The sequence below is a fragment of the Ceratotherium simum genome, chromosome 10, assembly GCF_057802395.1.
Source record: "Ceratotherium simum simum isolate JZ-2026a chromosome 10, ASM5780239v1, whole genome shotgun sequence".
Lineage (NCBI taxonomy): Eukaryota > Metazoa > Chordata > Mammalia > Perissodactyla > Rhinocerotidae > Ceratotherium > Ceratotherium simum.
In genome coordinates, this window is record NC_141909.1 from 64,083,827 (window position 1) to 64,155,915 (window position 72,089).

The following is a 72,089-nucleotide window of genomic DNA, read 5'->3' on the forward strand; positions in this document are numbered from 1 at the left end:
AGAATTTTTGAAGCCTTATCAGAATGAAAATCACAAATTATGTACAAATTCTTTGAAATTAGGGTGTCCGTTACTTTTGTGTACATAAGAATTAACAGGGGGACTTGTATAAAGATTCCTGAGTCCACTCTTGGAGATTCTGATTAAGTTCTGATTCAGTGGTTCTACACGGAATCTGAAAACTAGACTTGCTGCCTAATGTTTTGCAGCAACCTCCCAGGAGCCCATAGTTCCACGTGGGTACCAATGGGTATACACTTTGAGAAACCCTGCTTAAGCTTATGAGTTCCCAGGGTGCAGGAATGTGTCTTACCCATCTTTGTATCCTCAAACCTAGAGCAGAGCCAGATACATATCCAGTACATACTGAGACAGAATTATAAGGAATGCCAAAAGAGAAGGGTTTCCGCTGACATTTTGGGCTGCTGAGAATAACCAATTACAATTCTAATCATGGTTAAAGAGTTTTCCTCCAGCTTTTATAAGTGCAAAGTGTCGTCTTTGATCTCCAGGGTCTATCTACATTTCTAAGGGATGGGGGAGATAGCGGTGGCGAGCATATATTTAAATATATGTACAGCGAAATCCTTATTATGCTTCATCGGTGAAGCCAGAGCACACACTTCTTAGTATGTGAATACCCGTCTGTGCCTTCTCCCCTTGCACAGCTGACACTGGAGATTAGATTCAAGTTTTAAGCTTGTAAAAAGCCTTTGAGGGAAACCCTTAATGAGGAACTGATCCTTTTAAACTCAAGTCTAATTACTTTTACAGCAACATTTCTGTTTTGGATGCTTCCCATGAATAAAGCCTCTTTTATGCTATTGATGCAATACTAGCCCCTTAATCTCAGCAGAAAGAACACCCAACACGTGGCCTGACCGATAGGCCCCAATGAGAAAGCCAGTGACTCTTTTCTGCTTGAGCAGCTGGCTTGATTTCAAAGGCCACCAGGAGAGAAAAACTTGGATCCCACGTTTACAAGCCCTTGAAAATATTTCTAGCTTTTCTCTGCTATTTAGCCGTTTGCATCTTCTACTCATGGAGAGTGACAAGCAACCTGAGGTCATGAGCCTTTCGGTGTGGTTTCCTTTGGAACCAAAGAAAACTGGGAAAGTTACAGTGGTCATTTTAGTTACCTGGACACACACTTTTTCCATGTCCAATATTTGAGGGAAGCCACATGGGGCACTCTGGCAATTGCATTTTCACTAATTGGATTTTGAGACATAACTCTGAGGAGATACTTTGCAAATTGTCCCCTCACTGTAGTGTAACAAGACAAAAACGTGTCCTAGGTTGGTGTAGGAGAAATTAGGTCTTAATTTGTCTCTACTAATACCCATTACAATATATTTTATTTTGTTTTTTTCTGCAGAAAGGACATTTTTGACTAGAGATAGTACGGCGAAATGGGAAGAGTAGTAGATTAGGAATTAGGAGGCTTTCACTAATTTATCAAGTTCCCTGATAAACGCCTCCCAGACCGGCAAAGACTTCTAGGAATGTAGTGTTCAAATTATGGTGTCCACTCACCAAATAAGTATGGGTGAAAGAATGTAAGGCTGCGGTATGGGTGGGTAGACATGGCATGAGTGAATTCCTTATATCATGGGAAGAGAGCGTGCACCCCACACTCCCACTGGCCCCTGGTATAGACAGGGAGTATGGCCCATGTCTATCCTTTGTGTTGAGTTCTGGAGAATACGTGGCCAGAACCCTTCAGCTGCTAAGGTGAGCATGGGGAAAGATCACAGGCTTTGAGCTAAAATAGAGGCCCAAATAAAACAACTACCAGACCTGCCACTTGTGGCTATGTGACTGTGGGCAAGTCACTTAATCTCTCTGAATTTCCATTTCCTCATCTGCAAGAGCCACCCTGCAGGGCACCTGGTGCTAGAAAACACCTTGACTTGTAGGTGCTCATCAAATCAGAGTTGTTATCAACTACTAGCAGTGGCTCTTTGGTGTTGGATTTTGGCTTGGAATGCTAGCTGCCACAGCCTTTGTCCAGTAATTCCGGCAATTGCTGAGTTACATTAAGTCCAGCTCTTCTTTTTTTTTTTATTTTTATTTATTATATTTTTGCTCCACTTTGCTCCAAATACAACTCAGAGCAAATAAAATTATAGTCAATAATACTGTAATCATAGAATTTTAAAGTGCTCCTGCAGCTTAAACCAGATTCTAAAGATTCCACAGGGAATGGCTGGGATCAGGATTTAGCATCAGCAGATCACATCAAAGACAAAGTACACCTACTATGTGCTTAGCCAAGAACAATCAATTTGGAGAGGGGATAGCAAGTAGATAGGGAGGATGGGAACACTGGTTGTGTACCTAGTAATTGGCAGAGAGTGTACTGGGCTCCCTACATTTGTTGTTCATGATAAGTATATAATCCCCAGGAAACTAAAGTTCAGAAAGGAAGTTAAATAACTTCCCCCAGTTACAGAGTTAATAGTGGCAGAGTCTTCTGATGCCATAGATTTTTCCTGATGCCGCCTGGCCATGCACATATGGTATATGTATATATTGCTACATTAGATGAAGGATTATCAGTGGTGTCCAAATCAGGGATGTAGGAGCTCTGGGAGGGGATCTGAGAGGGGCTTTGTGGAGGAGCTGGGAGCCGAGTGGGGCTCTGATAATAGGATGCCCACCAGGCTCTTGGCACGCAAGAGAAACCTGCTTGGGCTCCCTTAACTAATTAATTGGAAGAATAACGGTGGCTCATAGAACTGAAGAAAAAGCTGAGGAGAAAGAGGCTAAGGGAGAGATTCTTAGTGGGAAATGAAGGAGTTAGGGAATAGAAGGCGGCCACCTTCCCTGTCAGCTATCTGGTCAATTCCATAGTTTTTAGTTCTCTAATTTCCTGCTAAAAAACTCTGATAACAGAATCATTCTAACAATTCTCTCATGTTGTCTTTCTTAGGCCAGCCTTATAACTTCCTTCCAGTCAAACTTGTGGTCTCCTGAGTTATCTGTTGGCAAATTTTAAGCATGGACTGTGAGTTTCCCCTGACTGAAGTATAAGGTGAAATAGACAGTGAGGTTAGGGAGTGATGGCTGGGATGGGGAGTGGTACGTGAGAGGAAGAAGAGGCCCTTAGGAGTTTAGGTTTGAGGCAGGAAGAAGTATGGGGCTACTGACAGCTGAGTCCATTGGATTTTGGGTGAAGAGGTCATCTGCTAAGGATGATAAGGAACACTTTCTAGGGAGGGACATGGGTGTTGGGGATGTAGCCTTTGGGTTATCAATTACAGCCAGAGTTCTGAGCTCTGGCTTTTCCCCTGCTTCCTGCCAACTTGGGAGAATTGTAGTGCAGCTATCTGGTCAACCAGGCTCATGGGGCTGTGGAAGACACAGCTTCACCTGGGAGAGTGGGTGGCTGCTGTGGTTACTGATAGCACCTTTAGTTTGTCAGTTCTACTCAGTGCTGAATAAGAATAAGCCAGGTGCAAGTGGGAGGTGCTTCAGCAGTCTCAGGATGAGTAGGGTGATGCTGGGGGCAATGGATAACAAACCTTGTGTTTGAGCAATAACAAAAGCACCTGGCTTGGGCTCTCAGGTCTCTGCAGTTGTGCTGGTCTCTCCTAGACTAGAGAATCAGGGAGAGATGCTAGCAAGGCTGTGTGGGGGAAGGATGCTTCTATGCGAGGATGCACGGTGACTCCCTTACTTGATGAGTGGCCTTGCAGGCGGAGGCAGCTGACAGCATGCCCTGAGAGGTTGCAGTCTTTCATCTGCTGCAGTATTGCTGGAATTGCCACCACTGATTCTGTTAGGAGGAAATTCCCATGTTAATATCTCAAGTGGTTCTCAAACTTGAGCCTTCATCAAAACCACCTAGAGGGTGTGTTAAAACACAGATTGCAGGGCACCAACCCCAGACTTTCTGATTTAGTGGATCTAGAGGAGGGCCTGAGAATTTGCATTTCTTACCAGCTCCCAGATGATGTTGATGCCGCTGGTCCATTGACCTCCTTTTGAGGATCGCTGCTCTAGACCTGGTTTTCTCAAGTGCTCAGGGAGCATTCTGAGGTGTTCTGGGGTCAAGAAGACATTGAATCTGGTGAACAAGCCAAAAGAGAAATCCTATTAAGGATGCCAAAGTAAACTCACTGAGGGATGCTCACAGGGTAAGATTTTAGGCCTGCAATTTGCCTGGGGCAGAGTATAAAACATTTGTTAGTTTGTCTTATTAAAGTTGCCCTCTGGTACACTGTGACAAGGTGATTCCTTTGTTGTATGTCACATGGAGAGCTATCTGCTGGTTTCTGGGAGAGACCTTGCACTAAGAAAAGAAGATATAATGGCAAAGAATCTGTGCCTTTCATCCTCACCCACTGCCCCGAGACAGTATAAGGGTTTTAGAAAAGGAGGGGATATTTGTATGGCATCTACCAGTACGGGACACAGCAGTAAGTACTTTCCACACATCGCTTCCAGTGATTTGCAAAAATCTGCAAGGTCTGTATTATTTTCATTTTATAAATGAGGAAACCAAGGTACAGCAGCATTAAGAAACATGCCTAGAATCACAAAGCTAGTAATAGGCAGAGGTAAGACTTAAAAATATATATTGTTTTTATTCCAAATCTCTGTTCTCTTGATTTACCTTTGGAAATTCAGAGATCACTATAAAAATGTGCAGTTTTTAAAATGAAATATTACTTTTTAACTTAAAAACAAGGTTATACGTTCAGGACCAAGAAAGTACAGGAGTGAATGAGTGGGAATTATAGAAAAAAGGATAAAGAACATAATACATGCTGAATCAGGATATCTAGAGATATTTACATTGATCCAGTTGGTTATTTTAAAACTTCGTCTCTCCTCTGCCCATTTTGGTGGCTTTCCTCAGGGAAGAGTTCAGAAAGACTAAAATAAGATGCAGAGGGCAGACCTGGTGAATCTTATATGTGAAGTGCCTAGAGTAGTGTTTGGCACATAGGCAAAGCTCAATAAATGTTGGCTGTCATTATCATCATCATCATCATCATCACCATCATCTTCACCATCATCACCGTGTGCCTGCCTGCAGGGAGGGTGAGGGTGGGAATTAGGTGGGCACCAGCAGCAGTGGGTGGAATCAAAGTGGAAAAGATATATTGCAAAGAGCAGATTGCTTTAGTCATGGAAACTTCCTGAAAACTCTGGGTTCTGATTTAGAAGGCAAATATGACTTTACTGAAGAAGGTAAGTTGGAGAAATTAGTGTGGGGGAGATAGGAAAGGAGTGGATATCTGCAAGGGAAAAAAGTGAATCAGTCAATGAGAGTCATTTGGTGAGCCCTCATTGGCGGCCAGGCAGGTAATTTGAAATTTGAGTTCATCTTGCTGAGAAATATAAACTACCTGATTAGAAGTGACCCTACATCCATCAGAGAAACCTTGGGTGGTATGTACATGTTGCTGCAATTAAGGGAGTTCTTGGGAAGAAAGGCTTGGCAGGAAAGCCAGATGGAACGAAAGCCATCAGGTGAACGAGAAGCCAGGTGATTGCATGTGGGCATAAATTGGGGAGATGAACACACCGTGGGCACAAGAATGGGTTTAGAAGGTAAAGGAGCTGGCAGGACCTTTGTGCAAAGAAAGGGATCCAGGAGGAGCCACTAGGAGGTAAATGAAGAGAAGAGGTGGCAGGCTGGGTCAATGGAAAGAGTAAGAACAGAAACGCATGCGGCTGCACATATGGCGACAACTAATAGTGGAGCTGAGTGGGCAGCAGGGAGGGGACAGATTAGAGCAGCAGAGGCAGGGCTGTTTCCAGTTGATTTCCACACAGCACGGGGAAGAAATGCCAGGCGGGAGGGCTGGACTTCTCTTCATAGGAGGCTGAAGGGAAACGAGGACAGAGAACTGCCAACTGTTCCTCAGCTGGGGAGGTAAACAACTGGCCAGATGTTTCAGAGACAACCTGTGTGGCAGCCCGAACATATGCCAGTTATCAAGACTGATGAATAAGCGACAGCCAACCCGGGCCATCACGTTCGTATTTATGAACTCGTGGGCTCTCTGTGCCGTGCATGCCAATGTGTGGAACACAAGATACCCAAGGGACGAAACCCGAAGTGATTCTCGTTTCCGCAGAACTAATTAGGAGCCTGGTAACAAAACAGGAGCCTGGCAGAGAGGTGAGAGAGGGAGTTTGCAGGAGCCGGTCAGAACCCAAAGCTCGATGTTCCGTGCTGTGATTGATGAATTGTGGCTCAAGGGTGTAGTCGTTTTAGAACGTCCTGTTCCTGTCAGCTCTGAAAGCAGGAGGCATTAACAGCCTGGTGATGTGGCCTTGCTTTAACTCTTTTGTAAGACCGGCCTTTGCAGCCTGTTTCAGCATTCTGTGACCGTGTGGCATAGAATTGTTGGCACAGTTCACCGAGGTCCTGCTCACTAACAGCTTCTTGTTGCCTACCGCTCCCGGAGAGCTAACCATGGGAGTTTTTCAGTCAGAAGAGAGGAGCCTGGAAATCTGTGGCCGGCTGTCTTTGAGGGCAGTTGCTGGGAAAGGAGCTAGCTGCAGCCCAGAGCCTAGTGCCCACGGCTGGCTGCGGATTATGTGCAATCGGTCCAGCAATGGTAGGGTCAGGCCCTCTCTGGCTATCCCTGTGGCTGTATGCAACTTCAGCTGAGTAAACTTCCTTCCCCTCTCCCAAAGTGTGAACTCAGTAACTGTTTTAATATGAATAAACATGGGAGGGAAGTCAAAAAGAGCTAGCAAGTTAACACAAACAAAAATTTAGTTAACAAAACTCAAGACTAGCAGACACTTCAGTGGTGTGAACCGCCCCAAATCACTTGATAGAACAGCCCTCACTGAGTGTGTTCTAGACTAGGCATTAGTAATGCAAGAGGAAAGAGAGGAGGGAGGGAAGAGGTGTCTGAAACGTGAGACAGCATAGTGGAGGGATGCTCATGTGGAAGGAGAGACAGGAAGTGCTCCTGGATGGCAGGAGGTGAGGAGGAGAGGGCTCTCCAGCTGAGCAAGCGGAGGGGCCCCCACGAGATAAAGGAGGCCCAGTGTCCTGTGATCAGGCTGGACAGGGGGCAAGGCCCGGAGGTAGGGCAGAGGCTGGCCAGGGGTTAGGACACGGAGACACCATTTGAAAGTGGATTATTAGCAAGGACCATTCGCTGGAGAATTGAGGGAGAGTTGCACTTTCCTTGGGAATTGGGCAAGAGGCAGAGGACAGGGCTTGGGAGAGCTGTGGGGGCATTAAGAGGACTGCAGAGATCTTGTTGAAATGAAACCAGTGGGTCCTCGTTTGAACTTTCTTGCAGGATGATTAGAAACTATGGCTTGAGGGGTCTTTGCCTTGAGAGAAACCGCCTTGACAGTTCCTCTCTTTTTCGTCTCCCTTCACTCTCATTTTCTTAGTTGAGAAAACGCTTTGCCAGCCAACCTGATACTGTCTGGTTTCTTCAGCTCCATATAACATTCCCTTCTGTGTAACCGTAGACATCTTGTAAACATGTTTGATGACTGGGAATTACGTGTGTCCTGCTGACTCTTTCCCCCCTAGTGCTCTCAGCAACTATTCCTCTTGTTTGTATTCAGTGTTTCTCCCCAAACCCTTGAGCAACATTGAGACTGGGGGCCATTTGCCATGAAATTGGGTCAATGTTTGTTAGTTCTAGGCAAAGGTTTTAGGTTAGCCATCCTGGTGTGTTGGAGGAGGAGCAAAGGACGGGAGTCTCATTAGACTTACTTGACAAATTCCTTTTATGCTCCTTTTACATTCTCCCCAACTACGTTTGATCCATAAATACACACTGAGCATCAATTCTGTGCAAGGTACTGTCCTGGGCCCCTGGGCTGCAAAGGGGAAAGCAGCCCCAGCAGCTCTGCTATTTTTTTCTGCAGCTGTGTTTCCAGGAAGCATTCAGGGAGCTTAACATCTAGTAACGAACAATGAGGCATTTTCCTGAATAAGCATAGCATAACGCAGAATGTGATAAGTACACTAAGAGGTGTCTAGATTTAAATGCTTTGGGAGTTCAAAGGAGGAGAGATTTACTGTGCATGTTGGAATTGTATTCAAGTACAAGTTGTACTGGGAGAAGATAAATAACCCACTCACTTCATAGTAATATAATAAATAAAATATTATTGACATGGCTGGCATGATGGCTAATATAGTTTGGGCGTTGTGAAAAAGTCTGATGTGTAAATAACCATGGGTTCGTAGAATCACAGATTCTAGAATATTAACAGCACTACAAATGAGCTTGGAAGACTTCCAGTTCAACCTCCTCGTTTTGCAAATTCACAAACAGATGTCCAGATAGGTTAAGTCAATTGCCCAAGATCACAGAGTGAGTTTGTGGCCGAGGCAGGGGCAGAGGCCAAGGCTGCTTCCTCACTGTTCCCCCTGAAGTGGTGACATCGGCCACTTCCCTGCCTCTGCTGAACAATGCCCTAATGAATACCCATCCCATGTGGGGGATCTGTATCCCTATCCCAGCTTTCTTGCCAGAATACCGTCATAGCTTTTTGTCTTCCTACAGTGTGTGTGATAGTTCTTTACTGAGGACTCAGGTGGCCTGGGAACAGCATGGAGCAAGGAAAACAAAGATGGTGGGCTGAAGTACGTGTTGCTTTTATAATTATGTAAAAGGAAATGTTGAGAAGTTTGGAAGGAAAGATCTGACTGCCGTGGCCCCGTCTCCTCACATGCGATCTCACCTCTGTGGTATGCCCGGCCCACGCCCCGCCTTGGAGATCCGCTCCCCAACTCAGCAGCCACCGTCTGCCACAGCAGTCGACCCAAGAAGGGAAAGTCTGCCAAACGGATTTGTTCTCTCTCTATTAGTCTCTCTGTCTCTGTTGGCCAATCTGTCCATTAGTCTCTCTCTGTCCATTTGTCACTTTCTCCTTTCTTCTGTCTGTCTATCATTCTTTCTCAATCCTTCCCTCTCACTCTTAAGGAGTGCACAATTTCTCTCTCATCGTATTTTTACTTCTCTCCTAGCTTAATCTCCAGTTTCGGCTCTCGTGTGATGCAGGTCAGCTATGGCCCTAACACTACTTCTTGACTTCCTTTCAGTCTGTCTCCAAGTTTCTAGCTCGGTCTTGCCGCAGACCCCGACTCATATCTCCCCTCACTGCATCTGATTGGCTCAGTCCATCTATCCTTCCCTGGTTACACAATGTGTTGTCACCTTGGTCAAGTGTCTCCTCTGGGCCAATTGTCCCAGACCAGGGTTATTTGTACAAAACATGGCCATCTGCCGTTGTCCTTAAAATCTGATTTATGAGGGGTGAGCAGGGGCTCAGCATCTCTGGTATTCATGCCGTCATTTAGTCAGGACTCTGTCTAGTAAATTGCCCCTTCTTCCATGATGCCCGCAGTGAGAGATCGTGCCCTCCTCTGACCCCTGAGCCCATTGGTTGTGAAGCTCATGTGGAGCTTCTGTAACTCTGCCTTGGGTCGTAGAGAAGCCTGTCACCTCCTTTCTGGCACTAGAATGGAAGCTACCCTATTTGGTTTTAATTTAAATTTAATTTTAATCAGGCTTGGAATACTGTCTTGCACAGAGGCAACTCAGAATAAGAGAGAGATTCTGAAGTTGTTTCCATTGGACTAAACTGACAAATTTGCAGGGCTCCTTTGGGAGGGAAAATCACTTAGGGGGATAGGGCACGGATACATGAAAAGGACATCTTCATGAAATTATATATTAGCAACAGTCACACCACTACCACCACCATCGTTTACAGAACCTTTCTGCCAGGTACTATTCTAAAGCACTTTACATACTTTATCTCATTTAATCCTAACAAAAACCCTGTAAGATAAGTACTATCATCTCCTTTTTACAGATAAGGAAACTGAGCCTCAGGCAGAGTGAGAAACTCACCCAGGTTCAGAGTTAGTAAGGGGAAGAGCTGGTTTCCAACCCAAGCGTGTCTAATGCCAAATCTGGTATACATTGTGGGCACACGTTGGCAGAATGATGGAGTGATCTTCCGAACCTCTTATTTAGCCAACATATAAGAGCACAAGATCTCTTTTGCAGCATTTCGTTTCTAAATATATGTGGTTTTTTTCCCCCTTGGTCTACTCAAGGGCATTACCACACAGCTGGTAGTACTCATTTTTTTTCTTCTTCCAGATTTTCCTTCCAAAATAAATCATTAATTGCCCCGCTTCTAAAGCTTATGTCATACTCTTTGATCCCTGGCATCTGAATTGTCATTAAAACGTCTCTTGGAATCATTCCCCGTGACATTATAGTCCCGGTGCCTGCAGTGTAATTCCACTTGCTGAGTTTTTCCTTTGCATCGCATTTGGATAATGAATGGTCCCCTGATGCTCCTAGAATCTGCCTTCTTGCCCTCAGAGACTGATAGCACGAGTCTTCTTTTCCCTTCTAATGGCCCTGCTTGCCTTCTGGAATGGTCGGGGCTCAAAAGTGCTTGCATGCAAAGCCCCTTTGGACATTCCAGTTTGCCTCCATCTTGTTGTCTTTTCTTTGTTCCCTTTTTCTTCACTCTGGCTCCTCCATTCCTCACTCTGGTCTTCTCTTGCTCCCTCGCAGCTCCAGCCGTGCAGAACAGTCCCTATTCTTCAGCTTATCCTGGGGTCTGGAGATACAGCATCCAGTCTCTCTTCCTTTCTTTCGAGGCTTCCTCCAAAATTTCTATTACTTGACCCCTTCTCATAGTCTCCTCCTTGCCTCTTGTCATGGCTGAGGATCTTCCTCAGATCTGTTTTTCTCGGTCCCATGGGAAAGCAGCTGTCCTGCCATTCACGCTTTCATTCAATGTGAGTCTATTTAGCCTCTTCTGTATGGAATACTGTGTGCTTACAGAGATGGATAATGTAGTCTGAGGAATTTTTAAAATTTAAATAGACTTTACATTTTAGAGCCGTTTTAGGTTCACAGCAAAACTGAATGGAAAGTACAGAGATTCCCCATGTGCCCTCTGTCCCTACACATGCACAGCCTCCCCCACTATCGACATCTCCCACCAGAGTGGTATATTTGTTACAATTGATAAACTTACATTCACACATCATGATCACCCAAAGTCCATAGTTTATATTAGGGTTCACCCTTGGTGTTGTACATTCTACGGGTTTTGACAAATGTATAATGACATGTATCCACCATTATAGTATCAGAAAGAAGTTTCACTGCTCTAAACATCCTCTGTGTCTTAGAAATTTTTAAAGCCTAGTAAAAGAAGCTGGAACATAAATAATCACGGTACAATTTTAACCGTGTTGAAGTAGAGACATGAGCCGAAGACCATTGGAGCCCCAAGAAAGGAGTAGCTCACAGTCCTCAGTGGAGACCACGGGAGTTTGGGGGTCAGGTAAGACGTTTGAATTCTACATATTTGCAAAGGCATCGTGAGGCTTGTGAGGCTGAGGGACCGACCTGAACGGAGCACAGGCATGAGGACCTGGCATGTTTGAGGGAATGCAGAACGTGGTATATCGGTGGTGGTTAGGAATGAGAACTCTGCAATCCCATAGATGGGAATTCAAATCTGCATCACACTTGCTGTGTGTGTGATCTTAGTCAAGTCACTGAACCTCTGTGAGCCTTAGTCTCCTCATCTGTAAAATGGGGAAGATAATGGTACTTACTCGTAGAGATGCTCTGACTTAGGTTAAGGGCTGCGTGTAATTAGCCCAGTGCCTGGCCTGTGGTATATGGACCCGAATGTCAGCCAGTAGTGTAGTAGCAGGGAGGATGCTGGCAACGGGACTCAAAAGGCAGATTGTAAAGCCCTAGAACTATATTAAGGAGTTTGGACTCTTATCGTCTAAGTCAGTGACTTTCAGTCTTGAAGGTGCATAAGAATCACCTGAGAGTTTGCTAAAATGCAGATTTCTTAGTTCTTTCCTCAGAGATTCTGTTTCAGTTGGTCTGGATCAGGCCCAGGAGTCTGCATTTTTAATAGCTCTGATGGGAGTGGTCCAGACCGCACTTTGGATTAGGTCATTGGGGGATCAGAAGGCTTTTTGTAACATCTCTGCAAAATAAATCGAGAGTCTGCAGACGCAGAGAGAAGTTCGAGATTTCTTACGGGCGGGTGGCACCTCGGTCAGTGGAGCTGGAGCAAACCCCGGGCAGGCTTGCGGACTTGCCACTCCGTCTGCTTTACTCAAACACCCTCCACACAGCGACGAACGACGAATGAAAGCACAACCGAACCTCTGGCTCGTGTGCCTGGCAGGCTCGGATTCTGTGAGGAGACTGTGCCACTGACACCTCCTGTCAGCGCTGCCATTCTGCCATTCTGGGCACCACTTTCCTTCTGCCCAGCCATGCTCCCCCCTGACTACTTTATGGATTAAGAGTAAAAATGCTTACGAGCGTCCAGGTTCTGGAATCTGACTCCTTGTAGCTCTGGCTGAGCACAGACGTTTTAGGGGAGGGCTTTTTGCAAAACAGCACAAAGCAGCTCTCAGCGAGCCTCACTGGGTGCTTGGTTCTGGGCGTTGGGCACGCTCTCCTCTCTGCTTGGCCTCCGGTGAGGACTGTATTTTATTTCCTTGGGTCCTGCCTGCCCTCTCCCGGTTCCTAAGGCTGCAGAAAACTGTCTCCACCTCTTCTATGAGGGGCTCCCTGCCTTTTGGTAGCCAGCTCTCTTATCACCAGGTTTACAAAGAGAAGCCTCCCCCTGCCCTCCTTCTGGAAGCGGATCCTGAGGACATAATTGAGGTCAGGAGGCCTGGTCACAGAGAGCTGTCGGTAAATCTTGCATTAGGAGTCTCTACTTTGGTTTCCAGTTTATTCTTAAATCCCCTAAACCAGCCGGTCCCTCCTCATTTTTAAATACAAAAGCTTTGAGTGCTTGAGAAGCCTGGACTTCTGTTTTTGACTTTTGGTCTTTTCCTGGCAGAGACATTTGAGAGCAAGTCTGTAGAATTGGCTGGATGCTCCTTCTCCATTCAACCGCAAGGGGGGGGAGCGAAAAACCCCATGTTAAGTGGGCATCACAGAGCTGAGAAAGGATCGGCTGCATTGGCCCCAAGTCATGGACACAGCTTATAAACTTCGTGCTGAAGCAACTGTGAAGGCCATGGCCTCAGGGAGCCGTTGATGCTGAGCCTGGGGCTGACACGTGTTCTTGCTGGGGCCAGTTACCATGGCCAGCCTTTAAGCTTTCTGGGTGCTCAAAGGCTTTGCAAAAATGACACATCAAGTTTCCCAATGCTGCTGTGGCAACATAAGCATAGGCCTAGCCGTTTCTGCAGTTCTCCAGCACGAGGAGGCAGGATGGGGGTGGGGGTGGGGTGGGAATATGGGACAGCAGGGTGTCTGGAGGGCTGTGGAATGGTCTCCTCCCTATTAACTTTGACAATGACTGGACTGTCCCAGGAGCCTTGTGACCCTCCCATACTTCCCTCCCTGCTGCCGTTGCTTTCTTGTTCTCAGGCTGACGTTAGATAAAGCAACCTGGTGCTTTATATGCATTATCTCAAATCACGACCAACTGGGGAGCTGTCCCCCATCCCCATTTTACAAAAGGTTGAGTGATTGACCCAGGGCAACTGGACAACTGGGGTTCACCCCCAGGTTGGCATGAGTCCCACGCTGCTGGTGTTCCTGCACCCACGATCCCACACTGCGTCGCCTCCCCTGGAATTAGAGTCAGGTCATTATCCCGAGTGACAGGGAGGTTGCTTAGTAACCCAAAGCAATCGAAAAGCATGAACTGTGGCTTGACAGATTACTCAAGATGAATTGGTCCCAGTCCTGGGCATGTGCCGTTCTGGACATTCCCAGAACTCGTGGAATTACTTGGAAAGAAAGCCATCACAGGGAATCAGAGCCAAAAGAGAGAGAAAGTGCTAGAACTATATATTGACAAGAGTTTGTCTACTTAAATATTCAGGTTTTAAATTACACTTGCCTCGTGGTTTCCACTTCTGCTGCCGCTGCCGCCGTCTGAGTTTTCAGCCTTAGCAGCACGGCTTCACCAGCTGTTGGCATGCCAGGAAGGGACGCTCCCCAGGGGCCAGGGCACCCAGGACTAGAACAAATTTACCTTCGATGGTCCAGCAAATGGGATTTATATTCAGCAGTATTACTATTATAGGTTACTATTTTTGACTGGCATTTTGATGGGCGACTTTAGTTGCGATTCCAGGGGACCATCAGCAGTGTCCTCCTCTTCAGATATCTTAAAGAATATCCTCAACGCCATCCCCGCGTGGGTGATTAAGGAGCAGACACTGATTAGATCTGCCATCTCCAAACCTCACGTGCGGCAGAATCACTGGGAGAAAAAACTAACAAAACAGACAAATGCCAAACCACCAATGAACAGACGGTCTCAAGTCTTGCCAAGCCCGGAGACTGATTTGGTAGAGAAATTTTATTTTGAAAGCTGCCAGGTAATAATTCTGGCACATGGCCAAGTTTGTGAAATCTTGAATGAACTATCTTGGGCAAAGAAAGAAATTCTAGTTTTTTATTTGCCAGCTTTTTTTTTATTTCCCACCTTTGAAATGAAAAGATTTATTAACCAAACTCCTAGAGTCAGGGTGACGGCAAAACAACATGTATTCCGGTTGGAAGCTTGGAACACGTGGACCTTGAAGAGAACAAGTGTAGGCATTTTCGTCACCAGGATGTCACTTGGACTGAAAGCAGGAGGTCTCATTAATACTATTAAATAGCCAGGTGGGAACAGGGGTGAACCACTTCGTTTTTCTGTACCTCAGTGTCCCCATCTACAAAATGAAGGGCTCCTTCTGGGTGATTTCTGAGCTCCCTGCTGGGTCTAAAATTCTGTGATGAGAATCTCTGCTCTCTGGAATATCCTCTTGTGTCCAGGGATTAAGATCAGATTATCAAATATTTATTGAACACTTGCTATGTATCCAGAAACTGAAATTCTTTGAAAAATTCGTTCTGGGGTGAAAAAAGGGATGGGGGAAGGGACAGATACTAGTGAAGAGAAATGGAGGGAGCTCAGGGACTAAGAGTTTCTGAACCCACTAGCACTTCTACTTTCTTGTTTAGTGCCATTTTGTGTGGTTAAAGTGCAGGTGACAGTGAGACAATCGACCGAAAGCAGCAAATATAACCTGGGAGATGGCAACCGCGTTACTCAGCCCTTTGGATGACAAATATCGCTAGGTGATAAAAAGCACTAATGCATCGGGTGCTAATCTGATGCTAAAATGCTGCTTCAGGAAAAACGTATTCCCAGAAAGGAAATACTGGTGATTTGACTGACAGGAACAGCTGGAGGCCCCTATATTCGTCCAGATAGGAAGCAGAAAAAAATAAAAAAGAAGTTGTATGTTATATGGAAGAAGCTGGTGTGAGCTGTGTCTCTCGAATGTTCTCGTTTCTGAAGGTTTGGGAAGGTGTTGATTGTATTATCTCTCAGTCCGTCACTTGCAGGGCTAGGATTCTGGGTGTTATTGAACGATGAAAGCCTCAGTCCACCGAGGGGCCGTTAGGGCTATGCTCCTTTCCATGAAGGAGGCAGTGGTCCAGGGTGGGGCTTTCAAATGACTTTTAGAGTTTCACAGAAGTGCTGAAGGTTGAGGGGGTGAGAGGGAGAAGGGAGGGGTGTGGTGCCACCAGCAACATCTCCTTAAATCAGAACACTTCTACTCCTACCTGCTGTGTATATGGGGGCTCTACATGAGACGTTGGGACAATTAGCTGGTTGGCAGAACTCCTGAGCTACTTTGGTGGCATTAGTCACCCGTTTGGCACAGCGAAGTTGGGCGGAGACTGAGTGCTCAGGATGCCCTGAGGTTTGGCTGCGGCAGTTACTAAAAGTGTTTGGGATGAGTTTCCTGGATAATGTGACCAAAGTTCCTGGTACTGAGAACTGGGCAGATGGTACATTTGTCACCCCACACCTTCCCCCACGTCCATCACTGTCCTGTCTTCTGGGGGTGGTGTAGAGTGACAAATGAGGGTGGAGTCCACAGAGGGCAAACTCCTTTAATCCCCACAACAGCCTTCTGGCTTAGCTGCCATTATTTACAAATTTTAGAGGAGGAAACTGAGGCTCACAAAGTTCAAGGATCTTACCCGAGACCAAAGAGCCAAAAGGAAGTGCTGAGGAGACATAACGTTGTGTGTTCAGAAGTCACCTCCTGGAGCTGACTCCAAGCACACCCCAAAATAGCCTAGGCCTGGAAGCCACCAGAACCTTCTCTGGGTGCCATGGAAACCAGGAGTCTAGGAGGCTAACCCAGTCAGGGCCTCTGAGAAAGAGGAAGGAGCAGGAGTTGGCCCGCTGGTCTCAGGAGGGCTGTGACACAATCTGCAATCCTTCACCCGCTTCAGCTCACGAGCACTACAGCGCGGTGGGATCAGTCTGAGAAGGGAGGTCTAGGAAGGACTCTACTTAATCTCAGATTGGCGACAAATCTCCTGCAAGAGCTGAGAAAAAGCACCTCTAGCAACAAAGCCAGGGTCATAAATACTGAGCAGTACCATAGGTAATGTGAAGTAATAAATAGTTGAATTCCCCAAATTTATAAAGGGTGATGGAAATAACTCATTATTTTCCCTTAATATATGTGATTTATCATCCTTAAAAATTTAGGGATCACAATTTTATTCTCTGAGGTGAAGAAAGCATACTACGTGGAGTAGGCGCTCTGTAACATTCCTTGAGCAAAGAGATGGAAAAGAAACAAAGATGAAGTTATGTAAGGCTTTCCTTCCATCCTGGGATAAATGCAGAAGCCTCTACCCCTCAGAGGGGAGCTTTACTATGAACAAAAACATGTTCTTTACTTTTATAAAGTCGCTGAAAAGTTGAGGTGATTTTCTTATTGTTGAATACTGTTTATGTTTTACATGTCTAAGGTGGGCTTGTTGCTATTTCAGACTTTCATAAAGCCAACAGTCCACGAAGAATGGTGCTGGAGTAATATCAGTGGCTCAGATAATTTCTTCTTTTCCATTTTTTTCTTGGCAGACATGTCAGATGGAGTTTCCTCTGATGTCTCTCTCGGGATGTAGACCCCAATAAAACGTATGGCCTGACATCCCGGAGGCCTCGCTGAGCCACAGACACATGTTTAGAATTCCTCAGTCAACTGGGAAGCAGGCAAGGAAAGCCCCAAGCACCAAAGGCAGACACTGGGCACTTTTGAACTTATTCTGGGTATTAGAAGAGCATTAAATGGGAAGGGTATGTGAAAACAGCAGCCAGAGATTTTAGCTGACTCAAGAGAGAGCTGTCCTAGGAGACAGTGAGTGCAGTGCGTACATTTAGGAGATATTTTCTAGACAAACTGAACAACATCCCGCCTGTGTGCCTGGTGTCTTCATATGCAGAATAAAGCCTTCAGTGAAAGGAGGTGGGTGTGAGCCGCCCCTGTGCCTTCCTCCATGTGGAGACGTCCGCAGCAGGCTGTATTCTTCTGCCCAGGGCTGGCTGTCAGCTGCATGCATGCGGGCGGGTGGCCTGGTTGCCTAGGGCCAGTGTCCATTCTGACTGATTGATGTGCTCTTGTACCTGTTGTTGAATATTCTGACTGTCACCCCTGGTCATATCCTCCGTAACACTGATCAGTGGAAGATGTCCAGCCACATTCCGCAGACCTCTCCCGTTATCCCTGTCCTTAACCAATGACTTTAAAGAAGCGATAGAAAATGCAATGTGGAGATGAGATAAACTTGATAAGTTGGACTTAATCTTGCTCTTCACTTGGACGACTTCTTGGGTCTTGGCTTAAATGTGACCTTTCCAGAGAGGCTCTCCGTGACCCCTAGTCTAGATTAGGCCCCCTCCTCTACGTGCCCATAGCTTGCAGGACTCCCCCTGTTAAAACATCCTTTACACTCCATTGTTCTTACTGCTTTTAGTGAATACTGATCCTGCTGTAGGGTGCATGAGGGCGAGGACCTCATGGATCTTGTTCACACTGTATGCCAGAGCCTAGCATCAGATAGGTTCAGTTAATATTTGTCGAATAAATGAAGTGAAGTAAGTGTTGAATGTTTATTAGATGGTAGATGTAATACCTGTCCTCAAGAGGGTCATTCTCTGGAGGGGACAGTAAAAACATCACCCTGTGTTATGGATGCAGGTGGCACATGCTCGAGGTGTTGTAGGAAATGCAATGAAAGAGCAATTAGCTCACTGCTCGGGGCTTGTGGGGTTGGGTGGTGGGGAGTGGTGTGTTGGTGAGGATTTGGGGAAGACTTCATCGTGAAGGCAAGTCTGAAGGTGGGAACTAAGAGTTTGCCAAGCGGGGAAAAGCATTCCAAAAAGAGGGAGCTGCAGGTAGAAGTTTGGGGAGGGTACTGAACAGGTGTGGCATGTTTGGAAACGGCACTCGTTCAAACAGACACGAGCTGGAGCATCAGGGGAGAAATCAGGAAATAACGGGCTAGAAAGTAAGCAGAGTCTTCTAAGGCATTCTTCAGACGCTGGGCTCTAGCTTCTATACAATGGGGAACTTTTATAGGATTTTAACAAGGGCAGTTAATGTTTTTGAAAAAATTTTCATGAGGGAAGGGAGTTCTGTTTTTTGCTCAGTATTATATCAGTGGTACCTGTATGGTGCCTGGTACACAGCACTTGCCCAACACATATTTATTAACTGAGTAAATGAACAAAGGTGGTATTAAATGAGCTCTGATATTAGAATTAATGTCTCCATCCCCAACATTTTTGCTTAGATAGCCCTTCCCCCATTATATCCTAATTTATTCTTTGAACATCTCCTTTTCTAACTAGACTATGAGCTCATCAAAGTCAGGGATTGTCTTTTAATTGTGTCTTCAGTGTTCACTGCAATTCCTGGCGTGTAATAGGTGCTCAGCGAGTAGGGGGCCATATCATTTATTATTCAAACCAGGACTCTGTAAGAGTGAAGTGCGTGCTGGCCAGATGGGAGCTGATCCCACAGCATAAACTGGCCCTGTGCTGGGCAAACCAGGCTGTGTGGTGACCCTCCTCAGTAAGTGCTTGTGAATGAATACAGAGTGAATGAGTTGATGGAGCCAGCAGGGGAAGGCTGTACAGATGCCTTCCTTATACTGAGATTAAAAACTGCTCCTTGGAAATTCTACCCACTGGGCTCAGGTCTGTTGGACTAGACACACAGAATGCATCTAGACTTTCTTTCACGTGGCATTTAAATATTTGAATTCATCTACTGCTTCCCTTGGGCTGAATTTTCTCATTTCCAGCCTAAATATCCCCAGTTTCTTTAACCATTCCCTGTTTTGCCTGGAGTTTAGCTCTGCTACATTTGGGATTCTCTGGTTCTGGGTGGGCTTCCATTTGACAAGGTCAGTCTGGGTGGCATAGGCCTTGGCCCCAGCAACCATACGTCTCCATCCTCCTGTATCGGTGCACTCACACCTCTCTTCTCATCTGTCTTCTCTTCACACCTCAAGTCCCTTGACCCCTACCCTTTTCCTGCCAGTCAGCCTTGGCAGGGTCTCTAGAACCAGTTGTGACCACGGACAAGAGAGATTTAGAAAGCTCTGAGCCAACATTCTGCAGCTTGACCTCATATGAGCCTTGCCGCTGGTCTAGCCCTGACCTGGTGACCTGATTCTCATCAATGTGCCCTGGCCTCACTCCAAGATCCAACTCCCTGTGGTCCCAGTTCTGGTAACTGGGCCTCTGCCCTGGTTCCTTGGCCTGAGCCCCTGTGTTGGTCACCTATAGAGCGCTCATCTTGTTCTTATCCATCTGTCTCCTTCTTGCTCCAAGGATGAGGTCTTAGCCCGTGAGGCCCCCTCAAGAATCCCTCAAGCACATATTGTCTCAGACCCTGGCTCCCACTGCCTACCTGAGAGACTGGGGTTGGCTCCTTGCCATTAAATCTGGGTTGAGGGTTCAGCCTGCTGACTCGGAGGCCCTCCCCACACCTGTAAATCATCATGCTGTGCTAGAACATCCCCTGGATGTGGCACTGTGGCCTTTTTTCTCACCTCATTGTCTTCTTTCTTCTTCTCTTTTTCACTCTCATTATTTTTCTACTTCCCTTCTTTTCACTTTCTTTTCTCTAGATTTAATTAATTGTCTCAAAGAATGCAGATAGCTCTGTTTTTCTGTTGCTATTTGTTCTTCTGAGAGAAGTAAGGAAGAAAATTCTCAAGGATTCTAAACTGGCAGCGAGGGGCTGAGTCTTCTACTTCACTTACCTGCATCCTACTTCCCACACGTTCCCCTGTGCTGGGAACTCAGGGATCTACCCATAAATTGACCAATCACTTCAAAAAATAACAGACAGATCCTAAATTTTGATGCTCCGGTTCCCCGAGTGGAAAGTGCTCCATGTAAACGTACAACATTATTATAATATTTCTAGAAAGCCTTGAAGAGGGAACTGACCTTTTTCAAGTTAAGTCACATTATACCCTTGAGCTACATGTTCCGTAAATTCTGGAATAAAAGTCAAAGCCTCCAAAAGGTTTAGAATCTCAAATGGGGAGGGAATTTTTTCAGGAGATGAGAATGATCTTTTTCATAGCTTTTAACACCAGGTTCGTAGGTCCAACTGCATCTTTAGAAAAGAAAAAGAATAGAGTAAGTGCAATAGTATACTATTTTTAACTCTAAAATGTTACTCCTTGCTCTATCTTCTAGCTAGCTATGGATCCTAGGACAGCAGTTTCACCTCTCCAGGTGTGGCATTCTCATTTCTAAAATGAAGGTTTGGGCTGACTGGCCTCTCAAGCCCCTGCCGCTCTAGCATTTTTATGATTGAACACAAACATTAGAAGTAACGGTTGTGTTGGGCTTGTCGTGCAGGTAGATGTGATGTGTTCTGTGATTGTACGTGGCTTGCCCTGAACGGGAAGGGCCAGCTCCAGCCAAAGAGGGTCTCACCAGGATTCTGGCAGTTCGTGCATCCTCATTGGCTGGAGACACAGCCATTACACCACAGTGGTTCAGAGCTGACGGACCAAGGCGGAGATCCTGGTGCTGCCACTTCCTCAGTGTGTGATGCTGGACACATGACTTAGCCTCTCTTAAAGCCTCGTGTGTCAAATGTAGATAATAAAGTGCCAACTCTGAAGGGCCGTTGGGGGACTAAGGGAGGTAGTATGTAAATGTTTGACAGGGCTCTTGGGACGTGGCACGTGGTCAGTAAGCGTTCGTTGTTATCGTTGTGCCTTATCTGTGATAGACGATCACACAGATGATAGCACAGACGATCTCCAAGGTCCCTTCCAGCTCTAAACAGCTGTAATTTTTATGGCTTTGTGGCAAATGTAGCGGCAGATGACCTCCAGGATGTATGGTTAACTGGAGTTTGGGGAATGAGGCCAAAGTTCCTGTGAGAGCTCCAAGCCTATGATAACGGAAAATGCTATTTTGGGGTTATGTTACATTTACTGACATAATGGAGCTCTTTTATTCAACATGTCTCTTGTGCACATTTCTATTTTGCAATTGCACTTATATTTTTCTGGCAGAGGGGGGAAGCTGGGGAAGTATTTTGTGACACCCCCTGCTAGAGGCCAAAGAGATGGAGCTACTGACCTCTTGGCAACGCACAGCCCAAGGAAAATGGTTCCTTAGTGAATCTCAAATGATCTCAAAGGAAATAAGGTCATCTCTGGGCACTGTAGGGGAGGAAGCGTGGGCCCCGCTCACAACAGCTCGGGGTCCAGAGACCACAAGCCCAAGGCTCTTTCTGGATCTGCTCGCAGAAGACAGTCTTGGGCTCATGTGACTGGTTGTTCTTCTGGGTGCCCTGGCCTGGACCTTGACAGTACTGGAATGTCACCAGAGACCTTTGTAACTCTCTCTCCAGCCTATGACACGCTTCTGACAGTAATTTGGCCTTGCATGGCATAGCTGGGGCAGGACAGCAGGAGGTAGCTTGAGTGTGTGGACTGGAGTGGCTGGGTTTCTCCCAGCAGAAGAAATAAACGACTCTAAGGACATATTCTGAAACTCAACACACAGTGACTGCCTATTAAGGGGCTCTTGCATTTTCATGCGATCTTTGGCCTTAAATCTGTTGTATCAAATGCCTGACTTTTAGGGTAAAATTAAAAGCTAAAATAAGTTTTTTTAATCAATGTAAGACATAGTAAATTTTTGAGAGAAACAACATAGACCGATTCAAAGGCTGCTTAAATTTAATAGTAAATAATAGAATCTATAAACCAAATCGAATGACCTGTTAACTGCAGGTAAAAGGAAATTGAAGTCAACGCAAATTTAGAATAAGCGCTGCACCTGGTATATTTAATTTGGGACATTGCATTTTAAAAATCCCCTCCACCATGGCCCACCCATCCCCTACATTTCTTTCTTGATGGGCAATGCCAGACTTCTTACAGAAAAATGGCAAAGGATGATTTCTTTTCAGGTTTAGGGATCTCTGGTGGCTCAGGAGTTCCTACAATATCTGTGAGACAACATCATCAGGCACAGGCTGACTGCTATAGGATCAACGATAAGATGGAAGGCACGTAGAAGAATAAAATAAAAAAATATCCAGTTATTCGTTTCAAGACCATTTAATCAAGGTACAATTAAAACAGATGTTGAGAATTGAAATTAAAGCCAAAATGAATCATGTTGATCCTCAACTTCTACCAGTGACTTTTTATGTCTCAGTCTCCGAGAGCAACTAAATGTCCCCTCCCTGGAGTGGCCTTCTTAGATGGATTGTACACCCTCCAATTCCTGCCCCATCTTTGCTCCTGGAGTGTGTTCAGTGGTCAAGCGGGGCACCTTCCTTCTTGTCTCTGCCATCTCCAACTTACCAGGGCTTGTGCGTGGCTCTGATTTTGTTCTGGTCGTGGTGATGACTCATCTCTCCAGTATGGCTCCAAGGATCCTCTCTCTCTCAGCTACCCATCACAGGCAGCACTGGGTCTTCCAATCCCTGGCTTGCATTGGCCTCCAGCACACGTGATCCTCTTTAGCTTTTGACTGCTCACCTGCTTCCCCACTGGGCTCTGTCCCAACCCGTCAGTGTCTGTGTACTCCTTGGGTTCAGTGTGTTCCTAGCCCTGGTTTGCCTAGACACTTGTCCCTGCTTTCTCATCTCATCTCCTTTACGTGTTGCTGTCTCTGCGTGACACCCTCGCATGCCCAATTCCTCTCACCCCGAGCTCTTCTCACAGGATGCTGCCCTACAATCGCTGCTGGCTCTCCGGATGACTGGGTGTGGTATGGGAAAACGCTGGGCTGGAGTCAGAGGCTCTGGTTCAGTCTGTCCACTTCCTAGTTGTGTCATCTTAGGTCATGTGACCTCTTTGAGTCTCTATTTCCTTATCTGCAAAATGAGAATAATAATAATAACAATACCTACCTGGCTTACCTTAAAAGTGATTACTAGGACTAATGATGTTGGGCATATTTTTGAGTTTTTATTTGCTATCCATATATCTTCTCTGGTGAAGTGACTGTGCAAGTCTTTCACCCATTAAGAAAAACACAGGACTGTTTATTTTCTTTTATTGAGTTTTGAGAGTTCTTTATATATTTTAGATACAAGTCTTTTATGCTTTGCAAAAATCTCTCCCAGACTGTGCTTGCCTTTTCATTCTCTTAATAATATCTTCAGAAGAGCAAGAGATTTTAGTTTTGAAAAAGTTCAAGATATTATTTTATAAATAATAGTGTTTTTCCTTTTGTGTCCTATCTAAGAAATCTTTGCCTACCCAAGGTTGCAAATATGTTTTGCAACTGTTTTCTTCTAGAAGTTTTATAATTTTTGTTTTTATGTTTAGGTCTATAATTCATTTTGAATATATATATATATTTCTCTCTCTATATATGTGGAAATATATTTTGCATCTATCTATATATATATGGAAATAACCACAATGAGATATCACTACATATCTATAATAATAGATAAAGTTAAAAAGCCTAGCTGTACCAATGACTGATCAGGATCTGGAGGAATTAGAACCTCATATGCTCCTGGTGGGAATGTAAAATGGTACAACCACTTTGGTAAACAGTTTGATAGTTTCTTAAAAAGTTAAACATACACTTACCATATGATGTAGCCATTCCACTTCTAGGTATTCAACCAAAAGAACTGAAAGCATATATCTACAAAGATTTGCACGTGCCTGTTTACAGCTACTCTGTTTGTAACAGCCCCAAACTGGAAATAACTCAAATGTCCATCCATAGGAGAATGGATAAACAAGTTATGGTATATCCATAAAACTGAATAGTAGTAAGCAACAACATGGGTGAAGCTCAAAATAATGATGGTGAATGAAAAGAGACAAATATTGTATACATCCATTCATATAAAATTCTAGAAAATGCAAACTAATCGATAATAACGAAAGCAGATCAATGGTTGCCTGGAGATGGGGGTGGGGTCGACATGGAGCAGTTATAAAGGGGCATGAAGAAATTCTGTGGGGGTTATGGGTATGTTCACCACCTGATTGTGGTGATGGTTTTACAGTATACCTATATGAAAATGTACCAAATTGTGCACTTAAACATGTTCAGCTTATTGTATATCAGTTACACCTCACTAAAGCTATTAAATGGAAAAATATTGGAATAAATATCCACCAATGTAAAAAAAACAGGAATTACAAGTCCCCAGTGAGGTAATGCCCAGGAAACTGCCTTGACAGCCATAATCTGCTCTAGAAATGTGTGTTGTCATTATTATCTGTACCACATAGACTAGGAAATTTTCCTGTAAGAGAACTAGACCAGTTTCTGGGGGACCTCCTGCTCTAGTTTTCCCAACTCCACCCAATGGAAAAGGTCAAGTTGAGATTATAACACATATTACTGGACATAGGGCTGATTGCATGCTAGGACATTCAGACCCTCAAAGGCTTTCTTTCAGGGCTTGCCATATTCCAGCCCCCTCATCCCTGTCCCTCACTCCCCACGAACAACAAAATAGTGGCTTAAAGTGTAAGGGCTTGCCTGGATCTAGAATAGGAGTTCTCAACCCCGCTGTACATCAGAATTTACCAGGAAGCTTTTGGGAAATGTTGATGCCTGACTCCGTACCTGGAAATTCTGACTCACTTGATCTACATTTTTAAAACTCTCCAGGTGATTCTAGGTGACTCTAAAGTGGAACTAGGGTTGAGAAGCACTGAGATGGAGCCTGGACGCTCTACCATCACCTGCCCCACCCCTGTGGTCTCATCATCTCTGGCTCATTCTGTGCATCTCTAACTTTATGTTCAACTAGCATTAGAAAGCCATCAGGCAGAACCGATTATGATGATAATAATCATAATAATTGACATTCAAATAGTGCTTGGTCTTTTTTCAGAATTTCCATGAACATTTTCTCTTTGGGTCTCATAGATAACCTGAGAAATAAGTAAGAGAGGATGACACTATTTGTACTCTTTATTATTTATAATTTCTATTATTATTATAATTCATAATTAATTATAAGTGCAATAAATGGTCATTTAAGACTATTTTAAAGAACAAATATGGAAATCTATGAAGAGAAAAACATTATTTGTAATCCAATCTCTCAGAGAAAGCCACGATTAACATTTGGTTTCTTTTACAGCAGATACGGTATATGTACTTAATTTTTTTTTAAACAACGTTGGGCACAAACTGTGTCAGTGTTTTCTAACTTGCTCTTTTCACTCAATACATTATAATCATTTCCCCACATTCTTAAATATGCTTTGAGAATAATATTTTTAAAGATTGTTTTCTAGTGCATTTCATGGACACATCATGCTTTATTTAACTAATTCCCTATTGTTTGACAGCTTATTTCCAAGTTTTCTGTATTAAAAAGAACTATATCCATATGTGAAGTAACTGGAGCTCTCATATACTTCCAGTTGGGGTATAAATTCATACAACTACTTTGGAAAATGTTTGGCAGTATCTACTAATGTTGACTATATGCATGCTATGACTCAGCAAATCCTCTCCCAGGTATACCCACAAAAATGTGTACATATGTTCAACAAAAGACAGATACAAGAGTTATCATAGCTGCAGTACTATTTATGGCTCTAACTGGAGACAACCCAAATATCTATTAATAATAGAATGTGTAAATTAACTGTGGTATATTCGTGTAATGGAATATGATATAGCAACGAAAATTCCCTAATTACAATGATACCCAAGATCATGATGACTTTCACAAATATAATATTAAGTAAGAAGAGCCAGACACAAAGAATACACAGAAAAACCAGCACAATGAATCTATCCTGTCAGGAATTAGGCTAGTGGTTACCCCCGCAGGAGGGGCAAAATGAGATTCTGGGTTTGTTTCTCACTTTGGTTGATAATGAAACAAGATATGTTCACTTTATGAAAACACATTGAGCTGTACATTTATGATCTGTATTTTTTTTCTGTATATTTACTTCAATAAAATTGACAAAAATCTCACTATATTCTTATTTATAAACTTTCAAGGCAGCCCTTGTTACCTTCTTTTGGCTAGGTAAAATGTGGCTTCGGGAATTGTTCTGGGCTGAATTTTGTCTCCCTCAAATTCGTATGTTGAAGCCCTAACCCCCAGTACCTCAGAATGTGACCGTATTTGGAGATAGGGCCTTTAAGGAGGTAATTTAGTTAAAATGGGGTCGTGAGGGTGGGCCCTAATCCAACCTGACTGGTATCCTTATAAGAAGAGAAGATTAGGACAGAGACAGAGAGAAACACACAGACTGAGGGACAACCACGTGAGGACACAGCAAGAAGGTGGCCATCTGCAAGCCAAGGAGAGAGGCCTCAGGATAAAACAAACCTGCCGACACCTGGATCTTGGACTCGAGCCTCCAGAACTGTAAGAACACAAATATCTGTCGTTTGAGACACCCAATCTGTGGTGATCTGTCATGGCTGCCCCAGCACACTAACATAAGAAGTGAGGTAAGTTTCCCAATATCACACGCATATTAAGCAGCTGAGCAGGACTTGAACGTCCATCATCTGACTTCAAATGTTACAGTCTTGTCACCGTCCCCATGACACATTGGTGGTGATGCTGCGAGGTAGCAAAGGGGAGCACCGTCGCCATGGATCCACTACTGCTCTAAAGAGGAAATGTGTCTGGGTACCCAACACGTCCCTTTTAAAGTCAAACTAAAGCATCCTTCCTTCTACAGCTTGCTCGCTTGGGTGTGATGACCGTCACGTTCAGAGAAGGAGACTTCCTGGAGGAAGATGATCTTTTTTTCCTAACTCAGAACTTTTCAGTGGGCAGTGTTGCTTAGTAATTAATTATTGCTGGTCATTAGAAATCATCTCAGTCTTCTCACACATCCTGGGAGATGACTGTGAGTGACAGCAGTAATGCTATTTCCTGTTCCTCTGGCTACTTCCATCCCCTCAGATCTGGTCTTCTGGGAACTGGAAGATTTTTTTTTACGTTTATCTGTTCCCAGTGATATTACAATGTTCACATTTGAAGGGCTTATCATATTGGGGCTTCCTCAGGATGTTAAAACATCTGTTTCTAACTCTCAAAGAGACGAGAGGGAAAAAAAGTAACGCTTATTTGATTTTTAATTTTAAATACAACAAAATAAAATGTATGTTGACGTGAGTACTTTCTAGCATTTTTCTTGTAAGCAAGTAGAATAAAGGGATGTGAAAGAGGTTTGGAGTATGAGTTAGGGAAGTTGTCCATCCCACAGGGTCTTAATTTACCCCACTTTGGAGGGTGTATACAATTTCCTTTTAGTTCAGCAAACATTAGTTGAGAACCTACTCCTTATTGGATATCATATCACAAACAGAGTGTAAGGGGAGGGGTCCCCTCTGTTAAGAACATATGAGCTTGTTGTGTAGATATGTAGATAAGTGGCTCTGCCTAAGATTGCCACAGCTTATTGCCTTAAGAGAGTTTTCAGGCTGTGGTGCAGAAAGGGAGGACTTAGGAGGGGACTGGTGGGCTCCTTGAGTTGAGAAGTCAGAGCTGAGAGGTCTCCAGGGTTCAGAGGGCGGAGCACAAGAGAGGAGATCGCTGCACAGAAAAGGAACTCCCAAAATCTGCAGAGGGTCCCCCTTGAGTATTCAGGTGAGTACTGATCAGTGTATGCAGATGAGGAAACTACCTAAGGCTACGGAAACAACTCTCCAAAAAGCCCTGAGGGAGTGATGCCCAGTGCTCACACAGGACCAGGAATAGGGCCTGGTCACACCAGCCAGACTGGAAAATGCATAACACGTTAGGGAGAGTAGTCAGAAAAGTTGTCATCAGCAGTGGAATAATTAGCTGTAGATTGAGCACTGCTCTGGTCCCTTCTGACAAAGCTTAAAAGCAAGACCCCCAAATATCACACTTTTCCCAGTTAACATAACTGTGTACCAGATGAAAATATAAGAATATTTATAGGAATACAAAAATATCCTGCAACATGGTAAAATTCGTAACGTCTGGTATCCAATAAAAAATTAGCAGGCATTCAAAGCAGCAGTAAAATACAAACAAAATGAAGATAAAAACCAATCCACTGAAATGGATGCATTTAATCCAGAACTGACACAGATGTTAAAGTTGGCAGTCAAGGACACTAAAACAGCTATTTTAATTGTTTTCTATATGTTCTAAAAGGTAATTAGAGACACAGAAAATATAAAATATTCAAATCAAAGTTCTAGAGATGAAAACTACGATGTGTGAGATGAAAAATAAACTGGACAGGATTAATGGTAGATTACACCTTGCAAAAGTAAATATTTGAAACTTGAAGGCATAGAAACAGAAACTACCCAAAGTGAAACACAAAGAGAAGAATGATTAGGTGGGGGGCTGCGGGGGGTAGGAGTGGGGGGGTGGGGTGGGAAGGAGCATGAGTGAACTGTGGAATAACTTCAAGCAGCCTATTTGGACTATATTCAGAATCCTCAAAGGTGGAATGGAGCAGAAAAATATTTGAAGAGATAAATGCTCAAAGTTTTCTAAATTTGATGAACACTATAAACTCAGAGACCCCAAAAGTTTAATGAAACTCAAATTGAAGACACATGAGGGAAATTACATCAAGTCACAGATAGTCAAATTACTTAAAATCAATGATAAGGGTAAATCTTATAAGTAGCCAGAGAAAAATGACACATTACATACAGAAGGAGAAAGATAAGGATGGCAGCAGATTCTTCTTGAAAATTATTCAGAGGAGGAGACAGTGGAGCAATATCTTTACTGAAAGAAAAAAAAAATCAGCCCCTTAGCATTTTATACTCCACAAAAATATCTTTAAAAAAATGAAGGCAAAATACAGACCTTTTCAGACATTCAAAAGTTAAAACAACTCATTACCAGCATATCTACATTACAAGAAATTTTAAAAGAAGTTCCTGGAGCCAAGGAAAACAATATCGGATGGAAGTCTGGCTCTACACAGAGGAATGAAGACACCAAAAATTTACAAGAGCATGTAAGATTGTTTTTTTATTACTAAAATTTGTTTAAAAGATGATTTTCTGTTCAGACAAAAATAATAACAATGTAGTGTGAAGTTTATTACATATATAAAAATTAAAATGCTTGACAGCAAATTAAACCAACATAGACAAAAGAAAAAAAAAGGTCAGAATGGAAATCAATGAAGTAGAAAACAAACAAACAAACAACAGAGAGGGGCAGGCCCAGTGGCATCGTGGTTAGGTTCATGGGCTCTGCTTCAACTGTCGGGGGTTCGCAGGTTTGGATCCCGGGCGCAGACCTACACACCGCTCATCAAACCATGCTGTGGCAGCATCCCACATAAAATAGAGGAAGATGGGTACAGATGTTAGCTCAGGCCAGTATTCCTCACCAACCAACCCCCCCCCCCAAAAAAAAAACAACAGAGAAGAACAATGAGAGCAAAAGCTGGTTCTTTGAGACAATTGATAAAATGGATAAACCTCTAGTCAGGCTGACCTGGAAAAAAACAAAAAAGACAAATAACCAGTATCAAGAATGAGAAAGCTGACATCACTAGAGATTCTACAGATATTCAAAGGGTAATAAAGGAGTATTATGAACAACTTTATGCCAATAAATTTGACAACTTAATTGAAATGGGAAAACTCCTTGAAAGGCAAAACCTACCAGAACTTACTTAAGAAGAAACAGGTAACCTGAATAGCCATATATCTATTAAAAATATTGAATTTATAGCTTAAAAATCTTCCCATAGGGAAAATTCCACATTTAGATGGCTTTACTGGGGAATTCCTCCAAATATTTAAAAAAGCAATACAGGCATACCTTGGAGATATTGTGGGTTCAGTTCCAGACCACTGCAATAAAGGGAATATTGCAATAAAGGGAGTGACACAAGTTTTTTGGTTTCCCAGTGCATGTAAAAGCTAAGTTTACACTATACTATAGTCTATTAGCACAATAGCATTGTGTCTAAAAAAAAAAGTACATAGTTTAATTAAAAAATACTTTATTGCTAAAAAAATGCTAACCATCATCTGAGCCTTCAGTGAGTCATAATCTTTTTGTTTGTGGGGTATCTTGTAAAAAATGCAATATCTGTGAAGCACAATAAAGCAAGTGCAATAAAATGAGGTATGCCTGAAATACCAATTCTATACAAACTCTTCCAGAATATTGAAGTGAAACAAATGTATACCAACTCATTCAATGAAACCAGTATTACCCAGATACCAAACCAGAAAAGGCATTATAAGAAAAAAAAGCGACAGATCAATACTGTTCATGAATACAGATGCAAAAATTTTAAACCAAATTTTAGCAAATCTAATCCAACAATGCATAAAAAAGATAATACATCATGACCAAGTGGGATTTATCCCAAGAATGCTAGTTTAACATTCAAAAATAAGTCAGTGCAATTCACCATATTAACAAAGTAAAAGTTTTGAAAAACCATATTGTCATCTTGATAGATGTAGGAAAAGCATTGGATACAATCCAACATCTATTCTTGAAAAAAACTCTCAGTAAACTAGGAGTAGAATAAAACTTCCTCTACCTGATAAAAGGCATCTACGAAAACCTACAGTCAACATTATACAAAATTAACTTAAAGTGGATCACAGATCTAAATGCAAAGCCTAAAAGTATAAAACACCTAGGAGAAACCATTTGCAGTCAATCTCAGAATAGGAAGAAGAGCCACAAGAACTGCCCAGCTGGAAGGACCCCACCATCTTTTTTTTTTCTTTTCTTTTTCTTGGTGAGGAAGATTTGCTCTGAGCTAACATCTGTTGCCAGTCTTCCTCTTTTTTGCACATGGGGTGCTACCACAGCATCGCTTGATGGGTAGTGTAGGTCTGCGCCCAGGATCTGAACCTGCAATCCCCGGGCCGCCCAAGGACAGCATGCCGAACTTAACCCCTATGCCATGGGGCTGGCCCCTTGGACTCCACCATCGTTAGAAAAGCAAAGATTGGAGGCAGCAAGGGCGGGTCAAACAAGCAAAATTTCTCCTGCTGCTCCTCTACGGAGGCCCTTGAAAGCTCCATATCTCTTTTCTGCACTAACAGCCCTTGAAAGCACTAGTGTGTCCCCATCAGGCTTACCAGCCAGTATAGGTGAAGTTTCAAGGGGGCCAATCATCGTCAACGGGACTGTGGTTGAATAGGACACACAGGCCGTGCCGTACCTGTACGTTAGGGTGTATACAAGCAGCCCCAGCAGTGCCACACTTCCTGAGGTAAGGTAGCGTCTTACATGTGGATTACAGTGCTCTGCTCCTCAGAGGCAAGGCCAGGGTCTGAACACAGCCTATGTGGGGGAAGTGGAGTATGTGTGAGAACATGCATTTATTAATAACACCACACTATGTGCCAGGCACTGTTGATATGTGTTGTCTCATTCCATTCATATAATGATCCTGGTAATAGGTGTTATTATTCCCATGTCATAGGCGTATAGAAGTTAGGTAACTTGCCCAAGGCCAACAGCTGTTAAATGCTGCTGGTACTCAGATTTGTTTGATCTTTGTTTTGTTGTTCTTGTATTTTCCATTATAGCATAAGAGCAAAAAAGGTTTTGCTAGGTTGCGAAGAATCACACTAATATCCCTCCAGTACTTGAACAGAGTGAGCCCAGAAAAATTCTATCCCTTTATGAAAGGGTAGTTGTTAAAAATTCTTGGCAAATCTGGGGGCCAGCCCAGTGGCGTAGGGGTTAAGTTCGTGCGCTCTGCTTTGGCGGCTGGAGAGTTCGCAGGTTCAGATCCCAGGCGCGGACCTATGCATCGCTCATCAAGCCATGCTGTGGCGGCATCCCACATACAAAAAAAATAGAGGAGGATGGGCATGGATGTTAGCTCAGGGCCAATCTTCCTCACCAAAAAAAAAAAAAATTCTGTTATAAATATTTGGGGGTGAGGCAATACATCTGCCTGCATGGGAATACCTGAAATCTCTACGTGTGTTTCTTAGCAAGAAGATGGGAGGGCCTTGAAATAAAAGAGATTTATGAACAAATCTGGTGTTGGTGATTCCATTAGCACTCAGCATCACGAGGCTGGGAAGAAGTGATGAAAACAACAAATCATGATACGACAGGAGAGCTTTGTGACTCTTTCAGGGAATCCATTTCTGATCGCAGCCCATCTATTGACTAGATTTACCGTACTGAGGGAAGTCTGGCATTGCTGGCAAAGTTAATTCTGACACATTTGGAGGAGGAGCAGTGAATCAAGTCCCTGTGATTTTAAGCAGAGGGGTGAACAATTCCTGCAGTGCTAATAGTAGATTCCCCCAAAATAATACATTTGGCTAATATTTTCATTGTCCTAGAGTAGGACGATGTAGTCACACATCAACTAGTTGTTTTCACAGTACAAGCTAATGCATGCATAGATTAAAAAAAAACCCTGTTCCGTCTTTACTGGTTTTATTATCTTGTAGTATGTATAGTGAAAGATTTTTTAAGGGCCTGTGCTATCTTTTAAAAACATTTCTATCATTAAGGCTTTCAAAAATACACTCAAGTAGAGACACTCCTTGTTCAGATTCAGTGATCAGTAAGAATTGGCCATATTTGCTCCGTGTATCTCTTTTTTCCCCATTGATGAATATGTCCACCTCTACCTACTTGAAAGACCTTTTCCAATGAAAAGTCACTTTAGAGCCTTTGTTAGGTCCCTGACAGCTAAGAGAAGCTTAATACTCCTGTTAGGTATTTAAAGCTTTGTTCAATCTGGATCCAGCCTCTCTTTTTAGCTTTTTCTCCCAATATGCCCTTCCACAAATTCTATGTTACAGACAACTTTAATTAATTGTAGTCCCCGAATACATATTGAAAATTTCTGCCCCTGCTTATGCCATTCTTTCTGCCTGGAATGCCTTCCTTCACTCTATTTCTGGTGAGGAAAGTCTCGCTCATCAGCAGACCCTGGCTGTCTCTTCATCTAATTGACTACATTTCCCAGCATTCCTTGCTGTTAGGTGTGGGTGTAATTAATTTGCACCACCTCCAGGCCTTGCTTATATAAACCTGCCACATTCGCTTATCCCTTACCCTCTTCCTCTGTCTGCAAACTGTATGTAAATATCAGGACGCTCCTATGCAAGTCAAATATTGAAGATGGCAGAGCCTTCATCTGTCTTGTCCCTGAAGGACTGAGTGGTGCAGAGCCTTTCCGACATGATTTTGAACTTTTTATATGTTAGAAAAAATCACCATTGGGTCCAGCCACCACATTTGGGGATTTATCTCTTAGGGTAGCTAGTGTCACCTTAACAAATACATCTGTCCTTCAAGCCTGGTTCAAATCTTCCTTTCTTTTGTATCTTCCTTTGTTGCTCCAGGCAAAAGTGATGCCTCTGTCCTTATAATTATTATAGCATAGAATTATTGATTTTATGTCGATTTTGTAGTACACATTCCAAGCTACCTCAACTTCCTGCCCACCTGCCTCCTAAAAATTGCACCTATTCTGTCTTCCTTCCTGAGTCTCAGTGGAGGAACTGGAAGTGCCCCTCCTCATGCCTTAGGCCAGTCCCCTCCCTCTGGAACCCATCTCCCTCTTGCTGCCCAGGGGTCTTGTTCCACTGTCTGTCCTTCTCCCTGCCTGTGGTTTCAGATCTTCTCTGACCTGGCTCTGCAGGATTTGACAATGTGCTTTGTTAGTTCCTTCGTGGGACCCTTGTCCCTTTGGCTTCTGAGGCTGCATCAGCAAGGACAGGTCAGGTTATGCTGCAGGGATCCGGTTATCATTGGTCCCCACATCTCACTGGCTCACAGTGGCAAAGACTTATTTCTCACTCGTGCTCTATGTCCATTCTAGGTTGGCTGCAGATCCACTTAGTGTCCTCCTCATTCTGGGGCCCAGGTTGATGGGAACGCTGTGGAAGGTGGTCATTCTTGTGGCAGAGGGGAAAAAAGAGATCATGGAGAAGAACATACTGGCTCTTAAAACTTCCGCCTGGAAGTGACACAGGTCACTTCTGCTCACCTTTCATTGTCCAGACCATGCGACATGGCCCATCCCGATGTCAATGAGGCATGATGTGTCACCCTTCCCAGGGAGGGCAGGGAGACAGTGCCATCCACCACGATACTGCCTCCTCTGATTATGCTCCTCCTTCCCTGTCTCCTCGGCGGTCTCCTTTCCCTTCAATTCAGATTTGCACATCAGATACAGCCCACATGTGCCTGTTGCTTGACCTGCTTAGAGTGTTCTAATATTTAAATCAGTTTCTATTGTTTAAAAGTGGGAATATTTCACCCCCAAATCCACATGTATGGTTTCTCTTGAAGAATTCAAAGACCCAGCAGGTCTGGGCCGGAATTCACCTGTGGAGGCTGCTGCTGGAGCTGAGCTGTGGCTGCCCTTTTGAGAGGGACAGTGTGCTATACTGGACACATTCTCCTTTTGCGCTTACAGTCCGTGTTACTGCCAGCCCTGGTGGCACCCTGTCTGTCAGGCCTTCCTTAAATGCTAATGATCCTAGTTCCCTCTTTGCCTCTATTTTATTCACTCTGCATATTCTTCTGGAAGGATCTTCTTCTTTCCTGTGGCTTCAGTTTCATTGCTAATCCACCCCATCCTCTCTGCCCATCTGCTAATGCATTGCGTTAGGTCCTCATCACCTTTTGCATGGATAATTTTGTCAGCCTCCTAACTGCTCTCCCAGTTTCTAGTCTGGCGGGAACTCTGATCAATCCCCAGACAATTCCTGCCATGATCTGTTATAAAGCCCACATCTGGTTATGTAACCACCTCCTACCCATCCCCAGCATGCATTTCTTTAGTAACACACCATTGCTACAGGAGCAAGCCCAATCTCCTTTACATGGCTCTCCTACTGGCCCTGCCTTCCTCTCTGGTCTCACTTCTTGCTTCCACTCTTGCAGTCTATGTTTTGGTCAAACTGAATTACTTTCATGGGCTGTACTCTCCCTTACTAGGTATCTGTATGTGCCACCCTTTATTCAGTGTGGGTAGCACTCCTCCTCCTGGAAGCCTCCCTTGATTGTTTTCTACCTTCACCTAAACTGGGCTAACTGTCCTGTTTGATGCTTCACCTGTATCTCCTCTACCTTAGTCCTTAACACACTTAGTTGTAATCACTTTTTAATTTCTCTAGTACTCCAATTAGATGGCGTTATGGACTGAATTGTGTCCCTCCCAAAATTCATATGTTTAACCTCAGAATGTAACTGTATTTGGAGATAAGGTCTTCAAAAGTGGTGATTAAGTTAAAACAAAGCCATTAGGGCGGGCCCTAATCCAATCTGACTGGTGTCCTTACAAGAAGAGGAAGAGATACAGGGATGTGTGCGCACAGAGGAAAGACCAAGTGAGGACACAGGGAGAAGGCTGCCACCTGCCAGCCAAGGACAGAGGCCTCAGAAGAAACCAAACCTGCCGACACACGGGTCTTGGATTTCCAGCCTCCAGAACTGTGAGAAAATCAATTTCTGTTGTTTAAGCTATGCTGTCTGTGGTACTTTGTAATGGCAGCCCTAGTGAACTAGTACAGATGGTAAGCAATTTGAGGACAAGTTCAAGTCTTGTTTCTCTTGGTGGCCTTGTCATATACTCTGAAGCCAGTCACATAGTAAAGGCAAAAAAATATTTATGGAATCAATCAAGTGACAAATTGATTGGTAAACGGATAAACAAATTTGATATTGATAAAGTCAGTTTTGAGCGTTATTCTGATACGGTAAATTTGAATTTAATTAACTTGGAGCAAGGAGCCCTATTATGAAAGAACTTGCAAATCACAGATGTGCAGGAAAAATTGGTTGGTTGGTGACTAATAGGGTCATACCACAACAGTGTTTTGTATTTATAGAAGCTTTTCTCTAAGAAACAAGAAAGGCTCTGGTCTCCATTAATACATCCCTCTGGGCACAGCAGTGAGAAGCATTAGTAATTGAGATCTTCTAGGGGAGGAACTTGAGGTGTGAGGGGACAGGCAGCTTACCCAGGACCCCAGGGAGCCACTGGCCTGGCCAGCACTGAAGGGGAGGTCAGAGCGTTCTGCTGGCTGCTGGAGTGCTGAGTCCTGCAGCCAGTCCCCGGGGATGATTCTTGCAAAGCTCTGGTGAGATGGCTCAGCCACACTCACTCTGAAATGACAATTGCTCCTGGAGTGCACCTTCTGGAATGACAGTGGAGGGAAAGAAATGGCAGATTCGAGGGGAAAAGAAAGATCGCTCCGTCCGAGTTTCATATGATAGCAAGCATCTGGGCAAAAAATGAATGCAGGGTCAATCAGATGTCCAGATGTTTTCTATCCACAAACATGACAATATCTGGAAACATCTGGGCGGTAAGTGGAAAGGCTTGTGTTTTTCCACATGTGTGGCACATTTGGGCAAACCCCAGCCAGGAACCGACTTGGTCAGAAAGGAGCAGATTAACTGGTGCCATATTCCCCACAAGGCTGTGTTGGACTGGAAGAGGCTGGGTTTGGCTGGGGTTGTGGTTTAGCAGGTACATGAACACACAGATATACACACATGCAGTCGGAGGCTGTTTATGTGAATCCAGAGATACTGCACGCCAGGACTTCCAGAGAGAAGAAGGCTCCCCTTGGGGCTGAAGAATGCCAGGCAGTGCCTACCAGACCCACAGCGTTCAGTGCATTGAGCCAGCCCACACCTGTGAACAGTGGGTGATCAATATCGGTCACTAGCGGCAGCAGCAGCCAGAGAACACAGTAGGATAATGTGCTCAGAGAAAGAATGAGAATAGGATCAGGCCAATGGTGAACGTCTTGGTAGTCAAGGTGGTTGACTGTGGGTGGGAGTCTGAAGACAGGGTTAAGTGTCAGTTCTTAGGAGCAGAACTGCAGTGAACGAAGAGGACTCACTAGGAAACAGGGCTTGTAGATCATAGCCAGGATATCTCTGTGAATTCCTGGAGTTGTGGGCTCATTGGACTTGAGAGGGTCCTGAGATCAGATTAAACGATGCTGTCATTCCCATTCATCCATTCATTCATTTTTCATTCACTGACCAATATTTATTGAATGCCATAATGCATGGATCAAGAACTACACTAGTTAGTGGGGATTACATAGTAAACTTCTAGTGTAGAGGAGATAAAGAGAAAATAGCTAGGCCTTCACAATACTTGGAATGGGATGGAATAGATGCTCTGATGGGGGAGGTGTTCTGGGCTCACCCGGGCCTGACGCCTCCTCTCTTCCTGGAGGAAGTGATATCCACATTAAGATCTGAAGGATGAGTGGAACTAAGCCAGAGAAAAGGAGGGCTGAGGAGTTTACTGGAAGAGGGGATGATGGCTGTGCAACGGCTCAGAAGAGAAAGGGTCAGTAGTTCAGAAAGGCTGGACTGTTTGGTGGGAGAAACAAGGCTGGAGAAGTCAACATGGCTGGGTCCTGGAGAGAATTTATTCCTCCCAGTGGTAAAGGTGGACCACTGGCAGCTGATATGTGGGGATAAAGTGCAGAACACAGAGCAGGGCAAGAGGTAAAGATCTAGGAATCACCCCCATATAGATATCAAAGGCCTGAGAGTTAGTGAAATCCCCCCCACGGAGTGTCCAGAGTGAGCAGGCAGAGCCCAGGACAGCATCCTGAGAAACTCCGGCATTTAAGCGATGGGCAGAGTTGCAGGGACCCCTAAGGCCGACCGGGATGGGCAGCCAGAGAGCTGGGAGGAAAACCAGGAGAGGTGGCAGTGAGGTTCCCAAAGGAAGAGCAGATTTGAAGAACAAGGTCATGGTTAACAGGGAGAAAGGGGCTGAGCAATCAAGTAAAATAACTGAAAAAAAAAAAAAAAAAAGCTTATTCAGCAACATGGGGATGGTTGGTGACCTTGGTGAGGTCAGAAGCCTCCTGATAATTCAGGTCTGGGGAGGGAGTAGAGAGTGAGTAAGAGGCGAGAAAATAGTGTTGCAAACTTTTTAAAGACCTCCGGCCATGATGGTGAGAAAGAGATTGGACTGGAACCGGAGGACTTGGGTGTGGAAGTACATTTCAGGATGCAAGAGACGAGAGCGTATTTGAAGATTGCTGAGTACCTTGGAGAGCCGAAACATTTCGGCTGGGATGGGGCAGATTCCAGTGGTGCAGGGGTGGAAGGTGTGCCCCACGTTACCGCAAGCCCAGAACTCAGTGTGATGTTGTGGTGGGACTGGAGCTCTGGGACCAGGCCATGTGGATCTAGTCCTGCCTCTTTCATCTCCTGGCTGTGTGACCTTCAGTTAGTGACTTACTGAGCCTCAATTTGTTCATCGGCAACAATAAGACCTACTTCATAAGGCTATTTTAAAAATTAAATTCAATAACGGGCTTAAAATGGTTAGCACAGTGCCTGGTAAGTACTCATTCACGTCTAGCTGTCTTAGCATTACTGCTTCAGAAGGATGGTTGCTTGTGGGTAGCCTGGGAAGGTGGTGGGAGCCTCCTGCAGTGCCCACCTCTATCTTGAATGGGGTGAGGACTCATTCTCTTTGCTCTGCTAGGCTCTCTTTCCCACCACCAGAAGCGTCTTCGTGATCTCCAGATTGTACTTATTGTACGGGGCCTCCGACGGCAACAGTGGCTGAGGACACACCTCCAGGAAGCTCAGCATTGCGGAGTGGGTGGCACCTCAGGGAAAACCGCAGCTTCGAGTCTCTGCTGCAAAGCCCAGCTGCCTTTTTTCCCCCGCAGGCAGGAATGTTGTTAAAGGGAAGGCAGATCGAACTCCTGGAACACGGTATGGTATTTCCGAAATGGTCTCTTTGTTTTTGAACATCACCACAACGTATAATGTGATGTAACAACACGGGAGCGCCCGAGGGAGGGCAAGGCGAGTCCTCATTTCTAAACCAAATTCTGTGCTTTCTCTTTGGCTGCCTGCCCCCTATTTCCTCCCAGCAGAGACTATGTCTGCCTTTTTTTCTCTCCTTAGGAGCCCAATAGGCTCATTCCCATTGGAGTCAGATGGGGACCCAGGGGAGGAGCTGGGGACTGGGTTGATAATCCAGTGCCCAGAGAGGAAAATGAGGCTCAAGGTCACACAGTGAGTAAACGAGCGGCCAGTCCAGGACTCAAAACTCAGGCTTCCTGACTCCCAGTCCAGTGCTCTTTTTAAAGCTTCTCATCGTAAATGAGGATTTTAGTAATCCATCCATCTCCCTTCAACCTCCCTGACTGTTGCTGATTTTTTTATCCAAAATGCATTGCATGCCTCCTTCACAGGACTTCAAAGGACTCACATCAGGTCCCTTCTAGGCAATGGGGACTTATTGCCAAAACAGAAATAAATCCCTATTCTTGCAGGGCTTGTAGTCTAGTGAGGGGAGATAGACAATAAACACAATAAACAAATACATGATAGCTATATCCTCTGCAATGTCTCCCCAGGGAACATTTTCTCAATAGAATGCCTCTTGAATTATTAAAACCCAACTTCATAGAAGGTACGTAACTCTCAATACAGTGTTGTTTGGTTAATGATTATATAGAAAAACATGTATATTTATGACTCCCAAACTCCATACAACATTTAAACAAAATGATTTGTGGAAATAGTTTTGAGTTACATTCTAAATACAATTCATAGAAAGTCAGAATATTTTTTTTTTAAAGATTTTATTTATTTCCCCCTCCCCCAAAGCCCCAGTAGATAGTTGTATGTCATAGCTGCACATCCTTCTAGTTGCTGTATGTGGGACACAGCCTCAGCATGGCTGGAGAAGCGGTGCGTCGGTGCACATGTGCGCCCGGGATCCGAACCCGGGCCGCCAGCAGCGGAGTGCACGCACTTAACCGCTAAGCCACGGGGCCGGCCCAAAAGTCAGAATTTTTTGAAAGTAGTGTTTAGTGTCAACATGGGCTCTGCGCCTTGATGGTTGTTAGAGCTGAGAGAGGAGGCACAGCACACCAAGTAACTCTTTGTCACAGGTGTGTGAATTTTTTGGTGATCAGGTAGCAATGCTGGAAGCATTTTACATCCTAACCTGATGGTTTATTACTTATATGGGATATATAGGTTTTACTGTATATTAGTTACATTTTAGGAAATTGCTTGGGAGTTTTGGTTGATGCATTATAACTTTTCCCAAATAAAGTCTTGGGAAATAGTTTCCTGGTTAGCGTTGTGCTGAAGGCTGATTTTCAAAAATCTATCCGTGCTGTTAAGTTTGTTGTTGGAAGGTGAGAGGTGTTATAAAATTCCAGGCCCACATTTATTCTCATAGCAATGTCTGGTTGGGACTCTGGTCACAGCCTCAGTGTTCCCATGGGTGACAGATCCCTTTTGTGGGGGAGCTAGCACAGAAAATGGTCCCTGAATCAAAGATGTTTGGGTGGGCACCCTGGCGATGAACGTGTCCTCCACTGGGAAGCTTGGTTCAGTGCTCATGACCATGGCTGCTTACAAAATAACTTCAACAGAAAGAGTTAAATAATCCTCTCGTCAAGTTCCATGAGGGTCTCTTGCCAGGAGAGGTGGCCCAATTCCATGAGCTTTTTTTTTTTGAATGGTAGCTATGGAATTGTAGGAAGTCTCCCACAAAGGATTTCCTTTGGTCATTGTTGTTTTTTTGCTTAGGGGGAAGATGTGGTGGGGGAGGGACGAGAATCTCCCTCCCTTTGTGAGGTCTGTGATTCAGAGTTAAAAGGCCGGTGACAGGATCTGGGTCACAGACTTTGTTTCCTTCTTGTGTGGGGCCTCGTGCTTCACATGCCTGTCCCTTTAAAGGTTGAGACTAGAGGCCCACATTCTGACCTATTTTTATGCTTGGTCACACGGGTGAAAAGTGTTTTCCTTGAGGTTAGAATCTGCACGGAGGGAAGTACCGTGTACTGGAATAACCAAATCTTAAATTTCAGCTTTGTAAAGAGTTGAAAGGTCACTTAGTCCTACCTCTTTCTCGAAGAAGAACCCCCTCCTACTCCCAGTGACAGCTAGGCGAGCCTGTGTGGGCTCTGAGCACATCTGATTAAGTGTGGGTGTATTAGTCAGGGTTCCCCAGAGAAACGGAACCAACAGGATGTGTATACATACAGAGGGAATTTCACTTTGAGGAGTGGCTCACGCGATTATGGAGGCTAAGTCCAAAATCTGCAGGGTGGGCAGGCAGGCTCAAGATCCGGTGCTGTGGTCGGAATATTAAGTGCCCCCCCCCAAATTCATATGTTGAAATCCCAATGGCCAGTTGGGAGGTGATCGGGCCATGAAGGCAGAGCCTAGTGCATGAGATCAAAGTCCTTATAAAAGAGACCTGAGAGCGCTCCCTTGCCCCTTCTGCCTTGTGAGGACACACTGAGAAGTCTGCAAGCCCGAAGAGGGCCCTCACCCGACCACGCTGGCACCGTAATCTTGGGCTTCCAGCCTCCAGAACTGTGAGAAATAAATTTCTGTTGTCTATAAGCCACCCAGTCTGTGGTGTTTTGTTACAGCAGCCAGAATGGACTAAGACAGAGGAGGAGCTGATGCTGCCGCTGCAGTCTGAAGGCCGTCTGCTGGCAGAATTCCTTCTTGCTCAAAAGAGGTCAGTCTTTTGTTTGATTCAGGCCTTGAACTGATTGGATGAGGCCCACACACATTATGGAGGACAATTTGCTCTGCTCAAAGACCACTGATTTAAATGTACATCTCATCCAAAAACACCCTCACAGAAACATCCAGAATAATGTTTGATTAAATATCTGGGCACTGTGGCCCAGCCAAGTTGACAGATAAAATTAACCATTATAGTGGGGTACAGCATCTAGAACATTATATGTTCTTGTGAATATTCAGCAATTAAAACACACACATACACACACACAGACACACATACACATGAACTGAACTCCCCCTGTGTTGGAGGGAGGAAGATCAAGCCTTGGGCGGGGAGAGTATCTCCTTGCTCCGCTCTGCCTAGGAAAAGGGGTGGCCAAAGGATATGGCATCTGGGCTTGGATGATTGATTAAAAGTGACCGCGGCTTCAGAGCTTTTAAAAGCCGCTGTTAGCCAGCTGCAGAACTTCCTGCATCCCTGGATTTGTGTAGGACTGAAACAGGCAATTAGCTGACCTGTGGGTATGGAAGTGTCCACACATCCACACATGTGAGGCAGTGTAACAGAAAGGTTAGGTGGTGCATGGACTGTGGAGCTGCGCTGCCGAGTTGGGATCCCAGCTTTGCCACTGACTTGCTGTGTAACTATGGGCAAGCTACTCAGCCTCTCTGTGCTTGGTTCCTTCATCTGTAAAACAGGGAAATAACAGAACCTGTACTTCATAGGCTGTGAGGATTAAATGAGGCGGTAGTTGTGAAGTGCTTACAAGATTGTCTGGTGCATAAGTCCTAGAAGTATCATTTATTATTGTTACCATCGTCATCGTATATACACGCATGCCGTTTATTCACATACACGCGTCACACATGGTTATTTGTAAGCAAAGACAACCTACACTTCTGGCAAATAAACGCACAGTGGGAATCTTATACCAAAACTCTGCTACTGTACTGTTGCAGAGCCCATGCTGAATCCTGTTTCCTAAGAAGATGGATGCTTTTGGTCCTTCATTAATGAACCTTCACTGGATAGGATCCAGATCATATCTGCTTTAAATTACACTACTTTTTTTTTTAGTAAACAGTGTTACAGCAAGCTGCTGGCATGATATTGGAGTAAATTCAGCATTTCAGGTTTGCAAGGATCACCTGCAACCCCACAGCCTCTCTGCTGGGGAGGGGGTCGCACAGGAGGTCTCTCCCCCGCTCGCTCGCACACCCAGCAAACGCGTCCCGGCCACCTGAGGCTCAGGTGTGCCTGAGGCTGCTGGAAGGAGAGCGCGAATAATGACAGCTGGTGGGCTCCAGTGTGATGCGGCTCCTTCTCCCTGATAAATGGCTTCACAGATGCTGCCAGCTTCACGCTCAATTAATCTCAGTTGAATTGATCATCGAGTTATAAAGAAAACCATTAGCAATAAAGCAAAACTTCCCAAAGAGCTTTTATGAGGAGGAGGAAAGGAAGTGAATTGGTTTTTTAAAGAAATTAAGATGATGAACTGTGTTTGAAAAGAACACAGAGCCAGCTTCTCTCTACTCAGCTGACTCAGCCCTAAGGGGGTGGGATGATAAAGTAATTTTTTTCACCTATTCATCTCAGGAATCATTAAGAGGAAATATCTTTTAAATAATCAAGCGCATATAAAGCTTAGTATATGCCAGACTTTACTGAAGCTGAGAAACTTGACAAACACTGTAACAACTGTTAGCGCTCACGACACGGTGGGGTAGGTAGTAGTATTTTTCGCCCATTTTACAGATGACGGAACTAAATAAAGAGATTAAGTAACTTGGCCAGGATCACAGGTGGCGGAGCTGAGACCCACAGCCTGCCCTCTCGGGCGTCTGCTACACCAGTTACGTTACTCTGTTGCCAGCCAGACTCCAACCCGGCCAGGCCCCTTGCCCCACCCTTCCTTCAGATGCTCATTGCCTTATTCCTGAAATCTTACGTTCATATTTATAATATCACATGCATATCTTCAAAAAGATAACTTTGTTATTACACATGTAATACATATTCCTTTTAGAAAAAAGCAACCATAGAAAATACTGGGGAGCAAACAGAAGAAAATAAAAATTATTCATACTCCTCCACCCTTGTCAACATTTTGGTATATATCCTTCTAGATTTTTTTCTATGCACATCCTTTCCTTTTAAGCAACAATGAGCTCTTATGCTGCAAGCTGTTTTGTAATTTGATTTTTTTCACTCAACAATAGAATATCTTTCATTTAAATAAATACATTTCTATGACATTGTTTTTAATTCTTAAAAAGTATTCCACCATATGGATACAATTACAACTTACTCAACAAATCCTTTCTTTTTGGACAATTAAGTTGTTTTCAAAATTTGAAATTAGAAATAAGGCTACTATGAACCTCTTGTAGTTTTACCTATAAGCACATTAAAATATTCCAATTAATTATTACTATTAATTAGTATTAATATTGTCAATACTTAATTATTATAAATTCCCATGCGCTCAAAAGGCTTATTTACAAACCACTTCCATTTTTCATTTCATGATCCTTACCTATTAATGGAGGTGATCATTGGGATCAGTAGTAAGTTCTATACTTTTCATTAACATGAATCTTGATTTCATTAAAATTGTATGAATTCAACATTAAAATTGTTGAGAACTGTGTTTTAATTTTTTAAAAGATAACTGATGACACATGAATAAAACATATGGAAAGTGGCCTATTCTGTGACAAGCTCTCAGGGGGCCTCCCTCTAACTCCTTTTACCAAGATCCTAGATGGGCAGGACTCCAGTGCTGAAGGGCGCTAGTCTCTGCTCCCGGTGCGGTGCACAGTCCTTTAAGATTCAGGACTAATATTCCACTTCAGGGAGATGCCTCTGTCACTCCTTTGGTTCAGGCCCTCATTAGCCTCTTCCTGAGATCTTTCCTCAGCTTCCTATCTGGTTTCCTACCTTCTGGGGCTTCCCTTCTCCAAATCCATTTGCACATTGCTATCAAATTTAGCTAACACGTCAGTCTAATATTGCTTGGATATCCAAAAACCTTCAGAAAGCTTCTCACTAGGATTAAGAGTAAAAGATTAAAGTACAACAAAGGTTTACCGGAGTATCAGGGTGTTTATCTCCCACGGTCCCAGATGCCTGCTCAGTCCAGGTGTAAGCCAGTGCCCTGCCCCTCTGCTTTTATTATCGATGGACAGGCAAAGCTCCTGGATACTGCTAGGGGGGCTTCCTGCTTCCCAACCCCCTTTCAGAAGGTTTGCTCTAGGCCCCGGACAATCCAGGGCCCCTGTGGGAGGCAGCCATTCTCCCACCTGGCCAGGAGGCACCCATCCCTCCCCTGTGCTCACCTGCCCTTGGGCTGCCTGCCCTTGTGGGCCATGGGCTGAGATTCTCCTCCTTAAGAGTATTTTCTATCCCTCTCTCTCCTCCCTCCAATCAGGGATGGGTAGTTTGAGCCGAGACATATATTTTCAGTGTCTCTGTAAGAATCTTCCTCTAAAAGTGTCTTTAATTGGGGAAGCCAAAGTGGCAGGAATTTACAGCCGGATCAAGGGACAGCATGACACTTGTTTTCTCACAGAAAAGGTGCTTGTGAAGAATTTTACCCTTATTAATAGGATGCAAATGGAACTGAGCTTGAAAACAGATTAATCGAGCTCGAAGGGTATCTCTTAAGGATGTTGGGCTCTGGGGAGAATGGGTGGCTTATCATAACTTTGCATATTTTAAATGGTCTTATCCAAAAAAGTAATCCTTCTTTTTCCTTGCCTTCTAAGGTGTCGTGTGCCTGTGTACCCAGAAGCTATGGGCAGCATCAACATGTTCCCGTGGTTTGGTCCAGGGCGCTGTACCTCCTATGCGGGAGCAATTGAATAGAAAGCAAGACACACTTGTTAAGCATAGAGTGTCTCATTTGGTGCCAATGAAATGAAAATCAGCTCTTGTGTCGTGGAGACATAGGCCTAATGACCTGGTTCTTCAACTGGTGTTTCTTTATATAAATCTCTTTAATTTGCCTGATGCTTAAGTGTACAGAACACTGTTATTTACATAACCTCATTTTTACTCAGGGAAATGCATTCAGAGAAGTTAAACGGCTGGCCCAAAGTTACACTTCTTTAAGTGGTTAGAGTTAGACCCTGTGACTTTGGATCCAGATCTTTCCACTCATCTGCGAGTGTCTTTTGGTAAGAAATATTTATGTTCCATTTTTTCAGTGCAGACTGCTTGCATTTTATGGCATTGCTAGCTAAAATCGTGAGATTAAGTTTTCAATGTGAGCCCCCAAACTCCACCTTGCCCCAGTGCTGGTTTCTGCAGGGAGGACTGGCTTACCAGTGCGGGCTTTGGTGGGGGGGAGTGAGAGGGGGCTTCACAGGTGTTGGGACACAAAATACAAAGGTTAGGGCTTGGTTTCCTCAACATCCCCCCAAACTGCACTTGGGGGCTGTTGGACGCCCCCTGAGTATGTAGTTCTCTATCCCAAAGAGTTTGGCTTTGGTCTCAGTTCAGGAGAATTGGGGTGGGTCCAGAGGGGAATAGGAGACCCAGGCAGGATGAATTTTTTCTGTAATGCCCTTGCGGCTGTAATTCTTTCTTACCTTCGGTAGCCAGACAAATCCTTGTTTCAGAACAAAGCAGCAACACTTTTACAGCGTGATTTAATATGCAGATATTGCAATTAACTGGGAATGCATTTTAACCTTCTCTTCTTTGTGTCAATATCTTGTTATCCTTCTAGACTGGTATAGAATGTCAAAAAGAAATAAGTGACCTTGAGGAACACATTAAAGGGGTCCACAATTAAACACTATTTGGCAAAAGTGTTGACAATCTCAGAGATGAGCAAAAGTAAAGAATCTCAAGATTCTTGATGGCTGTGACTGACCTTGGGAAGATGCTGCATGTGGGAAGTGGAGCTCAGCAATATATTCCCGAATCACGGCTCCCCTTATGGTTCTTCCTTTTCACACCTCTTCTTCACTGGCTTTCGTAAAACCTCTTGGACTGAAGCAAATGCATGGGGGAGCCAAGGGGCTGACCAAAGGAACTGAGTCCAGTCGCGGGAACGGGAAGCCTCAAGGTGTTTAGATCAACTTGTCCTTTTACACAGAGGTCTCCAACCCTGCTCTGTATCACACCTTCTTACTGTCTTTTTTTCCCTTTTCATAAGGCAAGGACCTGTATTTGATGTTAACGATAGTGGAGCAAAATAATTCCCTTCTCCTCTCTCACCAGTTGAGTTAGACCCTTTGGAGAAGAAATAAGCTTGATGTGCCATGCTAAACGTGTGTTCCATGTCTGATGGCTATAAATTCAAACCATAAATCTGCCTGCATTACGGGCTAATATCGGTCCTATCCCTTTCCACTTTACAATACCATAAAGAAGCTTCTGAAGTGTCACCTTTTAACATATGAGAATGGCATACCAACGGGTGCTGCGAATAAAACCACCTTTGAAAGCATGGGCTATGGGGTGGGCCACTGCTGTAGAACTACCAAACTAGCCAAATAGTGAGCTGGTGGTCTCTATGTATCTACTACTTGCTCTTTACTCTTTGACAATGAGGAGGGAGGTGAGACCCTGAATGAGGATTATAGATAGGAAAGGTAAGTAGGTGATCATAAGGAAGGATGCTGTCTGGAGATTCGGAATGGGAGGTTATATTTAAATTGACACTACTTTTGCAAATGCACAAGTCTGAAATGTAAAATTTTGGACTGAAAATTTTAAAATGGAGTTGCCATTTGGGTGTTGATTCGGTTTACTTATTTTTGATAAATATATAACCATGTGCCATTATGCATTCAGACACCTAACAAGGGCCAGATGCTGAGTAGGGCACTAAAAACAACCCCGGATTTACTCTGGTACTGGGAGGCAGGGAGGAAGACCATCTGCTAGTTTTCCACCTCTATTAAATTGCTACCAAATTGAGTTTCTGCTAACTAGTAAAATGGACTCATTTGAGTCTGCACACTTTCTCCTTCCCTGTCCTCTGATGGCAGTGAGTGTGAATAGTGAACGCATAGACGCCAGGGTCTAGAAAGTTCTAGAGTATGGGAGGTCGAGTCTGGGGCACTGACTGTGCATCATCAGAGCCCAAGACTCTTCAGTGCCTGGAACAGTCAGACAGGAGATTCTGACACTCTTAAAATTCAAATTAATTACACCTTGATTCTTTATTTTCAAAATTAAGGAAGCTTGCAAAAAATGACATTCCAATAAGGTTGAATGACATAGACATGGAAAATTAGAACCAAAGAAAATGAGTCTTTGGACATGCTAATTGTAAGTAATTTGCCTTGATTGAGACAAATTTGGCTCCAGCCTTCAAGGAAGCCCAGACAAAAGGGAAACAGGACAAGTTGAATAGTTCTTTATAGTTCCTTGGAGGAGACAAATCTGATCAAGCACCAAATCCCAGAAAGGATTTTTAAGGGGCTGTAATGAGAAGATTTTTGCATTTGCCCACCTGGATTCCTCCCTAAAAGCATGACCCATGGCAAATTACTAACCCTTTGTAGTATGGTCCAGTTTCCTCCTCATTCTTAAATGGGGTTTAAGTTACTTAAATAGTAACTACTCCTCAGGGTTGTTGGGAGGATTATATGAGAGGCTTGGTAGAGAGCAGATTGCATGACTGTTAGTTGGAATCAACCTAAGTTTTCTTAGTGGAGGAAAGGTTAAATAAAGTATGATACATTTTTACCATAACATACTCCATCCTTCCTCATGCTTCGCCCCTCCTGACACCACACCCTCTGTCAGTGACTTTGCATTTTCTCCCAGGAGAGACAGAGTATATTTCCCCACCCCACTAACATTGAACTTGGCCATGTAATTTGCTTTGGTCACTGAAAGGGGGACAGAAGTGACAATGTACCAAGCCCAGACCTAGAGGCATCATGCATTTCCATTAACCCCTCTTAAAAGCGTCTGTCACCTCCAGAAAACTATGACCCGCTAGCTTTTTGGTCCAAGGATGATAACAAACTCATGGAGCAGACTGGGACCCGAGCTGAAGTTCAGAGCCCAGATGAGCCTAGCTGACTGAGACCCTTGGTGTGAGTGAAAAAATGAAAAAGATAATAAGTTGTTGAAAATCATTGCATTTGGGGGTAATTTGTTTTGTATCATTACTGTGACAATAGCTGACTGATACAGTGGTCTTCTATGATCAAACCTGGAGAGACATCTGTGATATATTAAGTGAGAATAAAAGTTTAAAAAAGCAGAATCATGTAAATTCGGTTTTCGTAGAATATATAAATGTCTGATCTGATTTTGTTTAAAAAAAGAATATGCTTACACATCTAAACAAAGTATTAAAAAGTGTGAGGGATGGCACTCACATCTTTAAAAGCATGGAATTGAGAAGTACACACATTTTTAAGAAACTGGTGGCTTTTTTTTTTTTTTTGCCTTTTGGTGTGTGTTTGTGTGTGTGTGTGCAATATGTGAACTAAAAAAGCTTAAAGATCAAACACGACAAGTTCAAAGCAGGCTGCCACTACAGACTGTGGTGGTCACCTTATCTAGGGATATCTGGGCAAACTTTTTGCTTAGACCTGCCCTTCCTAGTTGCCTGAGTGTTGGAGATGTCAAAAACATTTTCTCAGCTGCTGTCGGAACGAGGAGGCATTGCCTGGAGCAGCACAGCTAGGGAGTAGTGTAGTTAGGACCAGAAACCAAATCGGTTTCCTAGTTTGCTTCCTCTATCCAGAAATGTTTGTGCTGTAGGCATTACACTAAGTGCTAGGGAGGCTGTAGTGGACAGATATTCTCACAGAGCATTGGCCAGTCCTAGACCAGCGTTTTATCCATTCTTCATATACATGTGGACATAATTTTACGTAAGTGCATGAGCGTCATCTTATAATTTGCTCCTTCTTTGCAGAGCTGTTGTAGTCTATTCTGGGCTGCTATAACAAAATACCACAGACTGGGTGGCTTATAAACAACAGAAATTTATTTTTCACAGTTCTGCAGGCTGGAAGTCTGAGATCAGGGTGCCAGCATGGTTGGGTGAGGGCCCTCTTCCTGGTTCATAGATGGCTGTCTTCTTGCTGTGTCCTCACTTGGTAGAAGGTGCTGGTAAGCTCTCTGGGGCCTCTTTTGTAAGGGCACTAATCCCATTTATGAGGGCTCTACTTTCATGACCTAATCAGCTCCCAAAAGCCCCACCTCTTAATACCATCATGTTGGGGGTTAGAATATCAACATATGAATTTTGGAGGGACAAAAGCACTCAGACCATAGCAGCTGTGGTCTTTAAAATTATTTTTTCCTCTATTGTTTGACTGCTATCTGTCCCATTGGATATTCCATCTCTCCTACCTACACCCCACACATACCCGCAACATATAACCTTGTACAGACATATTTATGGTGTGAGGTAGGGAGACTAGGGTTCTCGCCTCTATAGAATCCCATGGGTACTTTGTATTTTATAATCAGAATAGAGACACATGCAGTTAAATGTACTCAAGGACAAATCAAGGCCAGGTATCAAGATAATGACATCAGGATTCCCCTGCTCCAAAGTTCTTTCACCAATTATTCTGCTGATCTTAGTGTGGCAGCGTGGCCCTTTCTCTGGAGACCATTGCGGCTTTCCTCACTTCTTCATTTAATACAAAGCAAGGTTGTCCCAAGTCACAGTGTCACATTCCCCTTGGCCTATTTGAGTGAGGTGGGGAGGTGGGTATGGCAGGTGGTTGCAGAAGGGCCATTGGCCCAGTGTGACATTCATATTGAGACTTTGTGGTTGGGTGACCAGTTAATATATCATCCAAACTGAAGACTTTTGAGAGTGAAAGGAGGCTCTGTTCATATTCCATCAGGAAGATAGACATAAATTGACACTCTCCTAGCCAAACCAAGTCGTAGGGACACAGTCCTTTTGGCGTTACTGAGTAGAGATGAACTAACAATGTTTGTGGCTTTGTGCAACTTGCCTTCACTTTTTTTTTAATATTTCAGGAGCCCCCATCACTCCCACCCCCCACATATAAGTGCCCAGGCCTCTCAACCTCAGGGACTCCCTGATGTGTTTGTTTCTCACCAAAAAGTCTATACTTTAATTTTTTTCAGGAAAATACGTTTAAAACCTGTGGAATATCAACCAGGCAAACTTTATCGGGCACCTGGCATGTGCCAGACGTTCACTGATGGAAAAGGTAATCATGGTTTGTGTCCAGATGGTCATTGAGATGTTTAACGGAGATAATGCATGTTGAGTACTTAGTTAGCACAGTGCCTGGCACATGATAAGCCCCTAGTTTTTTTTTTGGTAATTGTTTTAATTATCATTGTAATCATTACACAACAATAAATATGAAAAGACAGGGTTCTTGTTTTCAAAATCTGGAATGATGATGTGAGTGCACGGAAACAAACATTTAAAGCACAGTGGTGATAAAAGTATCTACAAAGGTATAAAACACTGGAGCTCTAGAATATTCTGGGTGTGACTCAGTGTGCCTGTAGGTGGAAGCATAGGGTGGGCGTAGGCGGTGATCTCTGACTGCCTTACACTCCTGCAGAAGGCATGGAAGCTTCCTGGGGAAACTCCTTTTTTTGAGACATTTGCTCTCATTTTATGCTGAGAGAAATCTTTTGCTTAAAAGGAAATCCAGTATGTAGATATTTGTATTTTATAACAGTAAAAAAGACTAGTAGTTATGATTATTTTAAAATTAATATAGCACAGTGGTTAAGAGCTTGGGTTCTGGAGCCGGGAGCCTGGGTTTGGACTCTGGTTCCGTTCTTACGGGGCATGTAATCTTAAGCTGGTGACTGAGCCTCGTTGGATCACGGTTTCTGCATCTGTGAAGCAGAGATGTTAGTAAGATTTACCTGGAGGAGTTCACGTGAGGGGTGAATGATTTAACCCACAGAAAGTACCCAGAGTGGTGCATGGCACATGATGAAAGCCCCACAAGCGTCGCCTATACCTTTACACTTCAGTGTCCCCACAGGGTGTTCAAGTGCTATTGCATAAGTCAAACTCCTTTAAGGAACAGCTAAGTGAATATGAGTTTAAAAGGTGGTTTTTCCATGGAAGAAATGTGAATCCATTCACCAAATTTAAAGGCTCAAAAAATCATTCTTCTGGTTCCACAGGTCTAGTTAGGCTGTGGTGGCAAAAGAAGAGAGCTTCCCACTTCTTTTTATCAAAGCGTAGTATTCATACCTCATCATGGGTTGAAAACTATTCCGTTTTCTTTTAAAATAACAATTTGTCCTGTAAGGAGGTGACTTTCCAGTGTCAGCTAGAATAGGAATGGAATGTGGGTCTTCTAAGGCAGGAACTAAAACACTTACTTTCATAATAAAGAAGCTTAAAGCCAGAGCTCCCTGCCCCCCTAGACGTAAAGTTGAAGAACCCCTGGCCTGGGCCAGATGGATGAGGATAAAGGGGCCCGCCAGCACAGCCCAGCAGTTTCCTGGGTAAGGAGGAAAAAAGAGGCAGCCAATAAGATAGGTGAGCAAAGTATTTAAAAATTTTTTCATTCCATTCAACAAATGCCAGGCGCTATGTCCAGGTCTTTCACACGAATTACCCAACTCTCTATAAACCAGGATGTCGCCCTCACCCTGGGTGGGGCACTGGACAGGGAATTCTAGCCTGGCCCTGAACTGAGGGATCCTGAGCCCAGGTTTGGTCATCTCTAAAATGCAATGTTTGCCAAGATGGTGTCTTCAGTTCTTCCCTTGCTAATGTCCTCTGGCTGTAACTGCTTCCCTTAAACGTCCCAGAAGATTCCCAGGTCAGCATTCCCTTTGAAGGTTCTTGAGTGTTTCATAATTAGCGTTGAGCAATTAGCACAATGACTGTGACCCCCAAGGTCCTTTCTTGCCTGATTTAACGAACTGGCTCTTCTATTCCATTTTTTTCCCCTGGAATTGTAAATTCTGTAACTTTGTAAAAAGAGAATAGTAGTAGTAACTATTGGGTAAAATTATTGTGAGGATTAAAAGTTTTAATAGATAAAAGTCCTTACAGCAGTGGTTGACACATGAAAATCGTCAATATATATTTGCCATTATTGTTACTGTTAAGCATTACCTATGGACCAGGGACCAGGCTATGTTCTCCATGTGTTAGCTCATTTAACCACCAGAAAAAATTTTATTCACATACTTTTATATTGGAGTGATAGAATTTGATGATCCTTAGGATTTTTCCTTCTCAATCTCAACCTGGTTTTCTTTTTTTTTTTTTTTTTGTCTTCCTGTCTCTCTTAACTGATATCAACATCACACCAGCCGCATGGATTGCAGTCTTTGATTTCTCTCTCTTTTCTCCTCCTCTCCTTCAATCCACCTGCTCCCCATCAGATCAGGTGGACTTAAAATCTCTCTTGTATCTTTCCCTGATTTTTCTTCTCCCTGCCTTAGTTAGCCTGGCTCGTTGGACATTGTCATAGCTTCCCAGCTGGTTCCCATTCAATCCATTCTATATACTGCTATCCAAAGTATCCACTTTCAGTCCAGTTCTCCATAAAGTGCTAACTCTTCAGCCTGGATTTGAAGATCCTTTATTTTCTAGTCTTAATATACCCTTTGGAATGTTCTCTGAACTCATCCCTTCATGTACTCTATTCCACTGCCAAACTGCACCCTCTACTTTCTCACTTAAAATTCATAATGTACCATCTTCCTGGTAGGCTCTTCTCGTAATTCATAGAAATACAATTTCCCTGTTGAACATTAAACCATTATATAGAAGTTCTCTTCAACCTGCCACCCTACCCTCTCCCAGGCCCTTCTGCCTGTCCCCAGAGATCGCCACCGTTCTCAAAGGGCCCTCCTTCCACTCTTTTTCAATGCATTTACAATCACACATATGCACTTTCAGAGAATATATGGTGGTGTGTGTTGTTTTGTGTGTGGGTGTGTCTGTGACACAAATAGTATCCAACTGTGCTTATCATTCTGCAACTTGCTTTTCTCCCCCAACAATATGTCCTGGCAATCTCTCCGTCAGGATGCATCTTAAATGCCACCAAGAATTCCCCACATCTTTACAAGATTCCGTTTACTGGAAGTACTCTCTCGACACTACTTGAAATATTGTAAGAAGCTTTCTACTTTATATGTGTGTGTAGTAGGATTCTAAGTGATTTTTTATATTTATACTTTTATTTATACCTTTCTATAATTTCAAAAATTTAACCTATTCCCCCAATATTGTATTTATACAAAGAGATGCTAGTTTAAACACACACACACACACACACCATTACACACATATTTTCCTCTTTTTTGTTGTAATTTTATGTTACCTAGACACCTAACAATTAATTTGTCCTCCCAGTGACCTTGATACTGGGACTGCAGGTGCCTTGGGAGGGAGGTGAACATATAGGTCACCAGGAAAATGTGCCACTGTTACAGATTCTCCAAACATGCCCAACTTTTAGGCAACAACCTCACTATCAGGATACGAGGAGAACAGAACTCAGATGCAATTCTGCCACAGTGCGTTGTGCCTAGCCATGCTGCAGCCTGTGCAAAAGGAAAACTGGGTGCTTGTGTAGACCTTTACCAAAAGTTCATATTTATGTGTTAATATTATATTAAATAATTGAATATTATATAGATTACAGATTAGATAAATATATAGCATATTAATGTCATGTTACATAACAATTATAAAATATATACTATATAAATACATTACATATTATACCATCATAATATATTATAGATATTCATATCAAAAGTTAATAAAAGCTTGACAGTAATAAAAATGATTATGTATCACGCCCACCCGTGTTGCCCAATCTGTTTGCGAGCCCTGTCAACCCACATTAACCCGTGCCATCGGGGAGGCCTTGGGTGTGGTCCCTGCACAGTTGGCAGATTGGAAACAACTGTCCCCCATGCACAATAATGCTGGGTTGTAAAACAAACATCAACAGCCTGTTTCCATTTAAAATTTGATATTTTGTCTATCATAGATTTTCAAAAAATTACTACATTAGAATATTTGTTTTGGCTTCCCTTTAAATTTTGCACCTGAGGCGAATACTTCATTGGTCTCACTCTAGTCCTGGCCCTGCTGCCACACATACAGCCATTTATTCACTAAGCATTTATTAACATTAACAAGCACAAAAGCAGCTCGTGCAAGCTGTTCTGTAAGCTTGATAAAGTTCCAGCTTGCTGTCCACCCAGTGGGTGAAAGCCCTGTTCTCCACAGGCAATTCTCCGGGATCCCAGAGGCAGGATTCTGTGACTCTCGTAGCCTGCATCACACAAGGAGAATCCTCCAAGTTCATGCCCAACGGCACTGAGGAGTTTCTCAGAAGAATGTGTTTGCTTCCTTGTTTTCCACATAAAAGATGCTGCTGCTATGCTGAACTATGAACTGTGTGAGTCCTCTCTGCTTTTGCTGAGAAATAATGGGCAACCCTGTTGAAGTGTCTGACTTTTGAAGGACTAGTGATTCCTCTATACGCTGAAACAGCTGTGAGCCACATTGGAAAGCTGTCCTTACCACCAAAACAATCTGAGAATGAAAAAAGTGCAGAATTCTCCATTCAAAGCATAGTCATTTGTTAATTAAAAAAGAAAAGCTTAAATGAATGTAGTTGTTATGAACTCTCTCAAAATGCATTCACATCTTTTATATTATTATACACCCAAATAAATACTGGGTGAATTTCTGGCTCATCTCTTGCTTATTGGATGAACTTAGATCAATTAGTTTCTTTGATTCTCTGTATTCTTATTGTTAATTAAACAGAGTTTTGCAAAATTATTATTCCATAAGGGATTCTTTTTTGTTGTCTATCCTTTTCCCATCCTCCTTTCAGAGTTTGGAATACTTTGCCAGTAGAATAAATTGCATTTAAGTGATATTTATTTTGATTTTTGGTTTTTTAAATGAATTAGAGACATTTATAACAGCCAATGTGAGCTAGGCTGAACATGAGAATGATAAAAGCATGGAAATTTTTTAGTTTGGCTGTCACCATTTTGGATAGATGCATGATTTCTATTATAAGTTTTGAAATTTAGGTTATGCCAGCCTAGAAGTCTTCGAAACTCCAGGCAGGTAACTGTGGGATCGGATGATTGCAAAAGCCCATTTTACTTATAAAGTTCAAGTAAATCTGTGCCTTCTTGTAAATTTGGCTTCTCCCACTTTGTCAAGGAAGAAAATGAGGTCCATTACATTTCATTAACGCCATAGGGGTTCATCATGAGCATGTTGCAGAATTCCAAGTTCCCACACACTACAGCGTCTGGACTTAAATACGTATCCAGAATTTATTTTGAAATGAGGAAAATTGTGAGGGCTGATAAAAACATTAGTAAATTCTTCACTACAAATTGTTCATCCGTAAGAGATCAAGTAATGCTTTAAAAGCTAAGAAGGAAATACACAACGATGTTTTTAGCCACCAGACCTAGATCTGACCATCCCATCAACACGTAGATGCCAGTCTGCTGTCTGTGTTTCTTTCACTGTGAGGGCCTTTATAGGCACTAAGGTGGACCTATCCCTCCCCGGTCATCATCTCCTAATCCAGGAGCCAGAAGATGTGAGTTCTATTTCCAGATCTAGCTGTATGACCGTAGACAGGCCCTGAAGTCTCAGAGCAATACATTCCTGCTCATCTCACAGAATTGTCGGGCTCAAACAAAGCAACCTAAGAGAAAGAACTTATTTATTTAGTCTCAAGAGGTTATTACGCTTCAGAAATATGAGGTGTTACAATTAAACCCAGCAGTTTTTAGAAGTTCAAATAGCAATGGAATTAAAAGTTAATGAATAAATGATTGACTAGGAAAAATATTTGAGGTAGCATTTTACTTTCCCAAAGTTATCGCATCCGTTATCTGTATTTTATTCCCATGCTAACAAGATTGGCCATGTAGGAAGGTGGTACAGACATAAATTCCTTTTTTTTTTTTAACAGCTTTTAGGAGGTAAGAAAACATTTATTGGAACTTATGCATCTGACGTCAATTTTCCGCACACATTTTATTATGAAAATTTTCATACAAAAATGCTGAAAGAATTTCCTGAGAATACCCGTATACCTACCACCTAGTTTCTACCATTAACATTTTACTGTACTTGCTTTACTGCGAATCTCCCTATCTAGCCGTCCTCCCATCTATTCATTAATCCATCTTATTTTTTGGATACATTTCAAGGTAACTGCAGACATCAGTAAACTTTCTCCTAACTGGCACATATATCACTAACTAGAGCTTAGCATCTACTTACAGTATTTTTTTTCTCCTCATGTAAATAGGGTCTAATTTTGTGTCGTAAAAATCATAGCATAGTATGATATTTTTTTGCTTGCTTCTTTGCTATTGAAGCAGCGAAACCCTCTTTTCCAGCTAAATCTCATGCTGAAGCTGACATGTGAAACATAAATTTGCAGAGCTGCTTGGGACGAAGCAGGAATGGGGGCCTGGAGCACCAGTCCCTGAACCCCTCCTTCTCTCCCTAGGGTACTCCTGAGACCCCTCTTAGAACTCCTTGGGTGCCATGGATTATGAACGTTGGTTGAGTTCCTTAACCTCATGAACCTCAGTTGGATCATCTACAAAACAGGGCTTAGGAAACCACTGTTTTCCCAGTTCTTTTCAAGCTGCTCTCCTCTCTCATTCAGTGATGCTAGAGCATTGAAAATTTTGCAGACTTTCCCCTTCACAAATCTTCAGCAGAAAGCTTTCTCTTGTTTCAATGAGCTCAATGCAAGAAGTCTCATTTAAGACTGTAGATCTGAATGCCTGAAGTAAAATCCACAGTTGGAAGCGCTGCCTGTGGAATGGAAGAAAACTGGAAAAACAGGAACCCGACCTAGGTGGATGGCCAAATCCAGTAGCCTGCAAAGGCAAGGTGAGCTTGTCAACATGGTATGCATGGCCACACTGTCCACCTCCCCAAGCCTCTGCCAAGCCACACCTCAGAGCCCCTCTCAGGAATTTCAGCCTTGAGTCTGCTTCGGAGACTTACCTTCTCCTGGCCCCTTGCTGAGACATAGTGCTGAGACATAGTAGGGAGGGCAGATCCCTCACTAGCTGGGCAGCAGCCTGGATGTGTGGGTGAGTCCCGGGCATGTGGGTGGGAGCTGAGGCTGGGGCCTGACTGTGCTGGAATCACATGAGAATAAGTGTGCTTGAGAAGAACAGCAAAGGTTAGTGCCATTGAAAGACCATATCGATTATCCAGGTCTGATAGGAGAGAGTGGGTCTGAAAAATGGAGAGAAGACAGGACCGAGCCAAGGACTGAGTCACAAGGCAAGAACTAGAGAAGTGGATCCAGGTCCGTGCCGTGAAAGACCTTGGATGCTCAGAGATCATTCTTATTAGATATTAAACGCTGTGTTGTAAGCTCTGTGAGGACGGGACTGTGTCTAAGTTGACTCTGTGCCCAGGGCCTAGAAAAGTGAATGGTAGGTAGTAGATAGATGCTCAATAAATGTTTATTGAAAGAAGAGAGGAAGGGAGGGAGGGAACCAGAAAAGTAGGGAGGGAGGGAGGAAAGAAGACGGGATGGGCGGGTTTCTCTGGGTTGTAGTAGGGTCGGGGCAGGCATCACACCCTTGCTTACAGCACCAGGAGATTGTCATAGAGAACCTAACCTCTCCACCAACGACCACTCTTTTAAACATATTTTGACCATGATTCACCGTAAAAAAATACGCTTTAAGTAGTAACCCAGTACACACACACAAGCACACACACACAAACACGAAACAAAATTCTCTTAAAATGTGATCCATTCCATTCCATCCAATCCCATTCCATTCCCCAAATACTGGCTTGTAACCCACAGACTGAAAAACTCTAGGGCCAATCCCTTTGATCTCTTCTGGGACGTTATTCTTGCAATGATCGCTTTCCTTTCCAGAATTCTTAACCTCTCTCTTCTATATGGGAGTTAATCCTCTCTTCCTGCAAACGTATCAGGTTTATTCTGTTTTATAAAATGCAAAGACAATTCTTCACTTGACTTTGCTCCCTTCCTGGGGACAGCTCTTCCTGACATCTTTTTACAGGAATAGCCTTTAAACAAGTGATCTATACCTGCTACTTCTTTTCTAGCCATGCTTTCCTCCCTTAATCCCTAAGTGAGTTATCTTTCTCCACCACTTTCTCTCAAAGGAGTGTGCAGGTCCAAAGCTGTTTTCTTTCTCCTCCTTCTTTTTCTCCTCCTCTTCCTCGTCTTAATTCCTACTCTTCTTGACTGAGGATACATTTGAATCCAATTCTCTTATTCTCCTAACAACAGTCTCCTTTCTTGACTTATTTTTATTCATTTATTTGATTAGTCATTAAACATTGGTTTAAGGAACATTTCAATGAATTACATAGTATGGGCCTAGGTGCTAAAGGGAAAACAAAGAAGAATAAGATGAGTATCCTTTGCCCTCAAGCACCTTAAAGTATAGGAAAGAGCTTGGATTTACATAGCGAACTGCCCAGCGCTGGAATCTGGAGGGCCGCTTGGATGGTGGAATGTGGTTGAGAACTCAGGCTGTGGAGCTGGATAGCTCTGGATTCAAATTTTGGCTCTGCCAGTTTCTAGTCATCTGATCTGGAACAAATTACCTAACTTTTCTAAACATCAGTTTCCTCTTCTGTCAAATGGTGATTGATATTCACGGTGCCTCCCCACAGAATTGCTGTGAGGGTTACATTATCTCATTGAATTCTCACACTTTTCCTCTGAGGTAGGTACTATCACAAATCCTATTCTACAGATGAGGAAACTGAGGCTTAGAGAGGCCATACTGTCCCTAAGCGGCAGACCTGAGACATGAACTCAAGCATTTTACTCAAGAAACTGTGATCACAACCACAAAGATACCTTACTCCTCTGGGTCTCCCAGAGTCCAGGGTCTAGCCCTCAGTGATATAAGACTAGAACCTAGTTTTATTGTATTTGCAGAGGTTATCAGACTTTCCAGAAGACCACTTTAGTAATTTACTGCTCAAGAGATGAGATGATACATTTTACTGTGCAGCTAATGAGGATATCAAAAAATATAAATGATAACTACCATCAACAGGACATATGCTATGTGCTAGGCAGTTTACACATATGGCTCACTGTATCTCACAACACTCTGAAATCGATGTTGTTCACTCAATTTTACAGATGGGAAGACTAAGACTTTTATTGGGTGCAAGGTAAAAACTCAATCCATTTTAGTAGCTACTGCTATAATAGTCATGATTAATAGTAGTAGTAGCAGAAGTAATGATGTTAAGGAATTTTCCTAGTAGTTCCTGCTGGTAAATATCAGAGATTGGAAATGAACCCAGATCTATCTGATTCCAGAGATAAAATATTTTTCATCATTAAATCTTACAAAAGTTTGGAGTCAGAACAGCTTTAGACAAAGGGGACTGAGTGTCTTCATGGAATATTTCATCCAGTCTGAATTGTTTCTATTCCGGACAACCATGTCTAGCAAAAAACAAGTCTTGGTCACCTGAGACGTAACAATCTGATTCTTTGGATGGTGACAGATAAACATGGATGGTGTGGTCCTGACTGATTCCTTTTTCAATCAGCTACTCAAAGCTCTGCTCCCTGATGCCTCAGCTCACACTCTGAGTGGGTTATAGTTTCTTTACAATGGTTAGCTCTAGATGTTTCCTTCAGTGAAGGTGCCCTGGTCTCTTTGCCTGGATTCAGAACATATTGTTCTTTTATCTGGACCTCTTATACTATCTCTTGGGACAAGATACTTCTTCAGAAGACTCAGGTGACATGGTACTTGTGGGGTCTTCAAGGCGTTCCATTGCTGAGCGAATCGTTTTCTGACCCAGGCCCCAGTCTTTGGGGTGGTGGGATAGTTGAAGAACACTTCTGCGTCATGAGAGACTTTGTGGTGGAAAAGTGGAAAAGGCTTCACAGTTGATTTTGAGGAATTAGGGCTTTTGTGGTAAGTGGGAGAATGGAAAGGAGAGGTATAAGACAACATTGAAGCTGGAGCTTAGGTGGTAAATGGGCAGCAACCGAGAAGTGAGGAAGAAAAAGAAATGGTTTCAAGCTATATTTGGGGAAGGTGGACAAGGTCGGCATAAGAATATAAATGGAGAAGATGAATTCAATTTTAGACAGGATGGATTTTTAGTGTGGCTGTAGTAAGTCAACTTATTTTACTTGATGTGTTTTTCTGCCTTTCCATTACTGTTAGAGTAAGCAAATTTGATTTGCACAGTTAAAAATATTTGGCTCAGTAAAGCCATATATGTATGTTCATATTCGTATGACTTTATACCAAGGAATAGCATTTTATACACTCATGTACAAATACATAAATATTTACCAGAAAGCCTTTAAAAGATTAAACAAGATTTACAAATATGAGAAGAGAAAATTGAGAAGCAGATGAAAATGGACTTGAAAAATTTCAGCTCACCACAGTAATTAAATAAAAAATGCATTGAAAATGTAAAAATACAGTGAATGCATTTGAAAACCTTTTTCTGGGATAACAAAACAAAACATTTAGTATTATTTAGCAATATGCCCGCATTTTGGTATATTTGGTATATAGGACTTTAAATGTGTTTAAAATGATTTACACTAAAAGCAGAAGTCAGTATTTCAATAAGACTCATGGCTGTAACAGGCAACTTTGACAGGTTTAAGAGATGTTGTGAACTATTTGGACATAAAATCAAGTCAATAAGTGAAAAAAAAACGGAAAGCTGTTATTTAGTAATCAGCGTCTGTGCTTCAACCATCGTAACACACCACGACCAATACAACCAACAACAACAGACACAAAAACAAACCCAACCAACCATTTTTGGATCAGCATTTAAATAACAAGATTTTCAAAACTCCTAGGTGTTTGGAAATGTGAGGAGTGAGGCGGAGGCTGATGTGTTAGTTTTGAGCGACATGTGCACGTAGAGGGTAATCCAGGGGACAGATGTGAGGATAAGGAGAGAAAAGAGAAGAGGGCTGAGGGCAGAACCACCGGAAACACTCCCATCTCAGAGATGAGGGAGGGAAAATAAAGAATTGGGACACTTAGAGAGGCAAAAGAAATGAGAAAGTGCTGTACTGAAGAAGCCAAGAATTCTCCAGGTTCATCTGGAGGGGTGTTCGGCAGTGTTGAAAAGTAGAGAGAATCACAGAGGATGATGTCTGAAAACACAGGGCTGGGTGTGGCCAGTGGGTGGCTGTTGGGGCAACAGTTACAGAGATCAGTGAGGAGGAAGGAAGTCAGGTTGTCAGGGGTTAGGTGTGTGGAAGGAGGAGGAAGAGGAGGGATCTGAGGAAGAAGTTGATAGTGGGGAAGGGAGAGAGGGGGAGAGAGAGAGAGGAAGAGAGAGAGAGAGCGCATCTCTCGTTTTGGATCTTGTAATAAAGTTTTTCCTGTAAGTTTTGGGAAGGCTAATATTTAGTGAGGCAAAAAGAGGTGTGCCAGAGATTGACAGATTCTTGGTACCCGAGAGCCTAAGGCCAGCAGTGTGAGGCCAGAGTAGAGGAGAAAGGAGCAAAGGCAACATGTCCTAAAGTGTGTTCTGCAAAACACCTGCCTGCGGGATGTTAACAGATCTTCGGTGACCAGAGAACGGACCCTCCCCTCCCTCACAAAGTGATTTTAGTCCTTTTGTCCACAGGAGAGGAGTTATCAGTATCTTCTGCCTGCTTCCTGAACCAGCAGGCCTATGGCTTCAGCTCTGCTCACTGCTTTGTGTTTCTGCTCCATTTCTGGTTCACCGAGGGGCTTATTTTGTTTTCGTGCTGGGCTATGCCTTTTTAATTTTCTCGAGTTACATTTTGTTTCTCACTGCTGTGTGTGGATGTGCTACAGAGGGATGTGTCAACGATTGAACCAACTGTGCCACTTGGACCATAAATCCTAGGCAGAATTTTTTAGAGTGGACGCCTTGAAGCTTCATGTGCTGTGAATCTCCAAGAGGGGAATACATTTTCCAAATTTCTTCCTGGTCTTCTGTTCTGTGAAACACACTTTGGGAAACTTATAAATGAGATGGTGGAAATGACGAGAAGGTACTTTAGAAAAAATGTATTAAGTATTTGAATTGAGAGTGGGAGGAGGAGCAGCTCCTCCAGAGAGCTTCCTGTGGCTGAGTGTACAAGCAACAATGATACTTCTAGAAACAGGGAGAAGGTCCAGCTCAGGGAGGCTTCCGGGAGGCTACCCAGGGGGTTTCAGCATTCTCATCCAGGAATGTAATTGGAAGGAACTTTATTTTCTTTAAGGCCTTGGAGCCGAGACTGCCCAGGAAAGGTCATTAGCCCCAGGAGGACCTGTGTGTGATGCTGGGTGAAGCCAGCTCTAGCAGTGCAAAGTGCCTGTCATCTCTCCACCTGCCGAGGGGACTCTGGGTTCCACTTGCTATAGTAAAGCAGCTCAAACACACTTAAGCGCTGAGTAAGGGTGCCATGTTCCCAAGATGTTTTTAGAGAGAAGGTGCCCATGTGACCACAGTATATGGTGCTCATCCATGGCGATGGTTTAAGGAAGAGAATTCTGCTTTCTTCTTTGGATAGTGGTGGAGGAGGAGACATTTGTGTGGCTATTCATTGACCCACCTATGTAAAAAATATTTATTGGCTTTTTATTGTGTGTTGGAGCTCTCAATAACCAGGCAGGAGATAAACTGATACAAAAATGAATTAAAAAAAGCAGTCCCAGATCTCACAGAGCTTGGGGATCTAAGCTTGGAGTCTAGCAGAGGAGACAAATGAACATACAGTTAAAATACAGTGTGGTGAGACCCTGAAACAGGAATTTCAGGGAGATATGAGTGTGTAGGAAGGGTACCAACACAGAGGGCATTCCAGGATGGACTCAAGGGAGAGAGTGCTGTTCAGGCTGAGGGTCAAAAGATGGGTTAACCAGGTAAGTGGGAGGATGTATAAATTACAGGCACAAAAAATAGTATTTTTGAAGGTCTTCAGCTAATCTGTTGGAGGAAGTGAAAACATTCAACGTGGCTGTAGTATAGAGGTGTGGGTGAGGGGTCTGTGGTGGGGCTAGGGGAGCGAGAAAGACCAGGAACGAGGCAGGTGGAGCTCAGATCCAGTGGACCAGAGGTCCTCAGTCTGCCTGCCTGGCAAAATCACCACAGCCTGGGCCTCACTCCCAGAGACTCTGAGATTTTCTGGTTCTCTTCCTGCAATGATCATGTCTGCAATGTTCTTTTCTCTAGCTTTCCTTCACTTTCACATTCTTCAAATCTCTCCTTCAGAGAATTTGACCCATCCCCTTGGGACAGGGAGTTGGGAGGTCATCCTGGGAGTGACCAGGACCTGAAGATATGACCTGCCCACTGGGGTGAGTCAGTGCTGGGAAGGACAGCTAACCAGGCAGAGGGATACTGTACTGGGAAATTATGGTTACAGGTAATGAGAGTCAGTTGAGGCAGGTGACCCATCAGGAGGGTACCACAAGGGTGGGGGTCATAAAGAGGACAGGTGAAAACCTTATAGCAGGGCAACTTAGAGCAGGCGATAGGAAGATATGCAGACAGGCAGCCCGTCAGCCAGGGGCAGGAGGGCCGGCCATGGGACCATGGCCCAGTGAGGGACTTCTCACCAGATCTGGGGTCTGGGTGCAGGTGTCACAGGCGTGACTCTCATTGGGTGGAAGGCACAGCAGCAAGTGCGACTTGATGTTGAGTCACCTGAACTATGGTACCTAGGATACTCCGAACATCTCCTGGCTCAGGACAGCCAGGGAGCCTAACCCGGGCCAAGCCTGGAGGTGGAGGCCGGGGGCCTCGCTCTGGGGGAGGAGGAATCTTGGTCAGGGAGCCACATAGGGCATTACTTTCTGTGCTCTTAACTCTCACCTCTGTATGGATGTTCCCACCTGGACCTCTCTCTGGCCCGTACTTTATTCTCTCTATGCCTAGACAACTCTTCCTCTTCCTCCTGCTCTCAGCCTAAATGTCACTTCCTCATGGAAGACATTCCCACCCCCTAACAGGCCAGGAACCCTTGTAATAGGTCCTCATGCCTCTGGGGGTTCCTCCCTCACCCCCAGCACGGCCGTAGAATGATTTGGGCCATTACTTACTGCCTGTTCTCTCTGCAGGCAGGGAGCTCATTGAGGCCAGGGCTCTGTCTGCTCTGCTCATCATTATGCACGGGACAGTGTGGCACCCAGCAGGTGCACACCAGTATCTGCTGGAAGAATGAATAAATGAACGTTTCCACATGCTGCAGGACTTCTCTTAGATTCCTATGACCGCCATCTCCACAGGCATGAAAACAACTGCCCTCCTTTCTCATTCCGTGCGTGCATTTTATATCTAGACTCTTGATGTCCATCAGAATAAGAAAGGTCGAAGATATGAAGCAAACTATATGCGAATCCTTCAAAAACAGATCCGCATTCCCCATTGCATCTGGGGAAGGTCATATTGCAAACATTAAATGCACTTTGAAAAGGGTCCACTAAGCAAGTTGGGAAGAAAAGGGGCATCAGCCCTGCTCTGTGCAAACCCCCTTTCGGCACACGCACGCTGCCTGTTGCCTGACATTCTGACAGCCATGCAGTGCCCAGGCGGAGGTGATGCTAACGATCCAGGTGGCCCGTGCGATTACGTTTTCGAAAAGTGATCTCCTTCATAAGGCAGCAAAGCGCATCAAGATGAATGCTGCATTCAGGCCGGTGCAGGGAGCATTGATAGCTCTGTGAGAGCTCTTTGTTTCTCTCTGGCATGTGGATGCACAGGCTTTGATGTTAGAATTTTGGCTCATTAATAACTAATTTACATTTCCCAGACAGCAAATTGTGATCTGACACAAATTTATAAAAGAACTCCAAATGGTGCAACTCTCTTATACAATGAGTCCTTTGTGGGAATTTTTTTCCTTCCTAACTTAAGGAGTTTGTGATTAAAATTTTAATGCAATCATTGAAATCTCATGGGCTACTTAAAAATAAAACACCATCTTATTTCCTTCCTCTCAGAGATCATGACAACTGGCTGCTCCTCTGTGGGTGTTTTGAGTGCTACAATTGCTTTTTCATCTGCTCTGAGCCTCAGATAAAGTAGGATGTCCTCAGTGAACCAGAGGAAAGGCACGGTGGAAGGAACTGGAAGTGACAGCAGAAGGCAGTGGTGCTGTGCTCTTCCGCTCCCTGGTGTTTCTGTGCAGGTTACAGGGAGGGCAGATTTTCCATGGGATTGTCTCGCTGGTCTCCAGAGCTCGTAGGGGCGATTCTTACCACTCCAGATGCCTAAAGCCTGAATAGGTCATTTTGGAAACACAGATAGGCTGATCAGAGCTATTAAGATAAGGAATTCTATATATATTTGTTCCTCTTGTCTACATCTTGGGGGACCAGATGCCTCATGGAAAACATGGTGGTTTTCCTGTATTTTACCCCATGTTTCTTTGGGAGAATATAGAGGTCAAGGGAAGTTGCAAAAGAGCTCTTGGGAGGCAAATCTTGCAGCATCTTGGTTCTTCTCCTCCCCCCACCCATCTTTGCCAAAGGCTTTGTCATCCTGTGTGTTGATGACTCACGGCTTAATGGGGGAGACTGGGCAGGGCTTCTCTCCCCATGTTGCGGGGAGAAAGTGCCATGTGCGTCCAGTCACCTGAAAACATGCTTTGGGATCACAAAGGGAGGTCTGTGCCTTGGGGAGGTGAGAAGATAGACCTGAGAAGTGGACCAGAGAGCTGGCCCTGCGCAGGGCAGCAGGGTGGAGCCAGGGAACCAGGACCCTGGGTAGCTTGGCCGATCGCATCACTTCTGGCAAGAGGCTCTGTCTACTGAGTTACTCTTCGCTGGAGAAAGAGTTTAGGGAACAGCCATGGGCTTGTTGTGTGGAATGGAAACATACCCAGCATGAAAAGACTTTGAAACTGGCACCACTTGAGGTCAGATTTTAAATGGTCACACAGCATGAGCCAAATCGACTCCATGCAGAGAAGCAACAAGCCACCCCAGTTCCCTATATTATTTTAATAACAGAAAGAATGTATTAGGAATTCCAGGCAAGACCTCCACCTGGACACAGTCCCAGATTCTAACTCATCTGTTCATGCCTTTTCAAATGAGCCTTTTACAAAGAGGCTCTTTTTCTCTTCAACCTCTTCCCGACAATTAAGGCATCTGAGATTCCCCCTCCCGGCCTTGGTTGTAGGAAGCAAGAAACCCGAGAACCCTGCTCTGAGCAGGGTGGCTCCGTGGAAAGTTGCTAAGAAAACTGCAGTGCTGGTGGGGTGGCCTTTCCTTGAAATAACAAGGCCTCTCCTAGTAGGTGGCATGAAGCACACCTGGCCCCTTTCCCTGGCTTGGACATCACGGTGCATGGAACGGAAAGGTGACTGAGTTCGGTGGTTGTTCCTTTCAGAGTCTTCGAGTGACAGCTATGAAGTGGCAATCACCATGTTTGGAGTCCATCTGCTCTACTGAAGTGGCAAGAGGATTTTCATAGTGCCTGCAGACTGCTCTGAGAGCCACAAGGGAGGAAGGAAAGCTTTATCTGTGTCCTGACAATAGTTAGGGTCTTTCTCAGCACCTAGAATATTGCTGACGTTGAAAAAGAATGCTGTTGTCATGCTGGTTAATTTTACCCTCTTGGATTCCAAACAGCTATACTTGACTATAATACTTGACTGTTTTTCTAAGTCATAGAGACCAGACTGGTTTTTCTCTGAAGGGAGTCAGTTCTGTTCCTAGCCATAGAGGGACCAAAAAAGAACCAATCTTCTCATTGCTGTAAACATGATAGATTCTCCGGGCTGTGTTGTACTCTTTCAATCTGTACTCAACGTCTTTGGCTTCCGTTTAGGGTTAACCCTGGTTCCACCACTTGCCACTGGTGAGCATGGATTTGTTACTTAATCTTCCGGAGCTATTATTTCCTCATCGGTACAAAGCAGATGATAATAGTTAAGCGGATTAAATGCAAAGTTCTTAGCACATGGCCTGGCACGTGATAAGTGCTCAAAGGGAGCAGTGGATATAATTATGAGGCTTACCATGGAGTTCGGCATAAGAAGCCTCTGGAAACTGCGTCCTGTGAAGTGATGAAACAGGAACACTCTAAGCTGCTCCCCTGATGGCCCCTTCTGGGGAGGTGTCCCCATTGTTATGGCATCCAGATTTCTGGGCAATTAGGGATCCATGTTAGGCTCAGATGCCAACAGGAAGTGGCTCTTTCTGCCTGAGGTGTTTGTGGCAAACCCCGTGGCCCTCGCTCTCATGCGGAGAACCCATTCTTCTGAGCAAACCTGGGTCTGGAGGATAAACTCCTCGAAAGGATGGACCTCATATTTTTTTTGCACTATTTTATCCCAACCAGCACTTGGCATGTTGTGGGTACTCAGTGAGTATTTGTGGAAGGAAGTAATGATGGAGGGGCAGAGAGCTGAGGGCCGTGTGGCTACTCCTGGGTCAAACTGCAGCTCACCTTCTGCCGAGCACATTGGAGGGAAGCAGAGGTCGTCGTCGGTGGATACTGAGTCAGTTCTTGGGACTTCACCTCGGCAATCGCACATATACACGCTAAGATCTCTCTGTAATTATTCCTAGAAGCAGACGTCTTAGAGCAGAGATTTCTCAGGATGTAGAGAAACAAGAAATGGGTCTGGAAGAGAACCATATTTTGGCTATACTGTGTGAGGATTTTCACCAGTTTCTTAGGGAGAGAAAATTTAGGATCAACTTCCACCGTCTAAGAATATCTAATAAAATAACACACAGTTCTCATTACTGAGCATGAGCCAGTCACTCCTTATGACGTCTCATTGTCAATTTCATAAGGTCTTCAGTTAAAGACTCCCTTCAGGTACTGACTACTAGAACCAAGATGCTGATGCTCAGAGTGGTCAAAACTAGGTGTATTGAAAAATCTAATACTGTTTGGGTGTGACACATGGTGCAGAGGCATTTATCAACATTCAGTAATAATACCGTGGGCTATATTTTTGGCTTTGTTAATCCATATTCACATCTCTACTTTCATTTTATCCTCATGTTACTTATGAGAGGTTAGCAGGACAGGTAGGGTGACAAGTAATGTCCCGATTTTATAGATGAGGATCTCAGGTTCAAGTTTACTGTCTCTATGAAGGAGTGGATTCAGAGCTTAGCTGGAACAAGCATGCACACTCCCCAAATGCAGGGCTTTTTGTCTGCATCCTACTGAATTGTGGTTTCAGCTGTCCAGACTGCAGACCTTGCACCTTCAGCCGTGTCATAGGCCACACCACTGTCTTCTAGATGGGGAGGGTAGCCTGGTGGGATGGTGATTGCTGGTGTAAGGAAGGATCGAGGAGGGGACTGTGGTAACAACCGGTGCAAATTAAGACGAGGAGGGAGGGAAGAACTCTTAAATCATCTATGCACACTTGACTTTTGCTTCACCAGCTATCTCAGCTTCTAGAAGAACTTGGACTCTGGGGGCAGGTTTTGGAATGGTGTCTGTGAATAGCTGTGCCTTGTCCAGTCTGTCTGCACAGTCAGATCCAATGAACCTGGGAATGGGATGATGGCAGGGGCATTGGGTAGTGACTACAGACATCACATTCTTTAACTTTCATCAAATGACCGGCCTGTCCAGACAGAGAGATGCCTTGCTGTCTAGGCCATTTGATCAGTCCTGGAAGGGCTTGGCCATCTGAGAGTCAGCACAAAGCTGTTGATGACAGATTTTCCCAGTGTCATGAGTCAGCTGACACTTAAGGATGTACGTCTTGTGGCTTCCAAGATGCTTATGGTTGGTTTAAACCTGGATTGGATGGAGCTGGGAGGAGAATTCTTGCATGAGCTCTTTGTGAATTTGAGCATGGGTGGACTGGGGTGAGATGGGACAGGCCAAGATTTTAGCTCACAGTTCAGATTGCTGTTTCATGGTGACAGGAATGTGTTTTCAATCATGTATAAACTCCTTCACTTTGGCACGTGATAGGCATTTGAATCTTCTGTTACCATCATTCTAGCACCACCTTGGGGTGAAGGCTGCACGAAGAGCCAGGCTGTTACTCTGCCCAGCCCCTGGGAGAGCTGAGTGCAGCAGCCAGGAGAGCAGAGGCCTGCTGACTGCTTGTTCCTTGTTATCATCATGCCCATCTGTGACTTCAAGGTTCCCTTCACAATTGTCCACTTACCTTCCTCCTCCCTTCTTTCTCTGATGTGAAATTCAGAAGATGGATGGTTATGTCACCCTTTCATTTGGTATCTTTAAAACAAATGCTCTTAGATGTCAAATAAATATAGCAGTTTGTAATCTTAAGTTGATCTGACCCATTAGACAAGGGCTTTTTTTTTAAAAAAACAATGGTGGCACTTCCCTGAATCCTGGAGGCTTTAAGTGAGAGCTCTGGGAGCCTCTTTTGTCACTGTCTGTCTGGAGCTGTGGCTTCGTCGTGTGAACTTAGAGAATGTAGGAGCAGAGGCTTCTTTGTGGGCTCCACAGTGGGCTTGGGAAGGCCACTCTCCTGTTGTCATCTCACTGTACGTATCAAGGTATTACTTTGTTTCTGAAACCAGATTTCTTGGGAAATTTGGAAGTTATTTATAGTGATTTCTAGAAAGATGTACTACTTCTCCATGCAACCGCTTTAATAGATTTTATTGAGCATCTGTGAACAATATGCAGAGAAGAATAGGTTGGAGTAATAGGAAAATGCCTAGCTGAGAGTCACAGGGCTCCTGATTTGGAAGATAATATGGTGCAGTAGAAAGAGCGTGGGCTCTGGAGTCAGACACGCCAAGGAGTAAATCTTAGCTCTCCAACTATGTGACTGGGCAAGCTTCTGTTTTCTTGTCTGTCAAATGAGCCTATTAACAGCTACCTCATAGGTGGTTGTGGGGATTAAGTGAGGTAATATATCTGCTGATGCTTCAGAATTAGTATCTCCAGTTTCTTTAGTCTAGACCTGTCTCCTGAATATCAGACACATATCATCACCTGGATGCCCATCTGTACTTTGTACCCAGCATGTCCCAGGCTGAATTCATCCTTTCTTTCCCTTGCCCTCCAGACCAAACTACCCCCTTCCTCCTACGTATTCGTTTCAGTGAAGGGCTTCATCATTCTCCTTTGTCCACGACAGACACCTGGAGCCACTCTCAAGTCTTCCCCTCCTTCAATCTGGAAAATTCCATCAGTCACCAAATCCTGCTAATTCTCCTTCTCCTATATCATTGTATATCCTCTTCACCTAAGGCCACTCTTAATCCAGTTCCTTATCATTTCTTATCTGGGTTACTTCAACACCTACCACCAGAGTGAATTACCTGGTGTTACACATCTATTTAAAAGCCTCATCATTTCCTTCATGAACTTCAAGGGGAAGTTTAATTTCCTTGACCTGGGAAAACAGGCTCCCCGTGAGCTGTGTCCCTCTGTTCTTTCTAGCTCCACCCCCTACCACTTCTGTGTTCTCACCCTAAGCTGATGCCATGTACTTCATTGTCTGCAGGAGTGCCAAGCTCTCTCTGACTTTCCTCCAGGATTATCTGTTCTCTTTGCTTGAAAGGCTTTCGTACTTCCTATGTATCTGGCTAACTCGGAACCACCATTCAAGAACTAGTTCAAGTGTCACTTACTCTTGGAAGAAGTTCTTGAACCAGGCTCAGTTAGATTCCTCCTTTCTGTACTGCCACCATTTCATCTATTTATGCATATATGGTATTTGATTTTTCTGGTCTGTCTTCCCTTGAGGGCAGGGACTATTACATGTTTAGTTGGCAATATCAGACCCTGCAAAATGCTAAGCATTGGTGGACATTAAGTACATATTTATAGAATGAATGATTGAAGGATATCGAAAGTGACTAGTACAGAGCCTGGCTAATGGGAGGGGCTCAGAAAAAGGATCTTCTCTCTGATTTTGCCACTAAATAGCTAGTCGACTTGGGCCTACCCCCTCCCTGGGCCTCAAGTTTTTCATGAGAAAATAAAATTCATAGATAATTTAACACACACACACATGCATGTATATATATCTGTATATAAAATTTCAAAAATAAATACTGTGTAAATCTGTAATAGTAAGGAATAAATGGAAAGTAATTTATAACAAAATTTCATGTTTTCTATAAGTAAATGTACAACTATGCTAAAGGATATAACAAGTGGTCATGTGCTTGCACCTGCTTATAATGAATAAATCTGGTTTTAAGAGTAGTAAGACTGAATTGTGCGAACACTTTTTCTTTAAATTTCTCATTTTGGAATAAGGGCTGAACAAAAATATTTGTAAGTTAAAGTGAGATAACTGTGAATGGGCTAGCTGAAAATGCAGACTGATACGG

General features: G+C 43.8%; 1 long non-coding RNA gene across 1 annotated transcript; it reads left to right on the forward strand.

The window, feature by feature from the left end:
- Window positions 1-38,959: 38,959 nt before the first annotated feature.
- On the forward strand, window positions 38,960-45,851 carry LOC147916144 (uncharacterized). Its single transcript, XR_015553360.1, has 3 exons — window positions 38,960-39,031; window positions 41,722-41,813; window positions 45,596-45,851. It is a non-coding gene; the product is annotated as an uncharacterized LOC147916144 (long non-coding RNA).
- The last annotated feature ends 26,238 nt before the right edge of the window (window positions 45,852-72,089 follow it).